The following is a 72,089-nucleotide window of genomic DNA, read 5'->3' on the forward strand; positions in this document are numbered from 1 at the left end:
CTGGTTAATGAAGGCGTGGGCCAGATCAAAGTGGCAGGGTCACGTGAAACGGAATCTCAAGTGAGGAGATCAAAAATCACAAGAGGGCTTTTTAGCCCACTGCCCGCATAATTTCAATCTAACCTATCAGTGACATGCTCTTCATTCTCCCGGCCCATGAAAGGCCAATAAGAAAGCCCAGATACACACAAGGCGAGGCAGAACCAGTAAATTAAACCCCGGATGGGGACGACAGACAGGTCAGAGCTAAACTCAGGTACAGCTCTGCTGAATGCCCAGTAAACACTCTCAATTTAACCCATGCAATCCCAGGCATACAGGTGCCAGGTAGTGATATTTAAAAATATCATTACCCTCAGAATTACATGCCTCTCATTATTGGTCCCTGGGAAAAATACAAGCTGTGTATGAGTCGGACACTGTTGGGCCGCTTCTGTAGGCTGTCTAGTGATTAAAGGCCCGAAACAGCCGAGGATCCGAATGTTCACTACTTAGGATGTGCCCCAGTGCACACCCGGTTCGCTGAACCAAGTGGTGTGGGACCACGATAATGAAAGGCATGGCCCAGACTAACCTGACTTCCCCGTACAAGCCTAGCCAGCATAGCAGCTCATACTTCAAATTCTGCAGACTAACCTCTGCCAGCCAAACATATAGATCCACCAGCCCTACACTCAAACCTAATCCTAAAGTCCAAAAAGGGGCACACACCCCCACAAACCCTAGGCACTCCCCGATTAACCTTTGTTAAATCCCCATAAACCGGATATCCTATGTCGAGACGGGTAGGATTCAACAAGGGCAAGTGTGGGACCTGGTTAATGAAGGCGTGGGCCAGATCAAAGTGGCAGGGTGATGTGAAACGGAATCTCAAGTGAGGAGATCAAAAATCACAAGAGGGCTTTTTAGCCCACTGCCCGCATAATCTCAACCTAACCTATCAGTGACACGCTCTTCATTCTCCCGGCCCAAGAAAGGCCAATAAGAAAACCCAGATATTTTAACTTAAAAATTGACATAGAAGTTGGAGATTAAGACCAACCCCTGACATAATTAATTAAGTAATTGATAAATCACCAGCAGAGGTGACGAATTTATCTAGGTTATATAACCCCATCATGCCCATAGAACAATGAAGTAATGGGTTGAACCCTACAGTCATAATAAATCAATATAATTTAAACAGAGGAATAATTTGAGATCTTACCTACTAGGGGTTATGAAATTAGAAATGAAAAATTCATAGTTAAAAGAATGGAGGGGTCCACCAACCCTGAGGGACAATTAGCAGTTGATGTACCTTTAAGGGCTGAGCAAACAAGGTGGACCGGTTTCTTAGCAACAGCCAGGTTTGCAGCAGGTGGACAATTAGGTTTTAGTATAACATTAGTTAAAAGAGGCCCTGCGGGGGGAGGAAGGTGAGGGACGTTTTAACTGGACAGCAGTACTGTCTGGGTTTAGAGACTCCACAGAAGACCCGAGTGACGGACGAGAGTCGGGTTGGACCTCCCGGTCGGGAATCATGCTTTTTTGAAGGCAATCCGCTGGAGTCGAAATCGCAGACGCAAGACAAGCAGTAGGAGCATTATTCTTTTATTTATTGTCTTAGTTACATTATTGTCTTAATGATGTGGAAAGGCAAAGATAGGAGAGGTTGTGTGGATCGATACCTGCTACGTGGGCGAGTGGATAACTCCGGTTACTACCGGGACCCCGGTGCCCCTGGGGATTCCTTCTCAACCACGGTTAATTTATAAAATAGTCCAGAACCTTCATCATATGAAAATTCTGGAAAAACAGTCCCAACCACCAAAGGGAATCATGAAGCAGGCCCACAGATTCTCCGCATGGCCTGAACGAGGCCTAACCCTAACCCTAACTTCCTATGGACCGCACACCCCAACTAAATCCAACAGCACCCCAAATAACACAAGCCAGTCCCCAAAAAGGACAACCGCACCTCCCAGCCATACCCGTAATCCTAACACCCTTAACCCTCCTACACTCTTCCATATATCTGAACCCTCTTCCCAACAGGGAGCCAAGTTCACCCCACATCACCAGTATCATGCCACCCCACAAGCAATCCCAATCCTACCCTTTACCCTAACCCTAACTTCCAATGAACCGCGCACCCCAACTAAACTGGACAGCACCCCAAATAACCAAACCACACCACACAAAAGGGCTTACATAACGGTCCTTTACCCTATCTCTAAACCTAACATCTCCAACCTTGCTACACACCCCCATAAACCCAAGCCATCAAGGAGACAGGTTCACTCAATATCACCAGCAGTTCGGCTACTAGTCCAGTTCTCCTCACTACAGCAATGGGAACCCCCCCTCCCCCTTGCAATGGCATTTTCCACCCTACCCCAGATCCCTTCACCAGGAATCGTCAGCCCCCATTACCTAACCCTGTCGTCAGGCCTGTCCCTGCCGACAACACCCTTCAATTAGCTCCTGCACAACCTCCAGATCACAGCACCCAGTCCGTACAAAAAACCCCAAATCCAAATCCGAAGCACTGTCCATAAACAATAACTTCACCATTTTAACTTAAACTTCAGAATGGAGAATAACGAGGAGGAAGATTCCAATAAAGGCAAGTCGGGGACCGAGATGATGACAATGGGGGCTAAAAACCAAGTGGCAGTGTGAAGTGAACGGCATCAAGAGTACGAGGTCCACAACACTAAAGGGTTATTTTGCCCACTGCCCACATAGTCGCATCCTAACTCTAACCCTAAACCTAACCCTAACCCTTTTGTTGGCCACCATAATGAAAGGCATGGGCCAGATTAACCTGGCCTCACCGTATGGGCTGGTGGATATATATGTTTGGCTGGGACAGGTAAGGCTGCGGAGTTTTGAGTGGTGATGTATGAGGTGCTATGGTGGATAGGCTCATATGGTGAAGCCAGGTTAATCTGTGTGCCCCTTTTGGACTTTAGGATTAGGTTTGTGTGTAGGGCTGGTGGGTGCCTAGGGTTTGTGGGGGGGTGTGCCCCTTTTGGACTTTAGGATTAAGTTTGAGTGTAGGGCTGGTAGATGTATATGTTTGGCTGGGAGAGGTTAGGCTGCAGAGTTTGAAGTATGAGCTACTATGCCGGCTAGGCTTGTATAGGGAAGTCAGGTTAATCTGGCCCATGCCTTTCATTATCGTGGTCTGACACCACTTGGTTCAACGAACCGGGTGTGCACTGGGGCACATCGTCAGTAATGCATCCTAGGATAGTCAGGTGTTTCGGGCCTTTAATCATTAGACACCCTGCCCACGGTGGCCCAGAAGGCTCTGCTCAGACCGTGCTTGTGTTTTTCCCATGGACCAGGATAATGAGAGGCATGTAGTTCTGAGGGTTAGGGTTAGGTTGAGAGAATGCAGGCAGTGGGCGAATCAGCCCCCTTGTGCTTTTAGATCTCAATAGACAATAGGTGCAGAAGTAGACCATTCGGCCCCTCGAGTCTGCACCGCCATTCTGAGATCATGGCTGATCATTCACTATCAATACCCAGTCCCTGCCTTGTCCCCATATCCCTTGATTCCCCTATCCATCAGATATCTATCTAGCTCCTTCTTGAAAGCATCCAGAGAATTGGCCTCCACCGTCTTCCGAGGTAGTGCATTCCACACCTGCACAACTCTCTGGGAGAAGAAGCTCTTCCTCAACTCTGTTTTAAATAACTGACCTCTTATTCTCAATCCATGCCCTCTGGTACTGGACTCTCCCAACATCTGGAACATATTTCCTGCCTCAATCCTATCAAATCCTTTAATTATCTTAAACATTTCAATCAGATCCCCTCTCAATCTCCTCAATTCCAGCATGTACAAGCCCAATCTCTCCAATCTCTCTGCGTAAGACAGCCCTGCCATCCCAGGAATCAACCTAGTGAATCTACGCTGCACTTCCTCAACTGCCAGAATGTCCCTCCTTAAACCTGGAGACCAAAACTGTACACAATATTCCAGGTGTGGTCTCACCAGGGCCCTGTACAAATGCAAAAGGACATCCTTGCTCTTGTATTCAATTCCCCTTGTAATAAAGGCCAACATTCCATTTGCCCTCTTCACTGCCTGTTGCACTTGCTCATTCACCTTCATTGACTGGTGAACTAGGACTCCTAGGTCTCTTTGCATTTCTCCCTTACCTAACTCTACACCGTTCAGATAATAATCTGCCCTCTTGTTCCTGCTTCCAAAGTGGATAACTTCACATTTATTCACATTGAATGACATCTGCCAAGTATCTGCCCACTCACCCAGCCTATCCAAGTTTCCCTGTATTCTCCTAACGTCCTCTTCGCATGTCACACTGCCACCCAGTTTAGTATCGTCAGCAAACTTGCTGATATAGTTTTCAATGCCCTCATTTAAATCATTGACATAAATCGTAAAGAGCTGTGGTCCCAATACAGAGCCCTGTGGTACCCCACTAGTCACCTCCAGCCAGTCCGAGAAACACCCATTCACTGCTACCCTTTGCTTTCTATCTGCCAACCAGTTTTCTATCCATGTTGAAACCCTGCCCCCAATGCCATGAGCTCTGATTTTACTCACCAATCTCCTATGTGGCACCTTATCGAATGCCTTCTGAAAATCTAGGTATACAACATCCACTGGCTTACCCTCGTCTAACATCCTTGTTACACCCTCAAAAAACTCCAACAGATTAGTCAAGCATGATTTGCCCTTGGTAAATCCATGCTGGCTCGGTCTAATCCTATTTCTGCCATCTAGATGTGCCACTATTTCGTCCTTAATAATGGACTCAAGCATCTTCCCCACGACTGACGTTAGGCTAACAGGGCGATAGTTCTCCGTTTTCTCCTTCCCTCCCTTCTTGAAAAGTGGGATAACATTAGCCACTCTCCAACCTTCAGGAACTGATCCTGAATCTAAGGAACATTGGAAAATGATTACCAATGCATCCGCAATTTCCTGAGCCACCTCTTTTAGAACCCTCGGATGCAGACCATCTGGACCCGGGGATTTATTAGCCTTCAGTCCTACCAGTCTACTCATCAGTTTCTTTCCTAATGTCAATCTGTCTCAATTCCTCTGATATCTTATGACCCTGGCCCATCCATACATCTGGGAGATTGCTTGTGTCCTCCCTGGTGAAGACAGATCTAAAGTACGCACTAAATTCTGTTGCCATTTCCCTGTTTCCCATAACAATTTCTCCCAATTCATTCTTCAAGGGGCCAACATTGTTCTTAACTATCTTCTTTCTCTTCACATAGCTAAAAAAGCTTTTGCTATCCCCTTTTATATTCCTGGCTAGACTGAGCTCATACCTGATTTTTTCTCTCTGTATTGCTTTTTTAGTTAAGATCTGCTGCTCCTTAAAACTTTCCCAATCATCTGTATTCCCACTCATCTTAGCCCTGTCATACTTCTTTTTCTTTAATGCTATACAATCTCTGACTTCCTTTGTCAACCACTGTGGCCCCTTCCCCCTCTTTGAATCCTTCCTTCTCATTGGAATGAACTGCTTTTGCATCTTTTGTATTATGCCCAAGAATATCTGCCACTGCTGATCCACTGTCTTTCCTGCCAGGGCATCCGCCCATTTAACTTTGGCCAGCTCTTCCCTCATGGCTCCGTAGTCTCCTTTATTTAATTGCAACACTGACACCCCTGATCTGCCCTTATCCCTCACAAATTGTAGATAAAAACTTATCATGTTATGATCACTACTTCCTAATGGCTCCTTTACTTCAAGATCACTTATCAATTCCTGTTCATTACACATCACCAAGTCCAAAATAGCCTCGTTCCTGATTGGCTCAAGCACAAGCTGTTCCAAAAATACATCCCTTAGACCAGGGGTCAGCAACCTTTACCACTGAAAGAGCCACTTGGACCCGTTTCCCACAGAAAAGAAAACACTGGGAGCCGCAAAACCCGTTTGACATTTAAAATGAAATAACACTGCATACAACGTTTTGTTTTGCCTTTATGCTATGTATAAACAAACTATAATGTGTTGCATTTATGAAATTGATGAACTCCTGCAGAGAAAACGAAATTACATTTCTGCATGCAACAAAAACATTTTGACCTCCGAAAAAAAGACGTTGGGTTGAAGGTTACTTTTAAGTAAAATACTCAACGTCTATTTGAGTCCTTTTTGTATTTATGAAAAACGCCAAACTTAAATTTGCCGCCAGCAGCAAACCAAAAATAACGTCAGCCAGCTGTCAACCTGAAAAATAAAAGGACTATTTCACTGAACAATGAAAACATATGAATATACGCAAAATAATAGGCAATTAAAATATTTATCATCCTTGTTCAGATTGACTCACACCTGCCAATGCAGTCGTATTCAGTAGGGATGGATCGATGCTTAGGGGAGTGACCGGGAAGGATAATGTGTTTTTTTCCTCTCTGAACTCACAGAAGCGTTTCCCAAACGATGTTTGCATTGCGATGATTGCAGAATGTAAATACTCCGAATTTATCAAGTCGTGACCTTGTTTGAACTCTCTCAAATTGGGGAAGTGAGACAATGTGCCTTTCTGTAAATCTCTGGCAAGCAACGTCAACTTGCGCTCGAATGCCAAAACATCCTCCAACATGTGCAGGGCTGTACGTCCTTACCCCGTTGAAGAGCTGTGTTCAGCGTGTTCAGGTGCGCTGTCATGTCTACCATGAAGTGTAGCTTTTCCAGCCACTCTGGCTGTTCCAGCTCAGGAAAGGTGAGCCCTTTGCTGCCCAGGAAAGTTTTCACTTCTTCCAGACACGCGACAAAGCGTTTCAGCACCTCCCCTCTGGATAGCCAGCGATAAAAACACGTTGTAGCGGTGTGCTACACGCAGTCAGTAAACTGCAGTCAAAGATAGCTTTATTCGAACTAAACAGCCTTGCTTTTAAGCCTCCCTCAACCCGCCCCCCATGGGCGCGGATGCTGCAAAAGACACGTACTCACAAACCCCCGTAGGCTATCTCCCTTAGCCTGAACGCTGGCTAATTGTGAGCCGGTTCGGATGTGTCAGGAAATGGGTCGCCACAACGTCTTATTTAGATTGTACAAGATCACCATAATCTTCAAATTTAGATTTACATTTCAAAAACTAACAAACTAACATAAAATACATTTTAATTAAATACTGACCATGTAGCGGTGTGCTACACGCAGCGCTAAAATTACGACACGGAGTCGGTAACTGCAGTCGAAGGACAAACTTTATTCGAAATCTTCAGCCTCACTTTTAAGCCTCACTCAACCTGCCCCCATGGCGCAGAGGCTCCAAAGCTCTGTGCTCGCAAACCCCCGTAGGCTATCTAATTGTGAGTCGGTTCGGATGTGCCAGGAAAAGGGTCGCCACAACCAATTATTTCTCAAAGCAACAGGGAGCCGCAGCACAGACGTAAAAGAGCCACATGTGGCTCCGGAGCCGCGGGTTGCCGACCCCCGCCTTAGACACTCCACAAACTCCCTATCCTGGGGTCCAGCACCTACCTGATTCTCCCAGTTCACCTGCATGTTGAAATCTCCCATAACGACTACATTACCTTTAGCACATGCCAATGTTAACTCCCTAATCAACTTGTACCCAATATCCACGCTACTGTTTGGGGGCCTGTACACAACACCCATTAGGGTATTTTTACCCTTGCTGTTCCTCAGCTCAATCCACACAGACTCTACTTCCCCTGTTCCCAAGTCACCTCTTGCTAAGGACTGAATCTCATTCCTTACCAACAGGGCCACCCCACCCCCTCTTCCCATATTTCTGTCTCTACGATAGCACGTATACCCTGGTACACTCAATTCCCAGGCCTGATCCCCTTGCAGCCATGTTTCCATTATCCCAACAATATCGTAGTTCCCCATTTTCATCTGAGCTTCAAGCTCATCTGTCTTATTTCTGACACTACGCACATTCAAGTATAGAATTCTTAGCCCATTCCTCCTCTCTTTGCTTAAAAGACTGTCTACTGTACCTAACCCAGCTCCTTGAACTTCCATCGGGCTAATTGCACCCTGAATTTTGATGACCTTCTCAAGATTACCCAAACCTTCTACACATTTAATCCCATGCTCCTTCTGACCAACCCTCTGGATCTGGATCCCTGCCCCCTGCACATCTAGTTTAAACCCCCCCGAGCAGCACTGGCAAACACTCCTGCAAGAATGCTAGTACCCCTCCGGTTCAGATGTAGACCGTCCCTTCGAAACAGATCCCAATGTCCCTGGAACAAAGACCAATTATCCAAAAACCTGAACCCTTCCTTCCTGCACCATGCTCTCAGCCTCGTATTAATGTGCATAATCATTCTATTCTTCGCCTCACTCGCACGTGGCACAGGTAGCAATCCTGAGATTGTCACCCTGGAGGTCCTGCCTTTCAGCTTCACTCCTAACTCCCTGAACTCTCTAAGCAGGACCCCTTCACTCACCTTACCTACATCGTTGGTCCCTACATGGACCACTACATCTGGGTTCATGCCCTCACTCTCAAGAATAGCCTGCACCCGATCTGAGATGTCCCGGACCCTGGCACCAGGGAGGCAACATACCATCCGAGACTCCCGATCTGCCCCACAAAATCTCCTATCTGCCCCCCTAATTATAGAATCCCCTAAAACTATCGCTCTCTTCTCTTCCCTCCTCCCCTTTCTAGTTGAGGGTTCAACCTCTGTGCCAGAGGCAGGACCACTGCAACTCATTCCTGGTAGGTCATCCCCATCAACAGTATCCAGTACGGTATACTTATTGTTAATGGGAATGGCCGCAGGGGTGCTCTGCTCTCTCTGCCTGCTCCCCCTGCCTCTCTGGACCGTCACCCATCTGCCTAAATCTTGGTTCTTTGGTGTGACTACCTCCTGATAACTCCTATCTATCTCTGCCTCTGCCTCCTGAATGATCCGTAGTTCATCCAGCTCCAGCTCCAACTCCCTAACTCGGTCTGATAGGAGCTGCAGCTGGACGCACCTCTTGCAGGTGTGGTCATCAGGGACAACTGTGTTGACCCTGACCTCCCACATACTGCATACGGAGCACACCACTGCTCTGACTGTCTCCCCCATACCTGAACTGGATTAATAGAATAAGTCTAAAAAGCACCTAGCGACCTTACCTTCTTCCCCTCAGCGAGAAATCACACAGGCTTACCGAAGTCCCCTTACGCCGAAGCCCACTTAGCCAAAGCCCAGGACTCTGCTTCCACAGACTCCGCTGCCCGCTCTGAAAAGAAGTCCTGCCTTTTAAAGTGCGCGCTCGACGCTGACGTCACTCGCGCCTGCGCAGTTCCCCCTCCTCCACAGGTATTGACCAAGTAGGCTTAAATCCTGCCTACACGGTCGAATTCTCTGAGCTCCCAGCTGAATCACAAGCTGTAACTTGCTCCCGATTCAAAAATCTCGTCACTTGAGATTCAGTTTCACGAGACCCTGCCACTTTGATCTGGCCCACGCCTTCATTAACCAGGTCCAACTCTTGCCTTTTTTGGATCTTACCTCTCCACGTCAGGGTTAGAGTCATGGTTAGGGTCATTTTGCCAGGACACTACCAGCTGGGAGTGTTGTGCACATCTGATCTGTCGTTCTGGCAGGACAACATCAAGTGGGAGTATTATCCACGGCCAAACTGTCATTACAGCAGGACACCACCAGGTGAGAGTGTCGTCTACATCTGATCAGTCCTTGTGGCAGGACACCACCTAGTGGAAATGTTAGCCACAGCGGACCGGTCATTGTGGCAGAGTTGTAGAAAGCCGAATTGTCATTGCGACCATACACCACCAGTTGGGACTGTTGTCGACAGTGGAACTGTCATTGCTACAGGACACCACCAGGTGAGAGTCATGTCCACACTGAACCTGTCATTAAGGCAAGACGCCACCGTTGCAAGTGTTGTCCACAGGAGATCTGTTGTTATAGCAGGACACCACCAGGTGGGAGTATTGTCCACATCTAACCTGTAATTGCAGCAGGACACCACCAGGCGGGAGTATTGTCCATATCTGATCTGTCATTGCAGCAGGACACCACAAGATGGAAGTGTTGTCTACAAGGGATCAGTCCTTACAGCAGGGCACCCAACAGGTGGGAATGTATTTCACAGCTGACCTGTCATTGTGGCAGGACACCACCAAGTTTGGTGTCGGACCACAATAATGAAAGGCATGCGCCAGATTAACCTGACTTCCCTATACAAGCCTAGCCGGCATAGCAGCTCATACTTCAAATTCTGCACCCTAACCCCTAACCCTAATGCGAAGAAAGGCAAGTGTTGGATGTGGTTAATGAAGCCATAGGCCAGATCAAAGTGGCAGGGTTGTGTAACACTGAATCTCAAGTGACAAGATCAAAAAGCACTGGCCTCCTCATTATCAAGCTCATCTACAAAATGCAATATTGTAGCAGGTTTCACCTGCTATCCGAAGATACAGCATTCCTATGAAATGGTTCGTAAGCCGGAATGTTGTAAAGTGAAGAAGCAATTACCATTTATTTATATGGGAAAAATTTGTGACCGTTCGCAGACCCAAAAAAATAACCTACCAAATCATGCCAAATAACACATAAAACCTAAAATAACAGTAACGTATAGTAAAAGCAGGAATGATATGATAAATACACAGTCTATATAAAGTAGAAATACTTCCCTGCAATCATTGCAGCACTGTCCACCATAGCGAAAATCTCATGCAAGTGCTCTCGGCAGAAGCACTCTCTCCAGTAATCTTTAAGCTATGAAGCTGCCAAATCCTACCACATAACACATAAAAATACACAGCCTATATAAAGTAGAAATAACTTATGTACAGTGTAGTTTCATTTTACCAGAATCGGGAAGACAGCGAGCACACTGATGATGGTGTGTTAGGCTGAGTCGTCGGAGGTTGGGGTGGTGGGTGACTGGGGTGTCATCTCATCGTCATCTGTTTCCATCAGGGCAGGAAGGTCACCACCTTCTATGTCTGCCTGCCTTGATGTCGAAGGTCGAGGTTCGTCATCTGCTGAGGATGATGTGGAAGGCTTGAAAAACTACAGTGTGCTTGACTGCTTAGCCTCGCACATTTTTCTATCATGCAGTTCTTTGTAAGCATTCAAACCATCCTGCAAATATGCCCTAAACCTACGTACCCTTTCAAAATTAAAGTCATACTTCAATCGTTGCAGCATTGTCAATCACAGTGAAAATCTCACGCAATTGCTTCACATTCAGTTCCTGGATGACTTCACTTTTGGGCCATTCGCTACTGCATTCGGTTTTGATTGTTCTCCTTTCCTCTTCATCAGCTCTTCATCTCTCAGTTCTTGGTCATGGGATGCCAAAACATCTTCAACATTAACTTCGTCAACTTCCACAAACCCAGCCTCCTGAGCCAAACTCACTATATCCTTACTTCGTTCACCACAATCGAAATGTTTAATTATGTCTCGTTTTACGCTAAGTGTAACACCCTTATGCACTCTTTTAGGCTTTTCTAATACCTTAGAACTCATCTTGCTAACAGATGCACAAAATAAATCGACATAAAGCACAGATGCTCACAGGCACGTGTTTAAGCAATGCCGGCAAGAATGCAGTTCCAGGGGAGGAGATCAGGGTGCACGCTGCTTTTTTTTGTTTCAGTGAAAACACCTTCTGTTAGCGGAAACAGGTAACTACTCCCTATCCTGATTACATGTGGGGGATACGTTCCTCACAGCCGATGCATAATGTGAATAATTATTTAAATACAGAAAATAGGGATGTGTTCCAGAGGGCTTCCTAAATATGTTTCATCTGTAATTTATTCACATTTTCATACCAATACGACACAAAAGCAACACCACAAGGCAACATTTTTATTATATTTCATCAATTTAAGATAATATTCAGCGTAAGTTGGAAGTTAACATACTAGGGATTACAGTACTCACCAATAGTGGCAGGTGTATTTGCTCCGGGAGATGAGTGGGTGTTATAGTGTCGGGATCATATCAAGCACAGCAAGGAAGACTCACAAAACTCTTAGAACTGCTGGCAGCAGAAAATGACACCGGTTTGAATAAAGTGGGGAGGGTTGCTTGCTTGGCAGCATTTTGTTTTTCAGCATAAACTTGCTTGGAGGGAAGAAGGGTTGACGGCAGGGAACGACAGAAATGCTGACTCCGTTCTAAACTTGTCCATCCCCATTTAGACAATAGACAATAGGTGCAGGAGTAGGCCATTCGGCCCTTCTAGCCAGCACCGCCATTCACTGTGATCTTGGCTGATCATACACAATCAGTACCCCGTTCCTGCCCTCTCCCCATATCCCTTGACCCCGCTATCTATAAGAGCTCTGTCTAACTCTCTCTTGAATGCATCCAGAGACTGGCCTCCACTGCCTTCTGGGGCAGAGCATTCCGCATATCCACCACTCTCTGGGTGAAAAAGTTTTTATAAAAGTTTTTCCGCATCTCTGTTCTAAATGGCCTACCCCTTATTCTTAAACTGTGGCTTCTAGTTCTGGACTCACCCATCAGCGGGAACATGCTTCCTGCCTCCAGCATGTCCAATCCGTTAATAATCTTATATGTTTCAATCAGATCCCCTCTCATCCTTCTAAATTCCAGTGTATATGAGCCCAGTCGTTCCAATCTTCCAACATATGACAGTCCCGCCATTCCGGGAATTAACCTTGTGAACCTACGCTGCACTCCCTCAATAGCAAGAATGTCCTTCCTCAAATTTGGAGACCAAAACTGCACACAATACTCCAGGTGGGGTCTCACCATGGCTGCCCCTTACTCCCCTTAGGATCTTTCTTCCTCTTTGGAATGAACCAATCCTGCACCTTCTGCATTATTCCCAGAAATACCTGCCATTTTTGTTCCACTGTCTTCCCTGCTAGGATATTGTTCCATTGAACTTTGGCCAGCTCCTCCCTCATAGCTCCATAGTTCCCTTTGTTCAACTGTAATACTGACACATCCGATTTTCCCTTCTCCTTCTCAAATTGTAGGTTAGAACATGTCATATTATGGTCACTACCTCCTAATGGTTTCTTTACCTCGAGGTCCCTGATCAAATCTGGTTCATTGCCCAACACTAAATCTAGAATTGCCTTCTCCCTGGTAGGCTCCAGTACAAGCTGTTCTAAGAATCCATCTCAGAGGCACTCCACAAACTCCCTTTCTTGGGGTCCAGTACCATTCTGATTCTCCCAGTCTACCTGCATGTTGAAATCCCCCATGACAACTGTATCATTACCTTTGGGACACGCCAATTTTAACTCTTCATTCAACTTACACCCTACATCCAGACTGCTGTTTGGGGACCTGTAGATAACTCCCATTAGGGTCTTTCTACCCTTAGAATTTCTCAGTTCTATCCATACTGACTCTATATCCCCTGATTCTATGTCCCCCCTCGCAAGGGACTGAGTATCATTCCTCACCAACAGAGCCACCCCACCCCCTCTGCCAGTCAGTCTGTCCTTTCGATAAGATGTATATCCTTGAATATTCATTTCCCAGGCCCTGTCCACTTGAAGCCATGTCTCAGTTATTCCCACAACATCGTACTTGCCAATTTCCAATTGAGCCTCAAGCTCATCTACTTTATTTCTTATACTTCGTGCATTCATATATATTACTTTTAATTTGATACTCCCCTCTCCTTTCATATCAATTGCTATTTCACTTGGCCATACTGTATGATCTCTTCTTGAGCTTTCTACTCCATTGATTCTGTTGTCCTTTTTAACTTTTCTTATTTTCACTTTCCCTTCAACTCCATCCTTATATTTCTAGTTCATCCCCTCCCCCACTACTTAGTTTAAACACACCTGTGTAGCAGTGGCAAACCTGTCTGCCAGAATGCTGGTCCCCCGTCTATTAAGGTGCAACCCGTCCCTTTTGTACAATTCATCCCTACCCCAAAACAGATCCCAGTGGTCCAAGAATGTAAATCCTTGCTTCCTGCACCGGTTCCTCAGCCACACATTCAGATCCATTATCTCCCTGTTCCTGCCCTCTCCAGCACAAGGAACTGGAAGCAAACCAGAGATAACCACCCTGGAAGTCCTGCTTTTCAGCCTTCTTCCGAGTTCTCTGAAGTCCCGCTGCAGATTGTCCTTCCTCTTCTTCCCGATGTCATTTGTGCCGTCATGCACTACCACTTCCAGCTGTTCACCTTCACCTTTGAGGATTCCCTGCAATCGGTCCATGATGTCCTGGATCCTAGCACCGGGGGGGCAACACACCATCCTTAAATCTCGCCTGTTGCCACAGAAACCCCTTTCCGTACCTCTTTGTGGCAAGTGTTCCGACTTCCACCATTCCCTCACCGTTGGTAAACTCCCGGGATTTTCAAAATTGTCTGTTGCTTGCAGCATCTGAGAGATAGTTTGCCGTAAGAAAATACGCCTTGAATGTGGATCACACCTTGGTCGAGTAGCTGAATCAGCGATATTGTGTTAGGCGGCAGGAAACGCACTATTATGTTAGGAGGAATGTTGTCCAAATGTTTAGGATGGACTGGTGCATTGTCAAGCAACAAAAGATCTTTAAAGGCAAGATTCTGTTCCCGGCAGTAGCATCCCAGAGCTGTGTTACCTTCAGCTGATGCCGCGCTGTTTATAACTTCCAACTTTTTTTCAAGTGTTAAAGCGGTTCTCTGCCGCTCGGCTGATGGCCCAGGACATGACATCGGATGCTCAGGAGGCATCGTTAAATATTTCAAGCACAACATCACTGCACCGTAGGTAAAACCAACAGAAGTTTAAGAGCACAAGATCGCACATCCACACCTTGCCAAAACTAATTCAAGACTGGCAGGAGCGAGACTGTGAGGCGCGCACACCTGACTTATATTGGCGAGAAAGCGGTGCTTCTCGTCCCAACAGTGAGACTGTGAGGCATGCGCACATGACTTGTATCGGCGGGAAAACAGTGCTCCTCACGTAACTGTGTGTTTTGGACGCATATAAGGAGACGTTGGTAGAAATAGGGTCCTCGCATAACTGTGAATCCGCATAGTCTGAAGACGCATATAACCAGGATAGGGTGTAATGTGGGTCTTTCGTAACGCGAGGTGTCGTAAAGCGAACGTTCAAAAGTACCTCAGAAAGGCGACATCCATCATTAAGAACCATAGAACATTACAGCACAGAAACAGGCCTTTTGGCCCTTCTTGGTTGTGCCGAACCATTTTTTTTTTGCCTAGTCCCACTGACCTGCACCTGGCCCATATCTCTCCAAACCCCTCTCATCCATGTACCTGTCCAAGTTTTTCTTAAATGTCAAAAGTGAGCCTGCATTCACCACTTCATCTGGCAGCTCATTCCACACTCCCACCACTCTCTGTGTGAAGAAGCCCTCCTAATGTTCCCTTTAAACTTCTCCCACTTCACCCTTAACCCATGACCTCTGGTTTTTCCTCCCCTGGCCTCAGTGGATAAAGCCTGCTAGCATTCACTCTATCTATACCCATCATAATTTTATTACACCTCTATCAAATCACCCCTCATTCTCCTACGCTCCAGGGAATAAAGTCCTAACCTATTCAACCTTTCTCTGTAACTCAGTTTCTCAAGTCCCAACAACATCCTCTGCACTCTTTCAACCTTATTAATATCCTTCCTGTAATTAGGTGACCAAAACTGCACACAACACTCCAAACTCGGTCTCACAAATACAACCTCACCATTACAATCCAACTCTTATACTCAATACCTTGATTTATAAAGGCCAATGTACCAAAAGCTTTTTTTACAACCCTATCTACTTGTGAAGCCACTTTTAGGGAATTATGTATCTGCACTCCCAGATCCCTCTGTTCTACTGCACCCCTCAGTGCCCATCCCCCAGGACATGCCTTCTTTTCATTGCTACCATCAATGAAGAGGTACAGGGGCCTGAAGATACATATGCAATGGTTCAGGAATAGCTTCTTCCCCTCCACCATCAAGTTTCTGAATGGATAATGAATGCTGCCTCATATTTTTCGCTCTCATTTTGCACTTAATTTAATTTTTATATATATTTCCTGTTGTACTTTATAGTGTTTTTTCATAATCATATATTGCCCTGAACTGCTGCCTCAAAGCAACAAATTCCACGACATATGCCAATGATCTTCAACCTGATTCCAATTCTGATCAAGATGGAGGCTTAGGAGCCTTAGGTCCCACACCACCAGGTTCAAACATCAGGCTCTTAACCCAGAGCGGATAACTTCACTTAACTGCTGTCACTCAACGCCAAAGTGTTCCCACAACCTATCAACTTCCTCCTTCCTCAATACTTCCTTCCCCTCCACTTTGTATTGTCCAGAAATTGGCCACATTGCAATCAATTTCATCATCCAGATCATTGACATCTAACATCAATGACAGGTTCTTTCTATAGACAGCATTCCCACTTTCTGGGTTTCTCCCCCAATCACAGGCTTCTCCTGTAGATAGCACCCACACTTGGTGGTGTTTGCTGCAATGAATAACACAAAATAACTTGTGGAAGAACTAACTCAGCAGGTCAGGCAATACCTTTGGAAGGAAATGGCCAGTCAGCATTTCGGGCAAGATCCTTCATCAGTACTCAATTAAGAACTCATCTCCAAGAAACCACTTTTCTTCCTATGACTCTTCTTCATGGGAGCATAGGATGCAACAGGATTTAAAAATAGCGCAACAGCTGTTCTTTCCCACCTTCCCCTCCCACTATCCATAGACCAAACAATCAATTAAGTTTTCAATAAGGATTTAATTGTTTCATCTCTCCTCTCTCCCCACCTAACCCTAACCCTCTGTAAACTGTTTATTCTGCACAGACCCCTTGTTGCAGCTTTACATTTCTGTTTCTTCACTGTACTTGGTTATTGTGGAAGAACACCACTAGATGTTCACAGATCAAAAGGAGCTGTTATTGCATTCAAGCAATACACACACAAAATGCTGGTGGAACACTGGTCAAGCAGCATCTATAGGGAGAAGCACTGTCGACGTTTTGGGCCGAGACCCTTCGTCAGGACTAACTGAAAGGAAAGATACTAAGAGATTTGAAAGTAGGAGGGGAGGGGGAAATTCGAAATGATAGGAGAAGACCGGAGGAGGTGGGATGAAGCTAAGAGCTGGAAAGGTGACTGGCAAAAGGGACACAGAGCTGGAGAAGGGAAAGAATCATGGGACGGGAGGCCTAGAGAGAAAGAAAGGGGGAGGGAAGCACCAGAGGGAGATGGAGAACAGGCAGAGTGATGGACAGAAAGAGAGAAAAATAAAGGGGGGGGGGAAGCTAAATATATCAGGGATGAGGTAAGAAGGGGAGGAGGGGCATTAACGGAAGTTAGAGAAGTCAATGTTCATGCCATCAGGTTGGAGGCTACCCGGCCGGTATATAAGGTGTTGTTCCTCCAACCTGAGTGTGGCTCCATCTTGACAGTAGAGGAGGTCATAGATAGACTTATTAGAATGGGAATGGGACATGGAATTAATATGTGTGGCCACTGGGAGATCTTGCTTTCTCTGGCAGACAGAGCGTAGGTGTTCAGCGAAAGTCTCCCAGTCTGCGTTGGGTCTCACCAATATATAAAAGGCCACACTGGGAGCACTGGATGCAGTATACCACACCAGCCGACTCACAGGTGAAGTGTCGCCTCACCTGGAAGGACTGTCTGGGGCCCTGAATGGTGGTGAGGGAGGAAGTGTAAGGGCAGATGTTCTGCTTGCAAGGATAAGTGCCAGGAGGGAGATCGTGTAAGGGCAGGTGTAGCACTTGTTCCGCTTGCATGTTATATTGCATTATAATGCCACCAGGAGAGGGAATACAGAGGCCAAAGTGTTGGGGTGCAGAGAGATAGAGAGGGGTGAATTAAGAAATGATCTGGCATTGAATGTAGTCTGAGAGGTTCACTTAGTCAGTGTTTGAGATGAAAGGGTTATCATATCATGCGGCTAAAAGAATCATAGTCATAGTAATACAGCAAGGACATAGGATATTTAGCCTAACTCATCCATCCTCCTGTAGGCAGCCACGATCCAGAGTGAGGTTTCGGCTGGGTAAGGAGAAGGGCTGAGAGATACAAAAAGGGAGAGCGGGGAGAGGGAGTAATTAACAGAAGTTTGAGAAATCGATGTTCATGCTATCAGATTGGAGGATACCCAGACTGAATATGAGGTGTTGCTCTTCCAACCTAAGTTTGGCCTCATTGTGGCATGTCAGTATGGGAATGGGAAGTTGAATTGAAATGGGTAGCCACTGGGATACCTTACCTTTTGATATGGACTGAGTATAGCTGCTTGATGACGTGGTCACACAATCTGTAGAGTGAAGGTGCTCGATGAAGCGGTCTCACAACCTGCCGATGTAGAGGAGGCCATATTGGAAGCATGAGATACTATAGATGAGCTTTTGAGATTCACAGGTGAAGTATTACCTCTTAGGACCCTGTATGGTGGTGAAGGCATTCTAGAATGGAAGGCCTCATTCTGAGAAATGATGTGGCAGAGTTTGAGGAACTGAGAGAGGACATAGCAGTTTTAGGAGTGTCAAAGTGGGAAGATGTATAATCAAGATTTTCAAAAGATGGGAGTAGATAATCTATCTCCAGAGATGAATATAGAAATTATTTAGGATTGATAATGAATTTGCAAATTTGGATTCAGAAGTGTATTGGTCAGTAGTGATAGATGAGTGATTTTCTGACTGGAAATCTGTGACAAATAGCATTCTACAAGGGTCAATATTAGGATCTCTGTGACATGCATATATTTTTTGGATGAAAATTGATTAGTAAGTTTGAAGATGTTAACATTGGACAGGGTATGGACAGTGAGGATGTTTCTCAAAGGATTCAGCAGGTACATTGAACTGTAGGACCTTGAGGAGTATTGTAGAACAAAGGGACCTGGAACTACCAGTAATAAGAAGAGTGAGCAGCCTGACATTGTGTGGATCAGAAATAACATCTCCAACTCATTGACAATCAACACTGGTGCACCTCAGGGATGTGTGCTTAGCCCACTGCTCCACTCTCTCTACGCCCATGACTATGTGGCTGGGCACAGCTCAAATGCCATTTATAAATTTTTTGATCACACAAACATTGTTGGCAGAATTTCAGATGGTGCTGAGAAGGTGTACAGGCGCGAGATATATCAGCTAGGTGGGTGGCGTCACAGTAACAACTTTTCACTCAGTGTCAATAAGACCAAAGAAATGATAGTGGACTTCAGAAAGAGTAAGATGAGGGAACACACACCAGTCCTCATAGAGGGGTCAAAAGTGAACAATTTCAAATAAGGCATGACAGTGGCTATATTTCATTAGGAGTTTGAGGAGATTTAGTATGTCACCAAAGACACTCACAAATTTCTACAGATATACCATCAAAAGCATTCTAACTGGTTGTACCACTGTCTGGTATGGGGGGGGGGGGCTGGTGTCTACTGCACAAGATTAAAATGAGCTGCAGAAAGTTGTGAACACAGTCAGATCTATCATGGGCATTAGCCTCTGTAGCACCCAGGACATTTTCAAGGAGTGATGCCTTAAAACGGCGGATCTATCTTTAAGGGCCCACATCACCCAAGACATACCCGCTTCTTTGCTACCTTCTGGAAGGAGGTACAGGAGCCTGAAGGCACACCCTCTTTGAACCAGTTCTGGAGCCTGATTCAGGAACAGACTTTTCCCCTCTGCCTTCCGATTTCTGAATGGACATTGACGCCATGAACACTACCTCATGATTTCTTAATTTCTATTTTTGCACTATTTATTACATATATCAACAAATAATAAAATCTGTGAATTACTCTCTCTCTCTCTATATATATATATATATATATATACACACACACACACACACACATATACTGTTAATTCACAGATCTTTTATTATTATGCATTACAATGTACTGCTGCCACAAAAACAACAAATTTCACAACATATACCTGATATTAAACCCGACCCTGATTCTGACACAATAGTATCAATGGCAGAGCTAGGAAAAGGGTTAAGGTCCTGAAGAGTGAATATAGGGAGTATTGGAAGGAAGCTAAGAAGCAATATTACTCTGCCAGGGTAATAATCTCTGGATTGCTGCCTGTACCATATGACAGCAAGGGTAAGATATTGCAGATGAATACATTACTGAAGAATTGGTGCAGGGGACAGGATTTTAGATTTGTTGGTCATTGGGATCTCTTTTGGGGAAGGTATGACCTGTATGAAAGGAACTGGCTACACTGAACTTGAGGTGTCTTCAGTGGAAGTGTGTTAGAGCCATTTAAACTAGGTTGTCAGTGGATGGGAACTAGAATGATATATCAGAGGATGGAGCAGTTGATGTAAAGGTAAATGCATTCTTTAGTGAGACTGTGAGGAAGGATACACAGTGAATAGAGCATGATTGCAGTCATTTGGGTTGAAATGTGTTTATTTTAATTCAAAAAGTATCAGAAACAAGGGTGATGATATGGACCATGAGCTGGAACTAAAACATTGGGGCCATTATAGAGACTTGTCGGTCACAACAGCAGGAATGGTTGCTGCATTTTTTGGGGATTTAGATATTTCAAAAGGGACAGGGGCAGAGGTGAAAGGAGTGATGAATCATCATATAGGAGGGAGAATGAAAATCTGGCTGAATGGTACCACCACAACAACAACCTCTCACTCAATGTCATCAAAACCAAAGGGCTGATTATTGCCTACAAGAGGAGGAATCCGAAGGTTCATGACCCAGTCCTTCTCAGGGGATCAGAGGTGGAGAGACAAATCATAAACACGAGAAAGTCTGCAGATACTGGAAATCCAAAGCAACACACACCAAATTCTGGAGGAGCTCAGTAGGTCACACAGCATCTATGGAAAGGGCCTTTACTGTTCTTGGCTAAGAACTTTCTTCAGAACTGAAAGGAAGGGGAAAGATGTCTGAATAAAATGTGGGGGGAGGGGAAGGAGGCCAGCTAGAAGATGAGAAGTGAAGCCAGGTGGGTGAGAAAAGTAAATGGCTGGAGAGGAAGGAAACTGATAGGAGAGCAGAGTGGACCATAGGAGAAAGAGAAAGAGGAGGGGACACAGAGAGAAGTGATAGGCAGGTGAGAAGAGGTGAAAGGTCAGAATGGGAAATAGAAGAAGAGAGGAGTGGGAAGAAAAAAATACTGGAAGAAGTAATCAATATTAGTGCCATCAAGTTGGAGACTACTCAGATGGAATATACAGTGTTGCTCCTCCACTCTGAGAGTGGACCCATCTTGGCACAAGAGGAGGCAATGGACTGACATGTCAGAACAGGAATGAAAATTGGAATTAAAATGTTTAGCTGGCTATTGGCGGATGGAGTGGAGGTGCTCGATGAAGCGGTCTCTTCATCAATCGTGGAATTGAGTTTAGGAGCTGAGATGTAATGTTGCAGCTGTATAGGACCCTGGTCAGACCCCAGTTGGAGTACTGTGCTCAGTTCTGGTCGCCCCACTACAGGAAGGATGTGAAAACCATAGAAAGGGTTCAGAGGAGATTTACAAGGACGTTGCCTGGATTGGAGAGCATGCCTTATGAGAATAGGTTGAGTGAACTTGGCCTTTTCTCTTGGAGCGACGAAGGACGAGAGGTGACCTGATAGAGGTGTATAAGATGATGAAAGGCATTGATCATGTGGATAGTCAGAGGCTTTTTCCCAGGGCTGAAACGGCTGCCACAAGAAAGCATAGTTTTAAGGTGCATGGAAGTAGGTGCAGAGATGTCAGAGGCAAGTTTTTTATGCAGAGAGTGGTGAGTGTGTGGAATGGGCTGCCAGCAACGGTGGTGGAGGCAGATACGATAAGTCTTTTAAGAGACTTTTAGATAGGTACATGGAGCTTAGAAAAATAGAGGGCTATGGGTAACCCTAAGTAATTTCTAAGATAAGGACATGTTCGGTACAGTTTTGTGAGCCAAAGGGCCTGTATTGTGCTGTAGGTTTTCTATGTTTCTAAAATACTCATTGAGTTCCTCTGCCATCTCTGCATCTCTCATTACAATATCTCCAGCATCAATATTAGTTAGTCAGTTTATAAATTCACATGCTGGGAACTGAGACAATTAAGGTAGCTGTCAGTAAATACAGGTTTTCTCTGTGCCTAACTGATCATTATTATAAAGGCGTAATCCTTGTAACAGGTACATGGAGGGAACTATATAGAGGGATGTGGGCCAGATGCATGAAATTGGGTCTATCAATCTGTGCAGCCATTCAGGAACCTCTAGTCTTATTGGCCACCTGAGCTTCCGGTTGGCAGCCATTTTGACTCCACTTCCCTCCATAATTAGTCTGTCTGTCCTCAGCCTCCTCCACTGACAGCATGAGGCCCAGCACAAATTTGAAGATGGAAATCTCATATTCTGCCTGATTAGTCTACAACCTCTTCTCTGAGGATTGTCACCTTGTCATGGTGGAGAGGTTTATGAGTTCCTGAGATCCCAAGACTGATGCTGTCTGCAGGTTAGCTCCTGGTAGGGTAACATATAGAGGTAACAGCAAGGGGGAGGTCCCAGACAGGGCAATCCAACCAAGGCCTCAGTGGTGGAGCTGGTGGAAGATAATGACACATCTCAATGGTAGTGAAGGTGGCGGAAGGCTGCAGCAGCGCAGGGTCCCCAGACATCTTACACTCCATGCCACTGGACCCTGACCCTGATATATCAGGAACAGTATGGTGGATCAGCCTCCCCACGTCAAACAAAGCCATGCACAAACGTCCTCCATTACAGTCAAACACTTAGGAGAACATCGTTTTTGACTTGAGCGATCACACTACTACTAGTCTACAACCCAATAGTGTAAATATTGAATTTTCTATTTTCAGGGAATCCTTACTTATTGTGCTCTCCTCTCCCTTTTTTCTCAATTCTCCTCTGGGCATCACATTTCTGTTCTTTATCCCACACCACCACTTCTAGTCCTCCATCACTTCCACTTCAACATCCCACTCCTGTCACCATCCACCTACTAACAACACACTTCGCCCACTGTTTTCTTCTCCCACCTAGCTCCATCTGTCTTTCATCTCTTCTGTAGTGGCTGACTCTAAATTCTACCGAATGTTGAAAGGATTAGATAGGATGGATGTGGAGAGGATGTTTCCTATGGTAGGGTTATCCAGAACTAGAGGGCACAGCCTCAAAATTGAGGGATAACCTTTTAGAACAGAGGTAAGGAGGATTTTTTTTTTTAGCCAGAGAGTAGTGAATCTGTAGAATGCTCTGCCACAGACTGCAGTGGAGTATATTTAAAGCGGTAGTTGATAGTTTCCTGATTGGTCAGGGCATCAAAAGATATGGTGAGAAAGCAGGTGTATGGGGTTGAGTAGGATCCAGGATCAGCCATGATGGAATGGCAGATCAGACTTGATGGACTGAATGGCCTAATTCTGCTCCTATGCCTTATGGTCTTGCTTTATTGTCTCTCATCAGTCACCTTATTTACAGCCTTGTGTCACTTTATAGACATACAATCAAGCTATGTGTGTATCTGGTGTATTTATATTTATTGTGTGTTTTGTATTATTATTGCTATCTATTATCTGCATTTGTAGTTTGTTTACGGTTTACAGTTCCTGATGTTTATAGTTTAGAGTTACTGTTTTATAGATTAGGGTTCAGGTTAGCCAGGACAAAGGCTTTAATGCACCCCCGTGACCAGCTTCTCATAGCATTTCATAATGGGTGATGTTAATGCCACAGGATCATAGTCATTTAGGCAGGTTACCGTCGACATCTTTGGCGCTGCAACTATCTATTTATATGTGTATTTATTTATTTGTTTGTTTGTTCATCTATTTGCTTACATTTCTACTTATCTATTACCTATTTATTTTAACCAAGTAATTTTTTTTTTTATGTCTTGCACTGTACTGCAGCCACAAAGCAACAAATTTCATGATATAAGTCAGTGGTAATAAACCTGATTCTGATTTGAGCCTTTTCCACTCCATACCTTGTCTGCCACCTATTGGAACTTGACTGAAAGTTTAAAGAATGTTCAAACTGCATCAGTAGTGACATTGCTTATATATTGCTTCTCCTCTGTTAGTTCTGTAATTGCATCAGACTGTACCAAAAACTTTTTTACAACTTCTGGGAGACACTGTAGATTTCCACATTTCAGCCAATGAGACTCAGAAGATACAGTCAGCTTTAATTGTTTGAATGATATATGAGTGGAACTGGTCAGTGTGTACAGGGAACCTCAACGATCATCAGTGATTCAATTTCAGCAGAAGTGAAAAATGTTGCAGAACCGGAAAATGCCAACAGATAGTACCATTGATATTCAAATGAATTAAATTTGAATAACCTGTGGGAGGTGATCTGGACTTCCTTTAAATCACAGAGAAGTCAGCAGAACTACATCTGCTACTGATACTTCACCTCTTCAGCACTCAGAGAGCTCCCAGCAGAGAGAAATGGCTTCAATTCTACCTGTGCTTCTTCTAAGTTTATTTCTTCAGTGTACACCAAGCTATTCACAGCAAGCTATTTGCATGCTAGAAAATGCAACGGATAAAGAAAGCTTTACTTTTACCATCAGTCCAGCAGTGTATAAGCCCAACACAACCTACAATGGTAAGTTATTGCTTGATATCACAACTTGTTCAATCTGTTATAAAACTTTCAACATTACTTTAAAACTGTCTTAGCAAGCATGAGTTTCATTTGAGATTGTGGAAGCTATCGTTTTCCCTGAGTTTTTCTGCTTTGTCTTCATCCTGCATTATACTTGGACGAAGGTTCATTAATGTTTGGAAACAGGGAATGAGATTTAAGGCATTATTCCTTGGAGAGTATGAGACTGAGGGGTGATCTTACAGAGGTGTATAAAATCATGGTGGACATAGAAAGGGCAAATGGACTCAGTTTTTCTCCCAGGGTTGGGGAATCAAGAGTTAGAAGGTACAGTTTTGAGGGGAGAAATTTAACCCAAACTTGAGGGGTAGCCATTTTTCTACATGAAGGTTGATATCTATTGTATGCGGAATCAGCTATTAGAGGAAGAGGCTGTGGGTGATACAATTAGAACTTTTAAAAGGCACTTGGACAGGTACAAGGATTTGAATGGTTTAGTAGGTTATGAGCCTAATAGGGTATCTTGGTCAGCATATACCAATTGGGCCGAAGAGCCTGTTTCCAAGCTGTTAACTCTATGACTAAACACAACAGACCCGGTAAAAAACTTGTTCATATGGAGAAGGATAACCCTCTGTAAGAAGTATATCAAACTCCAAAACTTGCTTCTGTCTAAATGTTAATTCACAAATGAGCCATATTAAAGTTTCAGAGGGAATCTTCCCAATTGTTCAAGTATTGTAAAAATATGATTTTAAGCAACAGAGACACAAGAGTTTAAAAAATGCTGGAATCTGAAGCAACAACTAATCTACTGGGGGAACTCAGTGGGTCAGGCAGGACCTGGTGGGGTGAAAGGAATGGTCAATGTTTCAGGTAAAGCCCACCCCAAGACTAAGAGTGTATTCACAGACAAAGGAAACTGTACATGTGTTAAAGAACAAGAAATCATTTTATTAGAGTTATAACAAACATGAAATACAGAAAGGAAACCAAATGGTTAATGAAGTAGCAGCACAGAAAACAAACGAATACTCATCCACTAAATGAGCTAATCTGTAGAAATCCAAAGCATTTTGGATAAAGAGGCATAAAAGTGCATAAGATCAAAGAGTTAATTGTGACATCACTGATCGGAGAGGTTAGTTAGCTTGTTTTGTAAATTGTAGTAATTTTTATGTATTGTAATGTACTACTGCTACAAAACCACAAATTTCACTACATATGTCAGTGATAATAAACTTGATTCCAATTCTGATTCTGATTTTGAGAGTTGCTGTACTGGAAGGTGGCTTCACTCAAGTCAGGCTGGAGACAGTCTCTAGTGAAGCAAATGATTAGGGCCAAAGTGTTATACCAAACAGTAGGACGGCACATTCTTGGATGTGGTTGGTGGAATGGGATGAATTTAGAAAGTTTAAATGAAAGGATGTTTAAAAAATGCTTACAAGTTATGGCAAACAGCAGTGAAATGTGTAATGATAATTAGAGCAACAGATGAAGTGCTGGATTCCTTAGACCAGTCAGCATTTATAGAGGGAAATAAATGATCAATGTTTCAAGTTGACACCCCTCATCTGATGTGGATTGCAGCATCTGGAGTTTCTTGTGTTTTAGTGATAGTCAGAGTCTGACAAGAAGGGACGTACAGATAGAGAAGAAAACTAAAATTAGAATCCAAGCTGGAAAAATGGTTCAGGTTCATTATCTGAATGTGCAAATAATTTATAACAAGATGAGGAACTTAGTGACAAAAATAGAACTAACCAAGATGATATAATAACTATTATCTATTCCTTGGTCACCCTTTGCTCCAATGTGCAATTTTCACAATTTTTGGGTCATTGTCCTTTTCAGTAACATTCAAAGTATTTTCATTCATTTTTTTATATTTAAAGATACCTTTAAACTTTTATGGAGAATTGGGAAACCAGTTTCAGAAGTATGATGGATGACAAGAAATTGATGCATTCAGAATCAGAATCAGGTTTATTATCTCCTGCATGTTAACTTAGCAGCAGCAGTTCAATGCAATACATAATCTAGCACAGAGAGAGAAAAAAATAATAAATAAAATAAAACATAATAATAAATAAACAAGTAAATCAATTACACATATCGAATAGAATTTTTTAAAATGTGCAAAAACAGGAATACTGTATATCAAAAATAAAGTGAGGTAGTGTCCAATGTCCATTTAAGAATTGGATGGCAGAGTGGAAGAAGCTGTTGCTGAATCGCTGAGTGTGTGCCTTCAGGTTTCTGTATCTCCTACCTGATGGTAACAGTGAGAAAAGGGCATGCCCTGGGTGCTGGAGGTCTTTAATAGTGGACCCTGTCTTTCTGAGACACTGCTCCTTGAAGATGTCCTGGGTACTTTGTAGGCTAGTGCTCAAGATGGAGCTGACTAGATTTACAACCTTCTGCAGTTTCTTTCGGTCCTGTGCAGTAGCCTCTCCATACCAGACAGTGAATACAGTGTATGGTGCAAAAATGTATCAGGAGAAGTGGTCCAGCCATGGCTAATGGAGCAGCTTGATTTATTGTTAATATAAAAAGTGATTAGGTGATACGGAGCTACTGCAGGCTTGTGCTGCTGTGAAGGAAATGACAGTGAGAGGACTAAGTGCTGGTTGTGTTGGGGACACAGGGGCAGAAAAGTTTTGCATTTATATAATATATTTTGTGAACTGAAGGTATCCAAAGTGCCAATGAAACTGGAAATGGATTTGGTTTACTGTTGTCCCATATACTGAGATACAGTGAAAAACCTATCTTGTATATTTTTCAAACTGATCAAATCATTGCACAGTACATTAAGGTAGAACAAGGTAAAGGAATAACAGAATGTAGAGTAAGATGTAACAGCTACAGAGAAAGGGCAGTGCAGGTAGACAATAAAGTGTAAGACTATAATGAGGTAGATTGTGAATTCAAGAGTCCATCTATCATACTGGTTATAGATAGAAATCTGAAAGTGACCAAGGCACAGCTTACGAATGGATGATAAAAAACTAAGCCTGTTGCAATTAGTAGGGAGTTTCGTGCCTTTGGGTTTAGTTGCTTTGGTGTCATTGGGAGCCTTGACTAACGTCTTCTTGAGACAGACAACTAAACAAAAGTTTAGTGCAGTGAACAGAAGTTTTGTGCAGTGAACAGAAGTATGGTGCTGGTAAAAATCTGGAGTGGAATATTGGTTAAGGTCCAAATACTCTAGGAAAGTTGTTCGAAGCAAAGGTATGTTAGGGCTAGAATTTTGGAAAGGGGGTTGAGGACATTTCACCCTAATTTATAATTTACCTTTAGTAGCAGGTGGAAAGCTGAATCACTACGAATATGAAATATACGCTCAGATGCCACTTTATTAGGTACACCTGCTCTTCAATGCAAATATCTAATCAGCCAATCATGTGGCAGCAACTCAATGCATAAAAGCATGCAGACATGGTCAAGAGGCTCAGTTGTGTTCAGACCAAACATCAGAATAGTGATCTAGGTGACTTGGACCTTGGAATGATTATTGGTGCCTGATAAGGTGGCTTGAGTATCTCAGAAACTGCTGACCTCCTGGTATTTTCCCACACAACAGTCCTGACAAAGGGTTTCAGCCCAAAATGTCGAGTCTACTTTTTTCCATAGATACTGCCTGGCCTGAGTTCCTCCAGCATTTTGTGTGTGTTGCTCAAACAGTATTTAGTTGGCATTCTGGAATAAAACCATAAGGCACAGGAGGAAAATTAGGCCATTTGACCCATTGAGTCTGCTCTGCCATTCCATTATGGCTCATTTATTATTCCTCTCAACCCTATTCTCCTCTATTCTCCCTGTAACCTTTGGCACCCTTACTAATCAAGAACCTATCAACTTCCAATTTAATTATACTCAATAACTTGGCCTCCACAGCCGTCCGTAGCAATGAATTCCACAGATTCACCATCCTCAGTCTAAAGAAATTCCTCCTCATCTCTATTCTAAATGGACATCCCTCAGCTGTGCTCTCTGGTTCTAGACTCCCGCACTATAGCAAACATCCTCTCCATGTCCATTCTATCTAGGCTTTTCAATATTTGATAGGTTTTAATGAACCCCCCCCCCATTCTTCTAAACTTCAACAAGTAAAGGCCCAGAGCTATCAAACACTTCTCCTCATATGTTAACCTTTTCATTCCTGGAATCATCCTCATGAACCTCCTCTCTATCAGTGCAACCTTTCTAATATGAAGGGCCCAAAAGTGCATACAATACTTACAGAGTCATGAAGCCCTCGGGATAATGCAAAACGCTGTTTCATAGGTCTGCCAAGTTCTGCAATTGAAAAAGGTAAAGTATCAAATAAAGTCCATTTTAATCTGCCATTGACTCATTCTTACAAGTATATCACAATTACAAGTATGACAACATTGATGGTGAAATGTTGACGTAATGGAAAGTTAACCAATAATCCTTCAAAGTTCAATTGTGCTGCTACTTAACTCCTTTCCTTTGTGTGGAAATATTAACTCTCTTTTGCCTTCGCAGTTACCGTTTCAGGATTGCAAAACGAAGTAAAAGTAGCACTATCAGCTTCCATGAATAATTCGATCATTGGGACTTGGGAAAATAATACCTCAAATTGCTCTGGAATTTTAAAAGAGACCAGTTCAAATTTGGAGGCGCGATGGACTTCATCTAGTGAAAACTATGCTTATGTTGAGTTCAGGTATTGTTTCACTTAATCTTCATATTATAGGTTCTGACAAATTGGCTTGCCCATGACGTGCATTGAATTACTGAGTGATCCTGATCAGTAACTGGGGCTTGTGCAGTGCATGTACACTCAGTGAACACTTTCTTAGTTACAACTGCACTCCTACTCATTAATGCAAATATCTAAGCAGCAAATCTAAGTATCTTTGACCATGGAATGATTGTAGGTGCTAGATGGGATAGTTTGAGTATCTCAGAAACTGCTGATATTCTGCAACTTGGACACAGAACAATCTCAGAGAATGGTGCAAAAAACAACAACAAAAAACATCCACTGAACAGTAGTTCTGTGGGTAAAAATGGCTTATTAATGAGAGAGGTAAGATGAGAATGGCCAGACTGGTTCAAGCTGACAGGAAGGTGACAGTAACTCAAAAAGCCACACGTTACAACAGTGGTGTGCAGAAGAGTATCCCTGAATGCACAACATGCTGACCCTTGAAGTGGATGGGCTACAGCAGTAGAAGACCACAACAGGTTCCATTCCTGTAATCTAATAAAGTGGACACTGAGTGTATAAATATCAAAGATATTTTCAGTGAACTGTAAGGTTTACACAACATCTACCTGCACACAGCATAACCAATCAAAAGTCAGGAAGAAATTGGGTATTAAATAAGAGAACCAACTATTGATTGGCTCTGCTTTGAGACAACAGATAGCCAGTCCCAAATGGAAGAAAACTGGATCTTTACTAACACACCTTTGAACAAACTAGAAACTCTTTATTCTTTCTAAAGAACCTCATACCTCACAGTTAACCCTTTATCTTATAGAAATCATTATTCTGGGTGCAGAATAACAATACAAATAAAACCCTTATAAAATACTGGAGAAACTCAGTAGGTCAGGCAGCATCTATGGAAAGGAATAAACAGTCAATGTTTCGGACCCAGAACTTTCATTCTTTGATTGTATTATCTCAATCTGCTCAATGACAATAAATTATATTGATAATTATTCCTATTGTGCATTTTTAGAATCAATTAACTATTCTGGAACCAAACTAAAGCCTAAAATAGAACTTAACATCATAACAGATCCCTGTTAGATCTATATTCATGGAAATATTTTAAACATTGTCCTCTAGTCCATTGGGTGAACTGAATTGTTTAATAAGTAATTATGATGAATGACTTGTAACATATCTGTGTTTCCATCTTTGTCTAGGGCTTATGCCATGATGGACAATAAAACATATTTCCAGACAAAAATGATTAACTGTAAGACTTATTTTATTCTTCAATAGAAAAATGGATAGTTATTGTATGTTAAAGAACATTTTGTTGATTTCTTTTAACTGTGCTTGCTTGTTATTTTTAAGAGGTAATGGTAAAAAAACTCATAGTTTCTTCCCATTGTTGCCCTCAATAAACCAAGGTGAAGTTCAAAGTAAATATCTCATCAAATAATGCATACTGTATGTATAAGTAAAGTATGTATATCTCAGCATATACCTACTACCTTGAGATTCATTTTCTTGCAGGCATTCACAGTTGAACAAAGAAACGCAATAGAATCAATGAAAAACTATACAATCAAAGAGTGACAAAGAACCAGTGTGCATAATAAGACAAACTGTGCAGTAACAAAAAAGCAAATAATAGTAACAATAAATAAGTAATAAATAATACAGAGAACATGAATTGTAGAGTCCCAGAAAGTGACCCTATAGGTTGTGGAATCAGTTTAGTGTTTAAGTGAGTGAAGTTATCCAAGCCAGTTCAGGAACCTGATGGTTGTAGGGTAATAACTGTTCCTGAACCTGGTGGTGTGGGACCTAAGGCTCCTGCATCTATTGCCCAATGGTAGTAGCAAGAAGAGAGTATGGCCTGAATGATGTGCATCCTTGATGGATGCTGCGTTCTTGTGGCAGTGTTCCTTGTAAATATGCTCATTGGTGGGGAGGGCTTTGCCTGTGATGGACTGGACTGCATTGAACACCTTTTGCAGGCTTTTCCATTCAAACGCATTGGTGTTTCACTACCAGGCCATAATTCAACCAGTCAGAATACTCTCCACTGTGCAGCTGTAGAGGTTTGTCAAAGTTCTAGATGATATGCCGAATCTGCAAAGTTACTGTCTTTCCCTTTCTGTCCCACATGATATAATTCAGAAGAAGACAAATTCTTCTTGGCTGGAACAGTTAATGGAGCACTTTAGATAAGTTGGACATGAGTCATCTTAAAAGGAGACAAACTGACCTGGGTTCCTCCTCCTTATCCTTGTTCATGATTGTTCTTGGCAAATTTTTCCACAGAAATGTCTTCTTCTGGGCAGTGTCTTTACAACATGGGTGACCATAACTGTTATAGAAACATAGAAAACCTACAGAACAATACTGGCCCTTTGGCCCACAAAGCTGTCCCCAACATGTCCTTACCTGAGAAATTGCCAAGGGTTACACATAGCCCTCTATTTTTCTGAGCTCCATATACCTGTACAGGAGTCTCTTTAAAGACCTAACAGATCAGCCTCCACCATCGTTGCCAGCAGCCCGTTCCACGCTCTTGCCACTCTCTGCGTTAAAAACTTACCCTGATATCTCCTTTGTACCTTCTTCCAAGCATCTTAAAACTGTGCCCTCTCATGCTAGCCATTTCAGCCTTGGGAAAAAGCCTTATACACTTCTAACAGGTCATCTCTCATCCTCTGTCGCTCCAAGGAGAAAAGGCCAAGTTCATTCAACCTATTCTCATAAGGCATGCTCCCCAATCCAGGCAACATCCTTGTAAATTGCCTCTGCACCCTTTCTACATCCTTCCTGTAGTGAAGCAACCAGAACTGAGCACAATACTCCAAGTGGGGTCTGACCAGGGTCCTATCTAGCTGCAACGTTACCTCTCGGCTCCTAAACTCAATCCCACGGTTGATGAAGGCCAATACACCACACACCTTCTTAACCACAGAGTCAACCTGTGCAGCAGCTTGGAGTGTCCTATGGACTCGGACCCCACAATCCCTCTGATCCTCCACACTGCCAAGAGTCTTACCATTAATTCTATATTCTGCCATCATACTTGACCTACCAAAATGAACCACTTCACCCTTATTTGGTTTGAACTCCATCTGCCACTTCTCAGTCCGGTTTCACATCCTATCAATGTCCCGCTGTAACCTCTGACAGCCTATCTACAACACTATCCACAACACCCCCAGCCTTTGTGTCATCAGCGAATTTACTAACCTATCCCTCCACATCTTCATCCAGGTCATTTATAAAAATCACAAAGAGTAGGGGTCCCAGAATAGATCCCTGAGACACTCCACTGGTCACCGACCTCCATGCAGAATATGACCCGTCTACAACCACTCTTTGCCTTCTGTGGGCAAGCCAGTTCTGGATCCACAAAGCAATTTCCCCTTGGATCCTTTGCCTCCTTACTTTCTCAATAAGCCCTGTATGGGGTTCCTTGTCAAATGTCTTGCTGAAATCCATATACACTACATCTACTGCTCTACCCTCATCAATGTGTTTAGTCACATCCTCAAAAAATTAAATCAGGCATCTGTATTATCGATACTCTTCAGAGATTGTCTGCCTGGCATCAGTGGTTGCATAACCAGGACTTGTGATATATACCAGCTGCTCATACAATACAACCATCCACCACCTGCTCACAAAGAATCACATGACTGGTTTGTTGGAGGGGGGGGGGGGGCTAAGCAGGCGCTACACCTTTCCTAAGGGTGTCCTGCAGTTGTCACCCAGTTCAGATATGGCTAAGTGCAGAGTGAGAGACACTGAAACGGGTCAATGTTTCTCGGACTTTAATGCGAACAGTGTTAAAGGAAAAAGAATGCAATAAACAGGAGGCCAAACAGGATCATTAACTAAAACTCTCAAATGGAAAACAAAGCCTACACTGTGGCTGAACAGAACAATTAAATATAAAACAAATACTGCTAACCTTCAGAGTCAGTTGACTCGACAATCTAATTTCTCAGGCAAGGCTGAATACGAACAGGCAGCGAAGAATTGCTGTGCTGTGTCCAAGCCTCGACAACACTATGACAGAATTAATTGAATTAAATACTATCACAATGAAATAATAATTAGCTGACGTGTACATATTCACGAATGCAAGTGTGGTATCTGCTGCACGACCGAATCTGTGGTTGTGACAGCAGGCTAATGGAGGGAAGGAGTACTTTAACACCTCCTTTAGTAGAGACGTATTTCCACCTCACCACCCAGTTGACATATTGGAGGAATATTGGGGCTTGTGCTTTTTTGCTGAGACTTGCCATAGCAACTTAGTTTGTTAATTCATTGGTGTTAAATATAACAATGTGATCATTGTTCCACCTGGAAGAGAATCAGAATCAGGGTTGTTATCATCGGCATGTGTTGTGAAATGTGCTAACTTAGCAGCAGTAATATAAATGCAATACATAATATAGAGGAAATCAATCTATCAATCACTCAATCAATTACAGTTTATGTATACTGAATAGATTAAAATAGTACAAAAACAGAAATAATATATACTAAAAAAGTGAGGTAGAGTTCACGGGTTCAATGTCCATTCAGGAAACGGATAGCAAAGGGGAAGAAGCTGTTCCTGAATCGCTGAGTGTGTGCCTTCAAGTTTCTGTATCTCCTACCTGACGGTAACAGTGAGAAAAGGGCATGCCCTGGGTGCTGGAGGTCTTTAATAATGGACACTGCCTTTCTGAGACACCGCTCCCTAAAGATGCCTACTTTGTAGGCGAGTGCCCAAAATGAAACTGACTAAATTTACAACCTTCTGCAGCTTCTTTCAGTCCTGTGCAGTAACTCCCCCATATCAGACAATGATGCAGCCTGTCAGAATGCTCCCCATGGTACAAATATAGAAGTTTTTGAGTGTATTTGTTGACATACCAAATCTCTTCAAACTCCTAATAAAGTATAGCTACTGTCTTGCCTTCTTTATAACTACATCGCTATGTTGGGACCAGGTTAGATCCTCAGAGATCTTGACACCAAGGAATTTGAAGCTGCTCACTCTCTCCACTTCTGATCCCTCTATGAGGATTGGTATGTGTTCCTTCGTCTTACCCTTCCTGAAGTCCACAATCAGCTCTTTTGTCTTACTGACGTTGAGTACCAGGTTGTTGCTGCGGCAGCATTCCACTAGTTAGCATATTTCACTCCTGTACGCCCTCTCGTCACCACCTGAGATTCTACTAACGATGGTTGTATTATCAGCAAATTTAAAGATGGCATTTGAGCTGGGTATAGAGAGAGAAGAGCAGCGGGCTAAGTACACACCCCTGATATGCACCAGTGTTGATTGTCAGCAAGGAGGAGACGACAGCATGTTTTCCATTCAGTTCACATATTCTGACTTTGAATCTTACTGAAAAAATAATGGATGCATCACTTTAACAGAAAGGGAACTGAAGGACACTAATTTAATATCAATGAAAACATTACTTGCAGCAGCATCATATTATCAGATAAGTAGTTTTCATAAGAAACTCATACATTTAATATAAAGTAGTTGAGAGGTAATAACCATTTCTGAACCTGAGGGCGTGAGTCCTGATGACAGCAGCAAGAAGAGAGCATAGGTAGGGTGGTGGGACTCTTTGATAATGGATGCTGCTTTCCTGTGACAGTGCTCTATGTAGATGTGCTCAATGGTGCAGAGTTCTCTACCCATGATGGAAGTTTGTCAAAGTATTAGATGTCATGCCAAATTTTCACATGGTTCTAATGAAGTAGAGGCACTGCCATGCTTTCTTCATAATTACACTCACATGCTGGGCCCAGGAAAGTTACTTTGGATCAAGAACCAAATGGCTGAAGTGAAATAACTGTTCCTGTAACTGGTGGAGTGGGGCTTCAGGATATTGTACCTTTTGCTTGATGGTATCTGCAAGATGATGGCATGGCCTTGATGGTGGGATTCTTGTTAATAGATGCTGCCTTCTTGAGACTGTGTCTCCTGTAGTTACCTTTAATGATGGGGAGGAACATTCTAGTAATATCTATAATATACATATTGTGCTTGGTAAAGGCAATGCTGCATTTGAAATGTATTCAAATTAAAAATGATTACATTATAATTATGAATTCTTCACACAGCTTCTGACACCATGACAAACATGACCACCATGAACAGTACAAGCACCACTCCAATGACTTCACATGGTAAGGTCACAGAAAATGCTGGTAGTTTCAAGCCACTGCTCGATTTTATGTATGTTTCTGCTCCTTGCTACTGTCCAATAAGAGCTGAATCCAGAGTTAAAGTAAGTCATATCCACATGTATTCAAAGTTACAATGAAAAACTTGCTTGCAGCAGCATCAAATATCTAACATACTTAAAATTATGCATAAAATGTACAAAAATTGCACAAGGAAAAACACAACTAGAACAAACAAGAAAGGTCATTGTAGTACAATAAGGTCCTTGTGTTGTCCTACTGAAGGAGTGATTAGGATTTTGCTGGTAGGTTCAAGAAAAGAAATGCGGGAAGTAGCTGTTCTTGAATATGTTAATATGGGACTTCAGGCTTCGGTACCTCCTGCCTAATGGTAGCTACAAGAAGTACACATTTATAGGACCAATAATCCAATAAGTAACCAGATAACCATGTAACAATTACAGCATGGAAACAGGCCAACTTGGCCCTTCGAGTCCGTGCCGAACGCTTACTCTCACCTAGTCCCACCTACCTGAACTCAGCCCATAACCCTCCATTCCTTTCCTGTCCATATACCTATCCATTTTTTTAAATGACAAAATCGAACCTGCCTCTACACACAGCTTCTGAGTAAAGAAGTTCCCCCTCATGTTACCCCTAAACTTTTGCCCCTTAACTCTCAACCCATGTCCTCTTGTTTGAATCTCCCCTACTCTCAATGGAAAAAGTCTATCCACGTCAACTCTATCTATCCCCCACATAATTTTAAATACATCTATCAAGTCCCCCCTCAACCTTCTATGCTCCAAAGAATAAAGACCTAACTTGTTCAACCTTTCCCTGTAACTTAGGTGCTGAAACCCAGGTAATATTCTAGTAAATCTTATCTGTGCTCTCTCTATTTTGTTGACTTCTTTCGTATACTGTATACAATACTCCAAACTTGGCCTCACCAATGCCTTGTACAATTTTAACATTGCATCCCAACTCCTATACTCAATGCTCTGATTTATAAAGGCCAGCATACCAAAAGCTTTCTTCACTACCCTATCCACATGAGATTCCACCTTCAGGGAACTATGCACCATTATTCCTAATTCACTCTGTTCTACTGCATTCCTCAATGCCCTACCATTTACCATGTATGTCCTATTTTGATTAGTCCTACCAAAATGTAGCACCTCACACTTATCAGCATTAAACTCCATCTGCCATCTTTCAGCCCACTCTTCTAACTGGCCTAAATCTCTCTGCAAGCTTTGAAAACCTACTTCATTATCCACAACGCCACCTATTTTAGTATCAGCTGCATACTTACTAATCCAATTTACCACCCCATCATCCAGATAAAGTAAACTTAAAAATATTCCTAATATAAGTGAGCAACAAAACTTGCCCCAACATGTAATTGTTCTTGATTTTTTATTTTTAAAAGAGAAATGCATGATAAATTGACTGACTTCCATAGTAAAGACCCAGGCAATTATTCTCCCTCATTTACTGTCCCATGTCCCATGAGTCAGGGGAACACAAGTTCCTTTTGGCTGGAAACTTACACCTGACCTGGACAACTCTATTCTTAAAAGGGGAGCAATTGGATCAGCATGATCCTTATCCCAGGAGCCCATACAAACAATATAATAGAGCTGCGTAAGGACAAGATCTGTTTTTCCTTTTACACTCTTAAGAATTCCTTAGCTGAGATAGAGGTGGAATACTGTAGTCTGAGAGGTTACAGATGAGAATCACAAAGGGAGCTCAAGACTGTTAACCCTTAAGGACACTGAGAATAACTGTAACAAAGTGGTCACTCTTCCACTTGAAGTCAGGTACTGTACACAGATAAAATCTGGACTAGTTGCTTATTAGTGGATCTGTGGTTCAACAAGCAGCAAGTATGTCTATGCACTGTCAAGACTTACAGAATTAGAACCTGACTGACAAATTACAAGATATATTCACTTTAATAGACAGGGAGCTGAGGGTCTCCAATGTTGAAATTATTATTATACATACACAATATATATCGTGCCTGGGAAAGGCAATGCTACATTTGAAATGCATTCAAACTAAAAATTATATTTTTAATCAAAGTGAGATTATTGTTGGATTAAGAACATATCCATTATTTTTATTTCAATGTTGTTATTTAATCATTAAAGTAAAATGATTATGTAATAATTATGAATTCTTCACACAGCTTCTGACATCATGACTAACATGACCACCATGAACAGTACAAGCACCACTCCAATGACTTCACATGGTAAGGTCACAGAAAGTGCTGGTAGTTTCAAGTCACTGCTCAATTTTATGCATGTTTCTGCTCATTGCTACTGTCCAAGAAGCGATGTTAAAACAATATGAAATTATTCTTTTCAGAATACCAGTTCCTAAAGCTTTAATACTATGAGGTTACTATAATTTGTCTTTGCAGTAATCAAACTTGAGGCAGCAAAAGTGGAAATTACAATTTTTGAGAACTTGTATTAAATAAAGCAATATTTTTCATTACAATCCCACTGTCAGATATTGCAGTCCGCTTCTCACTCTGTACAAGCACATTCAGTATTCTGCATTCCTCTCACTGATGGGCATTGTAACAGGGTGTATATTGGTTTTACCGGACATATAAACCCCATTAATGTGTCACAGATTTTCAAATATTTCTAAATATTCATTCAGTGATTATGATCAATTCGGTGTGTATTTATTATTGAAAGTTCAAAGTTCAAAGCAATTGAACATATATGTTACCATATACAGCCCCGAGATTCATTTACTTGCGGGCATACTCAGTAAATCTGTAGAATAATAGCCATAACAGAATCAATGAAAGACTGCACCAACTAGGATATTCAACCAGTGTGCAAAAGACCTCAAACTCTGCAAATACAAAAAAAAAGCAAGAATTATCAAGAACATGAGATGAAGAGACCTTAAAAGTAAGTCCATAGGCTGTGGGAACAGTTCAGTGATGGACGAGTAAAGTCTGGTTCAAAAGCCTGATGGTTGAGGGTTAAAGCTGTTCCTGAACCTGGGTGTGAGTTCTGAGTCTCCTGTACCTCCTTCCTGATGCCAGCAGAGAGAAGAGCATGGCCTGTCTGGTGGAGGTCTTTGATGATGGACTGGGCCACATCCACTACTTTTTGCAGAACTTTCTGTTCAAGGACATTATTGTTACCAGGCCATGATGCAAACATTCATTATCCTCTCCACCACCCATCTTGTCAAAGTGTTAGATGTCATGCCGAATCTTCACAAACTTCTAAGAAAGTAGACGGATAATTTCATAATTTCACATGTGCTGAGCCCAGGATAAATCCTCTGTAACACTGAGGAATTTAAAGGTGCTAATCCTCTCGACCTCTGGTCTTGCTGATATTGAGTAAGAGGTTGTTGTAGTGACACCACTCAACCAGATTTTCAATTTCCCTCCTATATGCTGATTCATCACCACCATTGATTCGGCAAAGTTAAAAACAGCAATGGAGCTGGTGCTTAGCCTCACAGTCATAAGTGTAAAGCAAGTAGAGCAGGGAACTAAGCACACAGCCTTGTGGTGCACCTGAGCTGATGGAGATTGGGAAGGAAATGTTGTTGCCAATCCAACTGACTGGGGTCTGTAAGTGAGGAGATCAAGAATCCAATTGCAGAAGAAGGTATTGAGGTGTAGATCTTGAAGCTTTTTGATTAGTTTTGAGGGGATGATGGTATTGAATTTCGAGCTGTAGTTGATAAAGAGCATTCTGATGTGCACACCTTAGCTGTCCAGATGTTCCTGGGTTGAGTGACGAGCCAGTGAAATGGCATCTGCTATTGACCTGTTGCTCCTGTAGGCAAATTGGAGTGGATCCAAGTCATTTCTCAGGCAGGCGTTGATATGTTTCATTACCAACCTCTCAAAACACTTAATCACTGGGGATGTAATTGCTACTGGACGATAGTATTTCAGGCAGACCACCATGTTCTTCTTGGGCACCGGTATAATTGAAGCTTGCTTGAAGTAGATGGATACTTCAGAGTGCAAAAGCAAGAGGAATGGTACCATTCCTACCATGGTAGGCATTCCTAATCATAGTTTTGCAGTGGTTGAGTGTGTTGGGACCCCTGGTGCTGCAGGTTATATGCTGATGATAATTGGGCAGAGATTACTTTAAGCAACCTGATTGAAGTCCCCAACTGTGATTTGAATTTTTATTTAATTTAATAATCTAATTCATTATTATTTATTATTTAATTTGTTGGCATTTCTCTGCCAGGAAGACTTAATTGATACAATCAGACTATTCAACCTCTTCAGCACGGTAGCAAGATTGAGTAGACTTCTCACCGTATGATTCCAAGATATCGCAGAATTAGGACATTTAGCTCATCAAGTCTGCACCATTGTTCCATCATGACTGATCTATTATCTCTCTCATCCCCATTCTCCTGCCTTCTCCCCATAATCTTTGATGCAATGATTAATCAACGTTATGGAATTTCCTTTTCCACACAAGACTCAGACCCAGGTATTCTTTAGGAGGTCTTTAGGAGACTCTTTACCTACATGACATGGAGAGCCATCCCTCCAAAGGACAAGGACTCTGCTTACAATCAGTACACACACCTTCTTTATAGTTGATTCCAACGAGTATGGTTGTTTTACATTTCCATATTTGGTATTGTTCTTAGCAAGCTATAGAGAAAAACACCTAAGTTACAAAGCCTTGTGGTGTAGAGGCTAGAGGGCAACATCACATAGTCTTATGTCTACAGCAATATGCTAAAGGACAACACCAGAGGCAGCCTCGCAGTGTACAGCAGTAAACCAGAGGACAGTGCCATGATTTTCTGCTGATCCAGCCATTAAGCAATACAGACACACAATTCTATAGTTTCGCAAAGTTATTTACCTGGCCCAGTTGGCCAAAATTCTCCACAATCAAGAACCTATCAACCTCTTCCTAAGTTTTTCTCAATGACTTAGTCTGCACAGCCGCCTGTGGCAATTAATTCCACAGATGCATCACTCTCTGGCGAGAGAAATTTGTCACCCTGCACCAATTCCTCAGCCACACATTCACCTGCCAAATCATCTTATTCTTATGCTCATTGGCATGTGGCACAGGCAGCAATCCAGAGATTACTACCCTGGAGGTCCTGCTTTTCAACCTACTGCCTAACTCCCTATATCCTCTCTTAAGGACTCCCTCCCTTTTCCTACCTATGTGGTTGGTACCAATATGTACCATGACTTCTGACTGTTCACTCTCCCCCTCTCCGAATCAGAAACACCCTTGTCCCTGGCACCTGGGAGGCAACATATAATTTGGGGGTCTCTTTCTGCTTTCTGCCTCTCTAATTACAGAATCCCCTGACACTAATACTCTCCCCTTTCCCTTCTGAGCCACAGAACCAGTCTCAGTACCAGAGACCTGGTTGCTGTGGCTTGCCCTGGTAGGTCGATCCCACTCAACTGTATCCAAAGCAGTATACATTACTAAGGGGAACAGCCACAGGGGTGCTCTTTACTGGCTGCCCAGGGACCTACTTCCTGCAACATAGGGGTGACCACCTCCCTGTAGCTTCCTATTGCCTCCTCATTCTCCTGTATAAGACCATAAGATAGAGTAGCAGAATTAAGCCATTTGGGCCATCGAGTCTGTGCCACCATTTTATCATGTCTGATCCAATTTTCTTCTCAGCCCCAATCACCTGATTTCACCCTGTATCTCTTTATGCCCTGACCAATCAAGAATCTATTAGCTTCTGCCTTAAATGTACATAAAGGCTTGGCCTCCGCAATTGACTGTGGCAACAAATTCCATAGATTCATCACTCTCTGGCTAAAGAAATTCCTCCTCATCTCTGTTCTAAAAGTATACCTCTCTATTTTGTGGCTCTGTCTTCTGGTCTTCTGGAGACCCTTCCACCATAGGAAACATCCTCTCCACATCCACTCTATCTCTGTCCTCTGGTCCTAGACACTCCCACCATAGGAAACATCCTCTCCACATCCACTCTATCAAGGCCTTTCACCATTCGATAGGTTTCAATGAGGTCACCCCTCATTCTTCTGAATTCTCGTGAATTCAGAAGATATCAAAGGGTCTTCATATGATAAAAACCATTCAATCCTGGAATCATTTTTGTGAGTCTCCTTTAAACCCTCTCCAGTTTCAGCACAGTCTTTCTAAGATAAGGGGCCCAAAACTTCTCACAATACTCCAAGGGAGGCCTCAGTAGTGCTTTATAAAGTCTTTATATTCTAATCTTCTTGAAATGAATGCTAACATCGCATTTGTCTTCTGCACCACAGACTCAACCTGCCAATTAACCTTTAGGGAATCTCACACAAGGACTCTCAAGTCCTCTTGTACCTCAGTTTTTTTTTGTATTTTCTCTCCATTTAGAAATTACTCAGTCCTTTCATTTTTTCTACCAAACTGCATAACCATACACTTCCCAACACTGTGTTCCATCTGCCACTTCTTTGTCCATTCTCCTAATCTGTTTAAGTCATTCTGCAGCTTCTTTACTTCCTCAAAACTACCTGCCCCTCTACCTATCTGTACCGAAGGCTATGCAGATGCTGCTCCAGTTCTTTAACACTGTCTTTAAGGAGCTGCAGCTCAGTGCACTTCATGCTGATGTATTTATCAGGGAAAGTGGAGCACTCAAATTTCCCACAACTCACACAAGGAACATGGCGCTACCTCTGGATCCATTCTCAGTGTATTAGCTATGTGCTAACAGAAAAAAATCCTAGAAACTTACTTACTTACTTAGAACATACACCTGTGCTTGCCCAAGCCTGTTCTCATCTCTGTTCTGACTCAAAGTTGGACCACTCTAACACTGGCCCACTCCAACAATGGCTGTTCTGCTTGCACCTCCCATTTTTTATTGGTCCATTCTGATTTCAGCCTGCCGAAAGAAAGTTGAAAACTTTCAAATTCTTTTTAAAGTTCATGCTGCTCCACCAACGAACAACCTCTCATGCTAATTCTGTCTGAGAATATGCAGAGGGCAGCCTGCAACTATTGGGCCCCCCAGGGCTGTGTGCTCAGTCCACTGCTGTTCACTCTGCTGACCCACGACTGTGCTGAAACACACAGCTTGAACCACATCAAGTTCACCGATGACACAACTGTGGTGGGTCTCATCAGCAAGAATGATGAGTCAGCATACAGAGAGGATGCGCAGCGGCTAACAGACTGGTGCAGAGCCAACAACCTGTCTCTGAATGTGAACAAAACAAAAGAGATGGTTGTTGACTTCAGGAGGGCACGGAGCGACCACTCCCCACTGAACATCGACGGCTCCTCCGTAGAGATGGTTAAGAGCACCAAATTTCTTGGTGTTCACCTGGTGGAGAATCTCACCTGGTCCCTGAACACCAGCTCCATAGCAACGAAAGCCCAGCAGCGTCTCTACTTTCTGCAAAGGCTGAGGAAAGTCCATCTCCCCCCCCCCCCACCCCATCCTCATCACATTCTACAGGGGTTGTATTGAGAGCATCCTGAGCAGCTGCATCACTGCCTGGTTTGGAAATTGCACCATCTCGGATCACAAGACCCTGCAGCAGATAGTGAGGTCAGCTGAGAAGATCATTGGGGTCTCTCTTCCCACCATTACAGATATTTACGCCACATGCTGCATCCGCAAAGCAAACAGCATTATGAAAGACTCCACACACCCCTCATATAAACTCTTCTCCCTCCTGCCATCTGGCAAATGTATCAAAGTATTCAGGCTCTCACAACCAGACTGTGTAACAGTTTCTTCCCCCAAGCCATCAGACTCCTCAATACCCAGAGCCTGGACTGACACCAACCTACTGCCCTCTACTGTGCCTGTTGTCTTTATTGTACTGCCTATTATTTATTGTACTCAGGCACTGTTTTGTGCACTTTATGCAGATCTGTGTAGGACTGTAGTCAAGTGTAGTTTTTATGTTGTTTAACGTAGTTTCAGTGTAGTTTTTGTATTGTTTCATGTAGCACCATGGTCCTGAAAAACGTTCTCATTTTTACTGTGTACTGTACCAGCAGTTATGGTCGAAATGACAATAAAAAGTGACTTGACCTGATTTGAAAGGAAACCCATGCAGTCACAGGGAGAATGTATAGACTCCTTACAGACAGTGGCTGGAGCCAAACGCTGATTAAAAGAATTCAAAGGATATTTATTATTAAAGTATGTACACAGTATACAAACCTGAGATTTGTCTTCTCCATAGGCATGAAACAAAGAAAGGCAAGAACAAAATCTATAGAACACTTTAAAAAAAACGCCAACCCCATGCGCAAAAAAATCACGCAAACAGCAACAAGAGCATCAACCCCCTGCGCAAAAAACAAATCACGCAAGCAGCAACAAGAAAGAACAAACAAAAACACAGAATATAACACACAAAATTGAAGAGTTCATATTCAGTTCAGCTTAGTTTTCATTATCTGCAGGCCTCCCTGGTTCAAAGTCGCCCAAAAATAGCAACAGAAAAAGGAGCAACCATAAACCCAGAAAACACATTATAATGTGAACTACAGTCCAATCCACAAACAGCATTGATTAAAACTTGCTCCAGCACCATCCTCTAACAGCATTGAGAAGAGAGAGAGACCGTTAGAATGTAGGGGCCTCCCCTCAGGAACAATGGCGAGAGGGAAAGAGAGAGACTGTTACATGCAGACACCTTCCTCTGGCAGGCAAGTGAGAGGCTGGTAGATGGGGCTGAACACTTGCTCACCTTCTGCACATGCCTCAATGTTTTTAAACTTCCTCAATGTTTTAATTGGCAATATCGGTGAGAAATGGAGTCAATCATTAGGGGAACCATGAGTCAGGGGAACACAAGTTCCTTTTGGCTGGAAACTTACACCTGACCTGGACAACTCTATTCTTAAAAGGGGAGCAATTGGATCAGCATGATCCTTATCCCAGGAGCCCATACAAACAATATAATAGAGCTGCGTAAGGACAAGATCTGTTTTTCCTTTTACACTCTTAAGAATTCCTTAGCTGAGATAGAGGTGGAATACTGTAGTCTGAGAGGTTACAGATGAGAATCACAAAGGGAGCTCAAGACTGTTAACCCTTAAGGACACTGAGAATAACTGTAACAAAGTGGTCACTCTTCCACTTGAAGTCAGGTACTGTACACAGATAAAATCTGGACTAGTTGCTTATTAGTGGATCTGTGGTTCAACAAGCAGCAAGTATGTCTATGCACTGTCAAGACTTACAGAATTAGAACCTGACTGACAAATTACAAGATATATTCACTTTAATAGACAGGGAGCTGAGGGTCTCCAATGTTGAAATTATTATTATACATACACAATATATATCGTGCCTGGGAAAGGCAATGCTACATTTGAAATGCATTCAAACTAAAAATTATATTTTTAATCAAAGTGAGATTATTGTTGGATTAAGAACAAATCCATTATTTTTATTTCAATGTTGTTATTTAATCATTAAAGTAAAATGATTATGTAATAATTATGAATTCTTCACACAGCTTCTGACATCATGACTAACATGACCACCATGAACAGTACAAGCACCACTCCAATGACTTCACATGGTAAGGTCACAGAAAGTGCTGGTAGTTTCAAGTCACTGCTCAATTTTATGCATGTTTCTGCTCATTGCTACTGTCCAAGAAGCGATGTTAAAACAATATGAAATTATTCTTTTCAGAATACCAGTTCCTAAAGCTTTAATACTATGAGGTTACTATAATTTGTCTTTGCAGTAATCAAACTTGAGGCAGCAAAAGTGGAAATTACAATTTTTGAGAACTTGTATTAAATAAAGCAATATTTTTCATTACAATCCCACTGTCAGATATTGCAGTCCGCTTCTCACTCTGTACAAGCACATTCAGTATTCTGCATTCCTCTCACTGATGGGCATTGTAACAGGGTGTATATTGGTTTTACCGGACATATAAACCCCATTAATGTGTCACAGATTTTCAAATATTTCTAAATATTCATTCAGTGATTATGATCAATTCGGTGTGTATTTATTATTGAAAGTTCAAAGTTCAAAGCAATTGAACATATATGTTACCATATACAGCCCCGAGATTCATTTACTTGCGGGCATACTCAGTAAATCTGTAGAATAATAGCCATAACAGAATCAATGAAAGACTGCACCAACTAGGATATTCAACCAGTGTGCAAAAGACCTCAAACTCTGCAAATACAAAAAAAAAGCAAGAATTATCAAGAACATGAGATGAAGAGACCTTAAAAGTAAGTCCATAGGCTGTGGGAACAGTTCAGTGATGGACGAGTAAAGTCTGGTTCAAAAGCCTGATGGTTGAGGGTTAAAGCTGTTCCTGAACCTGGGTGTGAGTTCTGAGTCTCCTGTACCTCCTTCCTGATGCCAGCAGAGAGAAGAGCATGGCCTGTCTGGTGGAGGTCTTTGATGATGGACTGGGCCACATCCACTACTTTTTGCAGAACTTTCTGTTCAAGGACATTATTGTTACCAGGCCATGATGCAAACATTCATTATCCTCTCCACCACCCATCTTGTCAAAGTGTTAGATGTCATGCCGAATCTTCACAAACTTCTAAGAAAGTAGACGGATAATTTCATAATTTCACATGTGCTGAGCCCAGGATAAATCCTCTGTAACACTGAGGAATTTAAAGGTGCTAATCCTCTCGACCTCTGGTCTTGCTGATATTGAGTAAGAGGTTGTTGTAGTGACACCACTCAACCAGATTTTCAATTTCCCTCCTATATGCTGATTCATCACCACCATTGATTCGGCAAAGTTAAAAACAGCAATGGAGCTGGTGCTTAGCCTCACAGTCATAAGTGTAAAGCAAGTAGAGCAGGGAACTAAGCACACAGCCTTGTGGTGCACCTGAGCTGATGGAGATTGGGAAGGAAATGTTGTTGCCAATCCAACTGACTGGGGTCTGTAAGTGAGGAGATCAAGAATCCAATTGCAGAAGAAGGTATTGAGGTGTAGATCTTGAAGCTTTTTGATTAGTTTTGAGGGGATGATGGTATTGAATTTCGAGCTGTAGTTGATAAAGAGCATTCTGATGTGCACACCTTAGCTGTCCAGATGTTCCTGGGTTGAGTGACGAGCCAGTGAAATGGCATCTGCTATTGACCTGTTGCTCCTGTAGGCAAATTGGAGTGGATCCAAGTCATTTCTCAGGCAGGCGTTGATATGTTTCATTACCAACCTCTCAAAACACTTAATCACTGGGGATGTAATTGCTACTGGACGATAGTATTTCAGGCAGACCACCATGTTCTTCTTGGGCACCGGTATAATTGAAGCTTGCTTGAAGTAGATGGATACTTCAGAGTGCAAAAGCAAGAGGAATGGTACCATTCCTACCATGGTAGGCATTCCTAATCATAGTTTTGCAGTGGTTGAGTGTGTTGGGACCCCTGGTGCTGCAGGTTATATGCTGATGATAATTGGGCAGAGATTACTTTAAGCAACCTGATTGAAGTCCCCAACTGTGATTTGAATTTTTATTTAATTTAATAATCTAATTCATTATTATTTATTATTTAATTTGTTGGCATTTCTCTGCCAGGAAGACTTAATTGATACAATCAGACTATTCAACCTCTTCAGCACGGTAGCAAGATTGAGTAGACTTCTCACCGTATGATTCCAAGATATCGCAGAATTAGGACATTTAGCTCATCAAGTCTGCACCATTGTTCCATCATGACTGATCTATTATCTCTCTCATCCCCATTCTCCTGCCTTCTCCCCATAATCTTTGATGCAATGATTAATCAACGTTATGGAATTTCCTTTTCCACACAAGACTCAGACCCAGGTATTCTTTAGGAGGTCTTTAGGAGACTCTTTACCTACATGACATGGAGAGCCATCCCTCCAAAGGACAAGGACTCTGCTTACAATCAGTACACACACCTTCTTTATAGTTGATTCCAACGAGTATGGTTGTTTTACATTTCCATATTTGGTATTGTTCTTAGCAAGCTATAGAGAAAAACACCTAAGTTACAAAGCCTTGTGGTGTAGAGGCTAGAGGGCAACATCACATAGTCTTATGTCTACAGCAATATGCTAAAGGACAACACCAGAGGCAGCCTCGCAGTGTACAGCAGTAAACCAGAGGACAGTGCCATGATTTTCTGCTGATCCAGCCATTAAGCAATACAGACACACAATTCTATAGTTTCGCAAAGTTATTTACCTGGCCCAGTTGGCCAAAATTCTCCACAATCAAGAACCTATCAACCTCTTCCTAAGTTTTTCTCAATGACTTAGTCTGCACAGCCGCCTGTGGCAATTAATTCCACAGATGCATCACTCTCTGGCGAGAGAAATTTGTCACCCTGCACCAATTCCTCAGCCACACATTCACCTGCCAAATCATCTTATTCTTATGCTCATTGGCATGTGGCACAGGCAGCAATCCAGAGATTACTACCCTGGAGGTCCTGCTTTTCAACCTACTGCCTAACTCCCTATATCCTCTCTTAAGGACTCCCTCCCTTTTCCTACCTATGTGGTTGGTACCAATATGTACCATGACTTCTGACTGTTCACTCTCCCCCTCTCCGAATCAGAAACACCCTTGTCCCTGGCACCTGGGAGGCAACATATAATTTGGGGGTCTCTTTCTGCTTTCTGCCTCTCTAATTACAGAATCCCCTGACACTAATACTCTCCCCTTTCCCTTCTGAGCCACAGAACCAGTCTCAGTACCAGAGACCTGGTTGCTGTGGCTTGCCCTGGTAGGTCGATCCCACTCAACTGTATCCAAAGCAGTATACATTACTAAGGGGAACAGCCACAGGGGTGCTCTTTACTGGCTGCCCAGGGACCTACTTCCTGCAACATAGGGGTGACCACCTCCCTGTAGCTTCCTATTGCCTCCTCATTCTCCTGTATAAGACCATAAGATAGAGTAGCAGAATTAAGCCATTTGGGCCATCGAGTCTGTGCCACCATTTTATCATGTCTGATCCAATTTTCTTCTCAGCCCCAATCACCTGATTTCACCCTGTATCTCTTTATGCCCTGACCAATCAAGAATCTATTAGCTTCTGCCTTAAATGTACATAAAGGCTTGGCCTCCGCAATTGACTGTGGCAACAAATTCCATAGATTCATCACTCTCTGGCTAAAGAAATTCCTCCTCATCTCTGTTCTAAAAGTATACCTCTCTATTTTGTGGCTCTGTCTTCTGGTCTTCTGGAGACCCTTCCACCATAGGAAACATCCTCTCCACATCCACTCTATCTCTGTCCTCTGGTCCTAGACACTCCCACCATAGGAAACATCCTCTCCACATCCACTCTATCAAGGCCTTTCACCATTCGATAGGTTTCAATGAGGTCACCCCTCATTCTTCTGAATTCTCGTGAATTCAGAAGATATCAAAGGGTCTTCATATGATAAAAACCATTCAATCCTGGAATCATTTTTGTGAGTCTCCTTTAAACCCTCTCCAGTTTCAGCACAGTCTTTCTAAGATAAGGGGCCCAAAACTTCTCACAATACTCCAAGGGAGGCCTCAGTAGTGCTTTATAAAGTCTTTATATTCTAATCTTCTTGAAATGAATGCTAACATCGCATTTGTCTTCTGCACCACAGACTCAACCTGCCAATTAACCTTTAGGGAATCTCACACAAGGACTCTCAAGTCCTCTTGTACCTCAGTTTTTTTTTGTATTTTCTCTCCATTTAGAAATTACTCAGTCCTTTCATTTTTTCTACCAAACTGCATAACCATACACTTCCCAACACTGTGTTCCATCTGCCACTTCTTTGTCCATTCTCCTAATCTGTTTAAGTCATTCTGCAGCTTCTTTACTTCCTCAAAACTACCTGCCCCTCTACCTATCTGTACCGAAGGCTATGCAGATGCTGCTCCAGTTCTTTAACACTGTCTTTAAGGAGCTGCAGCTCAGTGCACTTCATGCTGATGTATTTATCAGGGAAAGTGGAGCACTCAAATTTCCCACAACTCACACAAGGAACATGGCGCTACCTCTGGATCCATTCTCAGTGTATTAGCTATGTGCTAACAGAAAAAAATCCTAGAAACTTACTTACTTACTTAGAACATACACCTGTGCTTGCCCAAGCCTGTTCTCATCTCTGTTCTGACTCAAAGTTGGACCACTCTAACACTGGCCCACTCCAACAATGGCTGTTCTGCTTGCACCTCCCATTTTTTATTGGTCCATTCTGATTTCAGCCTGCCGAAAGAAAGTTGAAAACTTTCAAATTCTTTTTAAAGTTCATGCTGCTCCACCAACGAACAACCTCTCATGCTAATTCTGTCTGAGAATATGCAGAGGGCAGCCTGCAACTATTGGGCCCCCCAGGGCTGTGTGCTCAGTCCACTGCTGTTCACTCTGCTGACCCACGACTGTGCTGAAACACACAGCTTGAACCACATCAAGTTCACCGATGACACAACTGTGGTGGGTCTCATCAGCAAGAATGATGAGTCAGCATACAGAGAGGATGCGCAGCGGCTAACAGACTGGTGCAGAGCCAACAACCTGTCTCTGAATGTGAACAAAACAAAAGAGATGGTTGTTGACTTCAGGAGGGCACGGAGCGACCACTCCCCACTGAACATCGACGGCTCCTCCGTAGAGATGGTTAAGAGCACCAAATTTCTTGGTGTTCACCTGGTGGAGAATCTCACCTGGTCCCTGAACACCAGCTCCATAGCAACGAAAGCCCAGCAGCGTCTCTACTTTCTGCAAAGGCTGAGGAAAGTCCATCTCCCCCCCCCCCCCACCCCATCCTCATCACATTCTACAGGGGTTGTATTGAGAGCATCCTGAGCAGCTGCATCACTGCCTGGTTTGGAAATTGCACCATCTCGGATCACAAGACCCTGCAGCAGATAGTGAGGTCAGCTGAGAAGATCATTGGGGTCTCTCTTCCCACCATTACAGATATTTACGCCACATGCTGCATCCGCAAAGCAAACAGCATTATGAAAGACTCCACACACCCCTCATATAAACTCTTCTCCCTCCTGCCATCTGGCAAATGTATCAAAGTATTCAGGCTCTCACAACCAGACTGTGTAACAGTTTCTTCCCCCAAGCCATCAGACTCCTCAATACCCAGAGCCTGGACTGACACCAACCTACTGCCCTCTACTGTGCCTGTTGTCTTTATTGTACTGCCTATTATTTATTGTACTCAGGCACTGTTTTGTGCACTTTATGCAGATCTGTGTAGGACTGTAGTCAAGTGTAGTTTTTATGTTGTTTAACGTAGTTTCAGTGTAGTTTTTGTATTGTTTCATGTAGCACCATGGTCCTGAAAAACGTTCTCATTTTTACTGTGTACTGTACCAGCAGTTATGGTCGAAATGACAATAAAAAGTGACTTGACCTGATTTGAAAGGAAACCCATGCAGTCACAGGGAGAATGTATAGACTCCTTACAGACAGTGGCTGGAGCCAAACGCTGATTAAAAGAATTCAAAGGATATTTATTATTAAAGTATGTACACAGTATACAAACCTGAGATTTGTCTTCTCCATAGGCACGAAACAAAGAAAGGCAAGAACAAAATCTATAGAACACTTTAAAAAAAACGCCAACCCCATGCGCAAAAAAATCACGCAAACAGCAACAAGAGCATCAACCCCCTGCGCAAAAAACAAATCACGCAAGCAGCAACAAGAAAGAACAAACAAAAACACAGAATATAACACACAAAATTGAAGAGTTCATATTCAGTTCAGCTTAGTTTTCATTATCTGCAGGCCTCCCTGGTTCAAAGTCGCCCAAAAATAGCAACAGAAAAAGGAGCAACCATAAACCCAGAAAACACATTATAATGTGAACTACAGTCCAATCCACAAACAGCATTGATTAAAACTTGCTCCAGCACCATCCTCTAACAGCATTGAGAAGAGAGAGAGACCGTTAGAATGTAGGGGCCTCCCCTCAGGAACAATGGCGAGAGGGAAAGAGAGAGACTGTTACATGCAGACACCTTCCTCTGGCAGGCAAGTGAGAGGCTGGTAGATGGGGCTGAACACTTGCTCACCTTCTGCACATGCCTCAATGTTTTTAAACTTCCTCAATGTTTTAATTGGCAATATCGGTGAGAAATGGAGTCAATCATTGGCTCACACATCGTCTCTAAGCTTCTTGCCCTCGAGGCCGCTTGCTTTCTGGAACTTTTTTGGAGACAGCAAAGTGCCAGATCACCCAAGCGGTCTGAAAATGTACCATTAAACTGTAGATCACAACTCGAACGGTATCAGAACCACACTTAAAAGAAAAAGAAGGTGTAAAAGAAGTGAAAGAAACTGTGGACAATTTGGAGAATCTCGCAATCTTCCTCCAATTCTTGGCATTGTAAAGCATTATACTAGCTACTATGCTACTGTGACACATCCCTATGACACAGGAGGCCTTTCAGCCCATCAAGTCCATTCCGACTCTACAGAGCCATTCTCCACGTGTAGAATTAAAATGTGGCTAACAAATCGCTTTAGCAATTTAACTGCCTTCACGCAGTTGGGAAATTGAGAAATTTATCATCATGTTTATATATATTGTGCTCTGTAAAAAGCAAAGCTATAACTGAAATGTATTCAAATAAAAAAATTATTATATACTAAATGTGATTTCTTTACACAGATAAAAGCAAAATGACATCTCCTATGACTCACATGACCAACAATATGACAACACAGACTACAACTGCAATGAAAACCACGACTTCAAACACTGCAGGAATGGTTATAGGCTTCAAGACACTGCATGCATTTACCTGTATGCTTCTGCTCCTTGTTACAGCCCCATAGCTGCTGTCATAAACAGTAAAAAAATGCTGACTTCCAGCATTCCTATTCGATAAGCCTTTAATAATAAGAATTATTGGCCTTTCACTCTACCATATCAAACTTAAGGGACCAAAATTGGGAAATGTAAGTTATCAGAATGTGTATTTCCTTCTATCAAAACAAATTATCCCTCTGTCAAATATTGCATTCTACTTCTCAATGTCTAAGGTTCCACCCAGAACCAAGTACAACAGGTATTCTGTAGATTGCATTCTTCTCCTTGATGGACTTTGAAATAGGGTGACAATCATTATATTATAGAACTCTACAATGAATAAAACCTTCTAGAAATATAAACCCTCTTTAGTATTTCATATAAGTCCTTGAACTTGTCAATATGGATCTACTTCAGAATTTTCCTTAACATTGATTGATTCAATGAATTTGATGAAATTGGTGTGTTCATTCACTGCAGTTATTTACCTTATCTTATTATATTTACCTTATCTTTGTTAGGAAGCTTATCACAAACTGGATGTTTAATTTCTTTGTGTAAAGATGAAAGCAGATAGCTTGATGTCTCTGTAGGAGAATCCCACTAACTTTTAGCTAATGAGAAAAATCTTGCCTCATGAGTGTGACACAATACAAATCTCAATTAAGTCAGCAATTGATTTCCAATGAATATTAATCTATGAAGTGATTAGTTTTATCCATGATTCAACATAGTGTTGTAAACATAGAAATGATATTATCAAACAAGTTTGCCTGTTTGCAAATTCATATTGACAAATAGCTGAAAAGGGGAATTGGTTCAACCTTTTAAAAAGATCATCTGCTGAACTTGAACATAGAACTATCACTTTACAAACATTTTTGTTGGTTTTTCAACCAATGAAGCTTATTTGGTGCAAAAATGCTCTTTGCCACTTGACTTCAATCTTTAATAGTTGTCAATCATAAATGGCATCGTTGTTTCAAAATAATAACTTTGGTTTTAGTATCTTTCCTGTTGTTTGATTAAATGATAACTTGGTTGGTGTTTACTAATGTAACATATTGCACAATTCTAGTTCATCCTAACATGATACCAAAGGCAGTAATCTTTTGAGACAGTGACCATGTAATGAAGATTTGCAGGCACATGGTTGCAGACTGAAGAAGGTATAGGTTATCTTGTCCTTCAAGATAAAGCCATGGTGGATAACTACTATTAAACACATATTAAACATTCTGTAAATGCAATTAAGTGATATAAATAAATTGTCAAATTAATTAATAATTAAAAAATGAGCTTGATTATGTTTCATGTGTATGTTTATGTACTTGCCAATGTGAGAGTTATTGAAAAACCAACACCTCCTGAGATGAAATTAGATGAGGTTTGAAGAAATAACAAGCAGCCCAAACAAAGGGGAATTGGTTAATGTTGTGTACATGGATTTTCAGAAGGCTTTTGACAAGGTGCCATGCATGAGCATACTTAAAAAGCTACAAGCCCATTGTATTTCAGGAAAGATGGAGAAAGCAGTGGCTAATTGACAGGAGACAAAGAGTGGGAATAAAGGGAACCTCTTCTGGTTGTCTGCTGGTGACTAGTGGTGTTCCACAGGTGTGTGTGCTGGGACCGATTTTTTTTACGTTACATGTCAATAATTTGGATGATGGAATTGATGACTTTTTTGCAAAGTTTGCAGGTGATACAACAATAGGAGGAGAAGCAAGTAGTTTTGAGGAAGTAGAGAGGCTACAGAAGGACTTAGATTGGGAGATTGGGAGAATAGGCAAAGAAGTGGCAGGTGGAATACAGTGTCAGGAAGTGTAAGGTCATGCATTTTGGTAGAAGAAATGAAAGGGTTGACTAAATGGAGAGAAATACAAAAATCTGAGGTGCAAAGGGATTTGGGAGCCCTTGTACAGGATTCCCTGCAGGTTAATTTACAGGTTGAGTCTAAGGTGCAGAAGGCAAATGTGATATTAACATTCATTTCAAGAATAGAAAGCAAGGATGTAATGTTGACATTTTATAAAGCACTGGTGAGGCTTCACTTGGAGTATTGTGAGCAGTTTTGGGCCTCTTATTTTGGAAAGCATGTGCTGAAACTGGAGAGGGTTCAAAGGAGGTTCACGAAAATGATTCCAGGATTGAATGGTTTTTGTCATATGAAGAGTGTTTGATGGCTCTGGACCTGTATTCACTGGAATTCAGAATAATGAGGGGTGGCCTAATTGAAACCTATCGAATGGTGAAAGGCCTTGAAGAGTAGATGTGGAGAGGAAATTTCCTATGGTAGGAGAGTCTAAGACCAGAGGACTCAGCCTCAGAATAGATTGTTGTACCTTTAGAATGGAGATGAGGAGGAATTTCTTTAGCTAGATAGTGGTGAATCTGTGGAATTCTCTGCCACAGGCAGCTGTGGGGGCCAAGTCATTATGTATATTTAAGGCAGAGGTTGATAGATTTGTGATTTCTCAAGATATAAAGGGATATGGAGAGAAGACAGGAGATTGAGATTGAGAGGAAGTACTGATCAGCCATAATGAAATGGCAGAGCAGACTCAATGGGTTAAATGGCCTATTTCTGCTTTTATATCTTATGGTCTTAATGGAATCACAGGACAATTTTCCATTTTGAGCCCACAAAACAGTCATTAATGAAGAACTACTTTCCAATTCAAAGCGTCAATGAAGCAGAAATTAAGAGATGAAAATTGAAAGGAGGAGTTCAATATCAAATATTGAAGACTGGATAGGGTGGGCATGGAGCAGATGTTTCCAGTAGTGGGAAAGTCTAGGACCAGAAGACAAAGCCTCAGAATACAAGGATGTGTCTTTAGATGAAGAGGAATTTCTTTAGCTTGGGTGTGATGAATCTGTGGCATTCATTGCCACAGACAGCTGTGAAGGCTAAGTCTCTTTTAAGAGACTTTTAGATAGGTACATGGAGCTTAAAAAAATAGAAGGCTATAGGTAAGCATAGTAATTTCTAAGATAGGGACATGTTCGGCATAACCTTTTGGGCTGAAGGGCCTGTATTGTGCTGTAGCTTTTCTATGTTTCTATTGGGTATATGTAAAGTAGAGGTTGATAAGTTCTTGATTAGAAAGAATGTCAAAGGTTACAGGGAGAAGGCAGAAGAATGGGGTTGAGAGGGATAATAAATCAGCCATGATGAAATGGCAAAGCAGACTCAATGGGTCAAATGGCCTAATTATGCTCCTGTATCTGATGGTCTTATTCCAGGTTGCCAACTAAATGCTATCTGACTTTACCAACACTGATCAACTTGTGGTTATCTGGTGTAATGAATTTGAGTTGCTCTCATTGTCTCAGAAGGAGGCAGTCAGTCAGCTTGTGATTTACCAAGGCAACAGGAAGGGCCAAATTTTTTTTGCCCTCTTTTCCCTCTGTTATTGCTAAAAGTCACTACTAATGCATGAAAAGGGATAAGGCCAGGACAACAACTTAAATATAGTTGTTTTTTTCTCTAGACGTTTTCTGAGAAGGGGTTCACTCCAGGTTTCTAGATAGTTTTTGCTTTTTGCAACATTCTCTGTAAACTCTAGAGACTGTTGTGCGTGAAAATACCAGGAGAGGAGTATCAGCAGTTTTTGAGATGTTTAAATGACCCCATGAGGCTCCAATAATCATCCCATGGTCATAGTCACTTAGATCACATTTTTTCTCATTCTGATGCTTGATCTGAACAACAACTGAACCTCTTGAACAGTGGTGAATGTGTGGAATGGACTGCTGGCGACGGTGGTGCAGGCAGATACAATAGGGTCATTTAAGAGACTTCTGGATAGGTGCATGGAGCTTAGAAAAATAGAGGGTTATGGGTAACTCTCAGTAAATTCCAAGGTATTCCAAGGACATTCCAAGGACATGTGCAGCACAGTTTGTGGGCTGAAGGGCCTGTATTGTACTGTAGGCTTTATATGTTTCTATGTTTCTATGTCTACATGCTTTTATGCATTGAGTTGCTGCCAGATGATTAGCTGATTAGATATTTCCATTAACAAGCAGGTATACCTAATTAAGTGGCCACTGAATGGCAATAGGGCACATCATCAAGCATAAGGCATGGCCTGTTTATCTTCTAGAAAACTTTGAAGGAGTGAGAGTTCTGGTGACAAGCACCTTTAACATAACAAAGGGAGACAGATTCTGGAAAGGTGTAATAATAACAGGGTTGTCGTGATGGGAGATTTTAATTTCCCAAATAATGATTGGCATCTCCCTAGAGCGAGGGGGTAGATAAGACTTCAAGAGGAGAGACTATACTTGATCTGGTATTGGGAAATGAACCTGGTCAGGTGTCAGATCTCTCAGTGGGAGAGCATTTTGGAGATAGTGATCATAATTCTATCTCCTTTACCATAGCATTGGAGAGGGATAGGAACAGACAACTTAGGAAATTGTTTAATTGGAGTAAGGGAAATATGAGGCTGTCAGGCAGAAACTTGGAAGCATAAATTGGGAACAGATGTTCTCAGGGAAATGTATGGCAGAAATGTGGCAAATGTTCAGGGGATATTTGCATAGAGTTCTGCATAGGTATGTTCCAATTAGACAGGGGAAGGATGGTAGGGTATAGGGACCGTAGTATACTAAGGCTGTTGTAAATCTAGTCAAGAAGAAAAGAAAAGCTTACGAAAGGTTCAAAAAACTAGGTAATGATAGAGATCTACAAGATTATAATGCTAGCAGTAAGGAGCTTAAGAATGAAATTATGAGAGTCAGAAGGGGCCATGAGAAGGCCTTGGCAGACAGGATTTATGGAAAACCCTACAAGTATGTGAAGAGCAAGAGGAAAAGACGTAAGAGAATAGGACCAGATCAAGTGTGACAGTGGAAACTTGTGTATGGAACTTGAGGAGATAGCAGAGGTACTTAAGGAATACTTTGCTTCAGTATTCACTATGGAAAAGGATCTTGTCGATTGTAGGGATGACTTACAATGGACTGAAAAGCTTGAGCATGTAGATATTAAGAAAGAGGATGTGCTGGAGATTTTGGAAAGCATCAAGTTGGGTAAGTCACCAGGACCAGATGAGATGTACCCTAGGCTACTGTGGGAGGCAAGAGAGGAGATTGCTGAGCCTCTGGCAATGATCTTTGCATCATCAATGAGGACGGGAGAGGTTCCAGAGGATTGGAGGGTTGCAGATGTTGTTCCCTTATTCAAGAAAGAGAGTAGAGATAGCCCAGGAAATTATAGAGCAGTGAGTCTTACCTCAGTAGTTGGTAGGTTGATAGAGAAGATCCAGAGAGGCAGGATTTATGAACATTTGGAGAGGCATAATATGATTAGGAATAGTCAACATGGCTTTGTCAAAGGCAGGTCGTGCCTTACGAACCTGATTAAATTTTTTGAGGATGTGACTAAACTCATTGGTGTAAAGTCATATATGCAGTGTATATGGATGTTAGCAAGACATTTGATAAGATACCTCATGAAAAGCTTATTGAGAAAGTAAGAAGGAATGGGATCCAAGGGGACCTTACTTTGTTGTTCCAGAAATGGCTTGCCCACAGAAGGAAAAGAGTGGTTTTAGACGGGTCATATTCTGCATGGAGGTCAGTGACCAGTGGTGTACGTCAGGGATCTGTTCTGGGACCCCCTACTCTTCGTGATTTTTATGTGACCTGGATGAGCAAGTAGAGGGATGGGTTAGCAAATTTGCTGATGACACAAAGATTGGGAGTGTTATGGATAGGGTGGAGGGCTGTCAGTTACAGTGGGACATTGATAAGATACAAAACTGGGCTGAAGAGTGGTAGATGGAGTTCAACCCAGAAAGTTTGAGGTGGTTCATTTTGGTAGGTCAGGTATGATGGCAGAATAGAGTATTAATGGTAAGACTCTTGGCAGTGTGGAGGATCAAAGGGATCTTGGGGTCTGAGTCCACTCAAAGCTGCTGCGCAGGTTGACTCTGTGGTTAAGAAAGCATACAGTGTATTGGCCTTCATCAATCGTGGGATTGAGTTTAGGAGCCGAGAGGTAATGTTGCAGCTATATAGGACCCTGGTCAGAGGCTTTTTCCCAGGGCTGAAATGGCTAGCATGAGAGGGCACAGTTTTAAGGTGCTTGGAAGTAGGTACAGAGGAGAGGTCAGGGGTAAGTTTTTTACGCAGAGAGTGTGTGGAATGGGCTGCCAGTGATGGTGGTGGATGCGGATATGATAGGGTCTTTTAAGAGACTCCTGGATAGGTACATGGAATTTAGAAAAATAGAGGGTTATGGGTAACCCTAGTAATTTCTAAGGTAAGGACATGTATGGCACAGCTTTGTGAGCCAAAGGGCCTGTATTGTGCTGTAGGTTTTCTTTCTGTAACAAGGCATAAATACTGTCCCAATCTGGGAGATCTGGCAGGAAAAAGTGCATATGACAGCTGACAGGCTGTGAAACCAAGTTGTTAGAGTGGGTGGGGGTGGGGGTTATGTGTGTGAGCGAGTGTGAGAAACAGCAGAGACTGAAGAGCCCTTTCAATGGATCCGGGGGCCTCTTTTTATAGCATAAAATTCTATGACTACATCACACAACTACCCTCAAAGACATATGAAGGTGACGGTGAACTGGAAAGGATTGGTATTTTTTACAATATTTACTGTGGCCACACAATACCTTGCTTACATAACAGTGATCCATCTGCAGGAAGATGCAAAATGTTTCAGACAGAAGTACGCAGATGATTTTTGTCACTCTCGATAGTATCTTAAAAAGCAGATGAACCAGTTCAACAGAAACCACAGCGTTTCACCAATAACCAGAGAGGAACCTTACACAGAAAAATAATCAGGATCAGAATCAAGTTGAATATCATTGGCATATGTTGTGAAATTTGTTGTTATGCTGCAGCAATACAGTGCAATACATAATAATAAAAACAGTGAATTACAGTAAGTATATACACATTTAAAAGATAAATTAAATAAATAGTACAAAAAGAGAAAAGTAGTGAGGTAGTGTTCATGGGTTCAATGTCCATTCAGAAATCTGATGGCAGAGGGGCAGTAGCTATTCCTGAATCGTTGAGTGTGTGCTTTCAGGATTCTGTACCTCCTCCCTGGTGGTGGCAATGTGGGCATGCCCTGGGTGATGGTTGTCCTTAACGATGGATGCTGCCTTTTTTGAGGCATCTTTCCTTGAAGATGTCCTAGATGCTGGGGAGGCTAACACCCATGATGAAGCTGAATGAGTTCACAACTTCCTACTGCTTATTTCAATCCTATGAAGTGGTTACTCCCCCACCCACCCATATCAGACATTGATGCAGCCAGTTGGAATGCTCCCCATGGTACATCTGTAGAAATTTGTGAGTGTCCTTGGTGACATACCAAATCTCCTCAAACTCCTAATGCAGTGGGCTAAGTACACATCATTGAAGTGAGCCAGTGTTGACTATAAGATCATAAGATATAGGATTAGAATTAGGCCATTTGGCCTATCAAGTTTGCTCCGCCATTTCATCATGGCTGATCCATTTTCATCTCAGTCCGAGTTTCCTGTCTTTTCATATCCCTTCATGCCCTGATTAATCAAGAACCTATCAACATCTGCCTTAAATATTTCCAATGAATTGACACTACCAGATGAGAACTTCAAGGCTACTGGGTGGGAGAAGGAAGAAATTGCTTGTGACAGACCTGCTCTGTTACACGTGGGCTCTTAACTTGAAGAATAATGCAGAACTATGCAGAACTCTATGCAAATATCCCCTGAACATTTGCCACATTTCTGCCGTACATTTCCCTGAGAACATCTGTTCCCGATTTATGCTTCCAAGTTCCTGCCTGACAGCCTCATATTTCTCTTACTCCAATTAAATGTTTCCCTAACTTGTCTGTTCCTATCCCTCTCCAATGCTATGGTAAAGGAGATAGAATTGAGATGACTATCTCCAAAATGCTCTCCCACTGAGAGATCTGACACCTGCCCAGGTTCATTTCCCAATACCAGATCAAGTATAGTGCCTAAGAAGAATACTGTGGGCTGCCATAATGACTATCATCTAGTAGCACTCACATCAACAGTGATGAAATGCTTTGAGAGGTTGGTCACGACCAGACTGAACTCCTGCCTCAGCAAGGGCCTGGGCCCTCTGCAATTAGTCTATCACCACAATAAGTCAATGGTAGATGCAATCTCAATGGCTCTCCACATGGTTTTAGACCACCTGGACAACACAAGCATTATGTCAGATGTTATTAAATGCTTTCCCAAATTGTCTGCTCCAGCACTATGGTAAAGGAGGTAGAGTTGTGATCACTACTTTCAAAATGCTCTCTCACCAAGAGATCTGACACCTGACCAGGTTCATTTCCCAATACCAGATCAAGTATAGCCTCTCCTCTTGTAGGCTTATCTACATACTGTGTCAAGAATCCCTCCTGGACACACCTAACAAACTCCACCCCATCTAAACCCTTTGCTCTAAGGAGATATCAGGAAAGTTAAAATTTCCCATCACAACAACCCTATTATTATTGGATTACTCCAGAATCTGCCCCCTATCTGCTCCTTGATGTCCTTGTTACTATTGTGGGAACCATAAAAAACACCCAATAGAGTTATTGCCCCCTTCCTGTTTCTGACTTCCACCCACACCAATTCAGTAGATAATCTCAATGGCTCTGCACACGGCTTTAGACCACCTAGACAACACAAACACCTATGTCAGGATGCTGTTCATCGACTATAGCTCAGCATTTAATACCATTATTCCCACAATCCTGATTGAGAAGTTGCAGAACCTGGGCCTCTGCACCTCCCTCTGTAATTGGATCCTCGACTTCCTAACTGGAAGACCAGAATCTGTGCAGATTGGTGATAACATCTCCTCCTTGCCGATGATCAACACTGGCGCACCTCAGGGGTGTTAGCTTAGCCCACTGCTCTACTCTCTATATACACATGACTGTGTGGCTAGGTATAGCTCAAATACCATCTATAAATTTGCTGACGATACAACCATTGTTGGTAGAATCTCAGGTGGTGACGAGAGGGCGTACAGGAGTGAGATATGCTAACTAGTGGAGGGGTACTGCAGCAATAGCTTGACACTCAGTGTCAGTAAGACAAAAGAGCTGATTGTGGACTTCAGGAAGGGTAAGACGAAGGAACACATACCAATCCTCATAGAGGGATCAGAAGTGGAGAGAGTGAGCAGCTTCAAGTTCCTGGGGTGTCAAGATCTCTGAGGATCTAACCTGGTCCCAACATATCGATGTAGTTATAAGGAAGGCAAGACAGCGGCTATACTTTACTAGGAGTTTGAAGAGATTTAGCATGTCAACAAATACACTCAAAAACTTCTATAGTTGTACCGTGGAGAGCATTCTGACAGGCTGCATCAACTGTCTGGCATGGAGAGGTTACTGCACAGGACTGAAAGAAACTGCAGAGGGTTAGTCACCTCCATCTTGGGTACGAGCCTATAATGTACCCAGGACATCTTCAGAGAGCGGTGTCTCAGAAAGACAGGGTCCACTATTAAGGACCTCCAGCACCCAGGCCATGTCCTTTTCTCACTGTTACCATCAGATAGGAGATACAGAAGCCTGAAGGCACACACTCAGCGATTCAGGAACAGTTTCTTTCCCTCTGTCATCCGATGCCTAAGTGGACATTGAAGCCTTGGACACTACCTCAGTTTTTTAATATATAATATTTCTGCTTTTTGCACAATTTTTAGTCTATTCACTATATGTATACTGTGTAAAGTATACTGAATAATATTTACTAATTTATTATTACTATTATTATTCTATATTATATATTACATTGAACTGCTGCTGCTAAATTAACAAATTTCATGTCACATGCCGGTGATAATAAACTTGATTCTAATTCTGATTCATAACCAAAGACCCCCCACACCCTGGACATTCTCTTTTCACCCATCTCCCATCAGGCAGAAGATACAAAAACCTGTACCACCAGGCTCAATGACAGCTTCTATCCCACTCTTCTATTATGGACTCTTGGCCTCACAATCTATCTACCTTGTTATGACTTTGCATTTTATTATTTATCTGCACTGCACTTTTTCAGTAGCTTTTACAATTTATTCTACATTGCTATTGTTTTACCTTATTCTAGCTCAAGGCCCTATTTAATGATTTGATCTGTATAAACAGTATGCAAGACAAGCTTTTCACTGTATCTCAGTACATGTGATAATAATAAGCCAATGCTAATACTAAAACAGACCACAGGAGTTTCTACTGGCATGTAAAAACTAACAATGACACAAGAGATGCTGAAAATCCAGAGTAACACACACAAAAGCTAGAAGAATTCAGCAGGTCAGGCAGCATTTATGGAGGGGAATAAGTAGTCAACATTTCAGGCCAAAACTTCATTAGGACTAGAAAGGAAGGGGGATGAAACAAGAATAAGAAAGTGGGGGGAGGGGATGGAGTACAAGCTGGCAGATGATAGGTAAGACCAGGTGAAGGGAAGATGGGGTTGAAGTAAGAAGCTGGGAGGTGATAGATGGAAGAACTTAAGGACTGAAGATGAAGGCATCTGATAGGAAAAGGGAGTGAATCATGGAAGAAAAGTAAGGAGGAGGCTCACCAGAGGGAGGAATACAAAAAAAAACTTCCAATGAATACAAGAGAAACAGGCCTCCCATGAGAATGATGTACTAAACGGAATAAGCAAAGAGGAAAATGGTGCTACAGAAGTCAGGTGAGATTAAAACTGATAAATCCCAAGGATCTATCTGACTAAAATTGAAGTGAGATGTGTACACATCCAAACAACCTTCAGCTGGTATGTTAATTAGCCACCATAAATTGCCCTTTGTGTGTAGGTGGGTGATAGATTCTGGGTAAATTGATGAGAATATGATGGAGAATAAAATGGGATAAGTGCAAATTTAGTATAAAAATGGGTCAGTGCCGAAGGGTCTGTTTCCATGCTGTATCCCTGACTCTCTGAAACAAAGTGATGGATATGTGGATATTGAACAGACAAGTTAGAGAAGCATTTAATTGAAGTAAGGGGAACTTGGAGGCTTACATTGGGAACAGATGTTCTCAGGGAAAAGTACAGAAGAAATGTGGCAAATGTTCAGGGGATATTTGTGTAGAGTTCTGTATAGGTACGTTCCAATGAGACAGGGAAGTTATGGTAGGGCGCAGGAACCGTGGTGTACAAAGGCTGTAATAAATCTAGTCAAGAAGAAAAGAAAAGCTTACAAAAAGTTCAGAGAGCTAGGTAATGTTAGAGATCTAGAAGATTATAAGGCTAACAGGAAGGAGATTAAGAAGGAAATGAGGAGAGCCAGAAGGGGCCATGAGAAGGCCTTGGTGGGCAGGATGAAGGAAAACCCCAAGGCATTCTACAAGTATGTGAAGAGCAAGAGGATAAGACGTGAAAGAATAGGACTTATCAAGTGTGACAGTGGGAAAGTGTATGGAACTGGAGGAAATAGCAGAGGTACTTAATGAATACTTTACTTCAGTATTCACTATGGATTGGTGATTGTAGCGATGACTTGCAGCAGACTGAAAAGCTTAAGCATGTAGATATTAAGAAATAGGATGTGCTGGAGCTTTTGGAAAGCATCGAGTTGGGTAAGTCGCCAGGACCGGATGAGATGTACCCCAAACTACTGTGGGAGGCGAGGGAGGAGATTGCTGAGCCTCTAGCATGATGATCTTTGCATCATCAATGGGGACAGGAGAGGTTCCAGAGGATTGGAGGGTTGTAGATGTTGTTCCCTTATTCAAGAAAGGGAGTAGAGTTAGCACAGGAAATTTTGGACCAGTGAGTTTTACTTCAGTGGTTGGTAAGTTGATGGAGAAGATCCTGAGAGGCAGGATTTATGAACATTTGGAGAGGTATAATATAATTAGGAATAGTCAGCATGGCTTTGTTAAGGGCAGGTCATGCCTTACGAGCCTGATTGAATTTTTTCAGGATTTGACTAAACATATTGATGAAGGAAGAGCAGTAGATGTAGTGTATATGGATTTCAGCAAGGCATTTGATAAGGTACCTCATGCAAAGCTTATTGAGAAAGCAAGGATGCAAGGGATCCAAGGGGACATTGCTTTCTGGATCCAGAATTGTTTTGCCCACAGAAGGCAAAGAGTGGTTGTAGACGAGTCATATTCTGCATGGAGGTTGGTGACCAGTGGAGTGCCTCGGGGATATGTTGTGGGACTCTTCGTGATTTTTATAAATGACCTGGATGAGGAAGTGGAGGGATGGGTTAGTAAGTTTGCTGATGACACAAAGGTTGGGGATGTTATGGATAGTGTGGAGGGCTGTCAGAGGTTACAGTGGGACATTTATAGGATGCAAAACTGGGCTGAGAAGTGGCAGATGGAGTCAACCCAGATAAGTGTGAGGTGGTTCATTTTGGTAGGTCAACTATGGTGGCAGAATATAGTATCAATGGTAAGACTCTTGGCAGTGTGGAGGATCAGAGGGATCTTGGGGTTCAAGTCCATAGGACGCTCAAAGCAGCTGCGCAGGTTGACTCTGTGGTTAAGAAGGCATACTGTGTATTGGCCTTCATCAATCATGGAATTGAATTTAGGAGCCGGGAGGTAACGTTGCAGCTATATAGGACCATGATCAGACCCCACTTGGAGTACTGTGCTCAGTTCTGGTCACCTCACTACAGGAAGGATGTGGAAACTATAGAAAGGGTGCAGAGGAGATTTACAAGGTTGTAGCCTGGATTGGGGAGCTTACCTTATGAAAACAGGTTGAGTGAACTCAGCCTTTTCTCCTTGGAGCGACGGAGGATGAGAGGTGACCTGATAGAGGTGTATAAGATGATGAGAGGCATCAATCGTGTGGATAGTCAAAGGCTTTTTCCCAGGGCTGAAATCGCTGCCGCAAGAGGACACAGGTTTAAGGTGCTGGCAAGTAGGTACAGAGGAGACATCAGGGGTAAGATTTTTTACTCAGAGGGTGGTGAATGCATGGAACGGACTGCCAGCTATGGTGGTGGAAGCGGATATGATAGGGTCTTTTAAGAGGCTTTTAGATAGGTACATGGAGCTTAGTAAAATAGAGAGCTATAGGAAAGCCTAGTAATTTCTAAGGTAAGGACGTGTTCAGTACAACTTTGTGGGCCAAAGGGCCTGTATTGTGCTGTAGCTTTTCTATGTTCCTAACTCTAACTATACACCTTTGGAAAATTTGGGCATTGGGGGAGGTGGTGGTGAAACTGGAGCACCTGAAGGATACATGGTCATGGGGAGAAAGTACAATCTCCCTACAGACAATAGTGAGAATTGAACCTCAATCTTACAGCAGGCACTGTAAAGTATTATGCTATCTGCTACACTACCAAGCCACCCTTATGTGGATATATACCATATGCTTCCTTCACCACTCAGTGTGCGTGCAAACAAAGGAATCTGCCGGAGGGCAGGAAGGTCCCTCTATCATCATGTTCTTATGTTTCTTTGTTCTAAAAAATGCAGAGAATTTTATGTCAATCTGTCATATTGTTTGGTCTACCGATTCTGAGAAGCAGGCATATTTCCACCTGTTCTTGTTTGAAACTGATTTAATCTCCCGTACTGTCAGAAAGGCCAGTAACTCTGCTATGTTCTCACCATTTCACTTCTCTTCATTGCTCCTTCCTGAAGCTTATTTTGATGAGAAAGGAAGAAAGAGGTTCCAGCGGCTGGGGAGCCAAAGTGCCTAGACTGGGTGCAACTGGAAAAGAGCCAAAGAGCAATAAGGCAACATTCTTTGCTTTATCACAATTAGAAATATATTTCCTCATTTTGCTGTATTTTTCCAGAGAGCTTCTTAAATACTTAAAAGAGATAAATATTCTGGAGGTTTGGAGAAAGAGTAGAATGAGTAGAATGTGCTCACTCTTTTATAGAACAGATTCAATGGGTTAAACGGCTCTCTTGCAACTTGTGCACTGTTTTTCTGATTTCATGAACTGTTTCAAGTTCCTGGGTGTCAACATCTCAGAGGATCTATCCTGGCTAAAACACATTGATGTAATCATGAAGCATCCACTTCATTACAAGTTTGAAAAGATCTAATATGTCATCAAAATTACAAAATTATACAGATGTACAGTAGAGAGCATTCTGACTGGTTGCATTACCAGCTGGTTTGGAGTTTCTGATGCACAGGACTGCAAGCGGCTGCAGAAGGTTGTAGACTCATTTATCTCCATCATAGGCACAACCTACCCAACCTACTCAACCCTCCCAACCTTTGTGCACATCTTCAAGAGGTGGTGCCTTAAGAAGGCAGCATACATCATTCAAGACCCTCACTTTTCAGGATATGCCCTCTTCTCATTGCTGCCATCAGGGAGGAGGTACAGGAGCCTGAAGACTCACACCAGGCAAGTTAAGAACAGCTTCTTCCCCTTAGCCATCATATTTCTGGACAGTAAACAAATGCATGAACACTACCCCATTGTTCCTTTGTTTTCACTATTTGCTTTTGTAATTTACAGATTTCATATCTTGCACTATACAGCTGCTGTAAAACAACAAATTTCACATCATATGTCAGCGATTAATAAATCTGATTCTAAAGTGATGGAGCATTCAGTGGCCACTTTATTAGGTACCTCCTGTACCTAATAAAATGGCCACCAAGTTTATGATCATGATCTTCTGCTGCTGTAGCCCATCCACTCCAAAATTTGACATGTGTGTTCAGAGATACCCTTCTGCACAGCATGAGACCATAAGATCATAAGATATAGAAGCAGAAGTAGGCCAATCGGCCCATCAATTCTGCTCCACCATTCAATCCTGGGCTGATCCAATTCTTTCAGTCATCCCCACTCCCTTGCTTTCACCCTTTGATGCCCTGGCTAATCAAGAACCTATCTATCTCTGCCTTAAATACACCCAGTGGCTTACCCTCCATAGCCGCATGTGGCAAAAAATTCCACAGAATTGCCACCCTCTAACTAGAGTAATTTCTCCGCATCTCAGTTCTAAACGGACATCCTTCAATCCTGAAGTCGTGCCCTCTTATCCTAAAATCCCCTACCATGGGAAATAACTTTGCCATATCTAATCTGTTCAGGCCTTTTAACATTCGGAATGTTTATATGAGATCCCCCCTCATTCTCCTGAACTCCAGGAGTGGTAGAGGCAGGTTCGATTTTGTCATTTTAAAAATTTGGATAGGTATATGGACAAGAAGGGAATGGAGGGTTATGGGCTGAGTGCAGGTAGGTGGGACTAGGTGAAAGTAAGCATTTGGTACGGACTAGAAGGGCCGAGATGGCCTGTTTCCGTGCTGTAATTGTTATATGGAATCATTAAATGATTTTGGACAATTATTTTTTTTCTTTACTGTTGAGCAACAACATGTAATATGTCTCCATATCAACCACCATTTCATGTTAAGTTACACAAATAGTCTTTGTTTTGCTCTCACATTAAGATCAATTCTTGGTGCCCAGCCACTAACTTAGTTTATTCACCTTGACTTATCACTCTTGAAGAGAAAACTATCTTCCATTCCAATTGTGCCACCACTTACCAGGTATGAAGCAACCACATACAGTCAAGTTCAATAATATTAAGTGTTATATTTCTAATCTGCCAATTTACTGGATCTTAATAACATCATTGCTAATGTGGACACATACCATAGCCAGCTACAACTTCAGACCAACTTGAAACAAATACCTTGCTGTACACCTAAGACCATAAGGAGCCATTTGGTTCATCAAGTCTTCTCCACCAGTCTATCATGGCTGACTTCTTTTCCCTCTCAACCCAATTCTCCTACCATTTCCCCATAACCTTTGACATTCTTACTAATCAAGAATCTATCAACCTCTGTTTTAAATGTACTTAATGACTCAGCCTCCACAACCATCTGAACCAATGAATTCTACAGAATCACGACTCTCTGGCTAAAGAAATTCTTCATCAACTCTATTCTAATGGATCGTCCTTCTGTTCTGAGGCTCTCCCTCTGGTCCTAGTCTCCCCCATTTTTGGAAATATCCTTTCCATGTCCACTCTATCTAGGCCTTTCAATACTCAACAGGTTTAATGAGATTCCACCCTCCCCCCCCCCACCCACCGCATTCTCTTAAACTCCAGTCAGGTTAGAGCCATCAAATTTTTCCTATACATTAACCCTTTCATTCCCGAAATAATTCTCTGCTCCTCTGAACCCTCTCCAATGCCAGTACATCCTTTCTTAGATGAGGATCTATTAAAACTGAACAAAATGGGGAAAATGAGCCCAGCTTATGCATGTTTCAAACAATGCAACATACCACACTGAATCAGAGAGACCCAAAAGACTGCAGATGTTAGAATCTGGAGCAACAAACAATCTGCGAGAGGAATTCAAAGGGTCACCAGCACTGTGGGAGTGAAGAAATTGTTGAGGTTTTGGGTTGAAACTCTGCATTAGAAGGGTTACCTTCCTGCACTGGGAAGCTATTTCCCCCTCAATCATCAGGCTCTTGAGTCAGAGAGAATAACTTCACTCACCCCATCACTGAACTGTTCCCACAACCTACAGACTCACTTTTTTTTTATTAGTTTTTTCATACATTTTACAAATTTAAAAAACCCCAAATCAGAATGAGGAACATTAATACAGTGCAAAATTAAGCATACAATGACAATATGATACAAAGAAAGAGAATTTAAAAAAAACACCTAAATTGGAGACAAGTAAACTTAGTGTCCTTCCCCAACCCCACAACACAATAAAAAAACTCCAGACCAACCACAACGCAATATAGAGAATATAAATCAGGACAATCAAACTCCCAGACTGTGAATACACTTAGCAACAGAGAATAATAATGCCTACTACCAGAAAAAAAAAGGGAGCTGAGAGCAAGGGACCGAAAAAAAGAAAAAAAAACCCTAGTCAAGAGAAAGGTTATGAAAGAACTCGATAAAAGGTCCCCAGACCTTATGGAACTTTAAATCCGAATTGAGAACTGAACAATGGATTTTTTCGAGGTCCAAGCAGGCCATAACGTCGTTAAGCCATTGAGCATGAGTGGGTGGGGCAACATCTCTCCATCTAAGGAGGATCAAGCGTCTAGCCAGGAGAGAGGCAAAAGATTATATTCAGCATTTGGTCAGACTCAGACATAAATCTGTCTCGCCCCAGAAACTGAACAAAGCAATTAAGGGGTTCGGTTCTAGGTGCTGATTCAGAATATACGATAACGTAGTGAAGACATCTTTCCAAAATTTCTCCAAGCTAGGACAGAACCAGTACATATGAATGAGAGAGGCCTCGCCCCTCTTGCATTTATCACAAAGCGGACTAACGTTAGGGTAGAATCGAGATAGTTTAGATTTAGACATATGGGCTCTATGAACAATCTTAAACTGTAAAAGGCAATGACGAGCACAAAGAGAGGTTGAGTTAACCGATTTGAGAATCGAGTCAGACTCACTTTCAAGGAATCTTCATCTCATATTCTCAATATTTACTCCTTATTTATTTCTTATATTAATTTTTTGTATTTGTTGTCTTTTTGTCATCAGAAAATGATGGAGAAATTGGAATGCAGATAAGGAGATGGCGGAGGAACTGAACGAGTATTTCGCATCAGCCTTCACTGAGGAAGACATCAGCAGTGTACCGGACACTCAAGGGTGTCAGGGAAGAGAAGTGTGCGCAGTCACAATTACAACAGAGAAAGTACTCAGGAAGCCGAATAGTCTAAGGGTAAATAAATCTCCCGGACCAGGTGGAATGCACCCTTGTGTTCTGAAGGAAGTAGCTGTGGAGATTGCGGAGGCGTTAGCAATGATCTTTCAAAAGTCGATAAATTCTGGCATGATTTCGGAGGACTGGAAAATTGCAAATGTCACTCCGCTATTTAAGAAGGGGGCAGGGAAGCAAAAAGGAAATTATAGACCTGTTAGCTTGACATTGGTGGTTGGGAAGTTGTTGGAGTCGATTGTCAAGGATGAAGTTACAGAGTACCTGGAGGCATATGACAAGATAGGCAGAACTCAGCATGGTTTCCTTAAAGGAAAATCCTGCCTGACAAGCCTTTTGCAATTTTTTTGAGGAAATTACAAGTAGGCTAGACAAGGGAGATGCAGTGGATGTTGTGTATTTGGATTTTCAGAAGGTCTTTGACAAGGTGCTTCACATGAGGCTGCTAAACAAGAGAAGAGCCCATAGAATTATGGGAAAGTTACAGACGTGGATAGAGAGTTGGCTGATTAGCAGGAAACAGAGATTGGGAATAAAGGGATCCCATTCTGGTTGGCTGCCGGTTACCAGTTGTGTTCCACAGGGATCCGTGTTGGGGCCGTTTCTTTTTACGTCGTATATCAATGATTTGGATTATGGAATAGATGGCTTTGTGGCTAAGTTTGCTGATGATACAAAGATAGGTAGAGGGACCGATAGTGCTGAGGAAACAGAGAGTCTGCAGAGAGACTTGGATAGATTGGGAGAATGGACAAAGAAGTGGCAAATGAATTACAATGCTGGAAAGCGTATGGTCATGCACTTTGGTTGAAGAAATAAACGGGCAGACTATTATTTAAATGGGGAGAGAATTCAAAGTTCTGAGATGCAATGGGACTTGGGAGTCCTCGTGCAGCATACCCTTAAGGTTAACCTCCAGGTTAACCTCTAGGTGAAGAAGGCAAATGCAAAGTTGGCATTCATTTCTAGAGGAATGGAATATAGGAGCAGGGATGCGACGTTGATGTTCTATAAAGCACTGGTAAGACCTCACTTGCAGTACTGTGTGCAGTTTGGGCTCCTTATTTAAGAAGGATGTGCTGATGTTGGAGAGGGTTCAGAGAAGATTCACTAGAATGATTCCGGGAATGAGAGGGTTAACATATGAGGAAAGCTTGACAGCTCTTGGACTGTACTCCTTGGAGTTTAGAAGAATGAGGGGGGACCTCATAGAAACATTTCGAATGTTGAAAGGCACGGACAGAGTGGATGTGGCAAAGTTGTTTCCCATGGTGGGGGAGTCTAGTACGAGAGGGCATGACTTAAGGATTGAAGGGCGCCCATTCAGAACAGAGATGTGAAAATTTTTTTTAGCCAGAGGGTGGTGAATCTGTGGAATTTGTTGCCATGGGTGGCAGTGGAGGCCAAGTCATTGGGTGTATTTATGGCAGAGATTGATAGGTATTTGAGTAGTCAGGGCATCAAAGGTTATGGTGAGAAGGTGGGGGAGTGGGATTAAATGGGAGAATGGATCAGCTCATGAGAAAATGGCAGAGCAGACTTGATGGGCCGAATGGCCGACTTCTGCTTCTTTGTCTTATGGTCTCATGGTCTTTTGCACATTGGTTATTTGCCCATCCTGTTGGATGCGGTCTTTCACTGATCCTATTGTGTTTCATTGTATTTTCTGTGAACGGCTGCAAGGAAATGAATCTCAGGGTTGCATATATGGTAACATATATGTAATTTGATAAATTTATTTGAAATGTTGATAATTCCTTTCCTCCCACAGATGCTGGTCAATGCACTGCGTTCTTGCTTGTAATAACAAATTGAATGCCTAAAACATGAACTGTAAAGACCATCTAAATCAAGATAGTGTGTGGCTTGGAAGGCAACTTCCAGGTGTTAATGTTCTTTATGTTTTTCCTACCCTTCTCTTTCTAGCCGGTAGAGGTTTTGGGCTTTGAAGGTGCTGCCTAAGGTGTCTTGGTAAGTTACTGCAGTGCTCCCTGCAGATGGTACTACCTACTGCTATTGTAAGTTGGTGGTGAAGTGAATGAATGGTAGCAGATGTGGTGCCTATCAAGTGGGTTGTTATGTCCCGTATGGTGTCAAGCTCCTTGTGTGTTGTTGAAACTGCACTCATTAAGGCAAATTTTGTTCAGTGGGTAGCATCAGCACAAGAGGTCACTTGTTGGAGG

The 72,089-nt window shown here is 42.4% G+C and overlaps 1 protein-coding gene across 1 annotated transcript; it reads left to right on the top strand.

Moving 5' to 3' along the window:
• Positions 1 to 1,410: 1,410 nt before the first annotated feature.
• LOC132385060 (placenta-expressed transcript 1 protein-like) lies at positions 1,411 to 53,512 on the top strand. Its single transcript, XM_059956760.1, has 8 exons — positions 1,411 to 1,576; positions 24,307 to 24,539; positions 29,058 to 29,238; positions 30,456 to 30,508; positions 35,362 to 35,427; positions 37,625 to 37,690; positions 44,936 to 45,001; positions 52,073 to 53,512. Exons 2-8 carry the CDS (start codon positions 24,380 to 24,382, stop codon positions 52,237 to 52,239), a joined length of 759 nt encoding a protein of 252 aa, XP_059812743.1. The 5' UTR covers positions 1,411 to 1,576; positions 24,307 to 24,379; the 3' UTR covers positions 52,240 to 53,512.
• Positions 53,513 to 72,089: the final 18,577 nt, after the last annotated feature.

The sequence above is a fragment of the Hypanus sabinus genome, chromosome X2, assembly GCF_030144855.1.
Source record: "Hypanus sabinus isolate sHypSab1 chromosome X2, sHypSab1.hap1, whole genome shotgun sequence".
In the NCBI taxonomy this organism is placed as follows: Eukaryota; Metazoa; Chordata; class Chondrichthyes; order Myliobatiformes; family Dasyatidae; genus Hypanus; species Hypanus sabinus.

Bases quoted from the DNA above. Each gene is read 5' to 3' on its own strand.
- LOC132385060 (XM_059956760.1), top strand. From the start codon at position 24,380: ATGGCTTCAATTCTACCTGTGCTTCTTCTAAGTTTATTTCTTCAGTGT. The intron at 37,691-44,935 runs GTAAGGTCACAG...TTCTTCACACAG, and splicing joins CACTCCAATGACTTCACATG to CTTCTGACATCATGACTAAC. The intron at 45,002-52,072 runs GTAAGGTCACAG...TTCTTTACACAG, and splicing joins CACTCCAATGACTTCACATG to ATAAAAGCAAAATGACATCT.